Genomic DNA, 71,455 nt, shown 5'->3' with positions numbered 1-71,455 from the left:
GTTTAAAGTTCAGCGTTCTCTGTCATAATGTCATCTCTGAAAACTAGCTTTCCTTGTCCTGGGCTCTCACTTCACGAACATTCCCTGTGAGCATTTGCACTGCAGAACTGGCAGGGTAAACAGGGACAGAACCGCTGGAGTCCCTGCCCTGGAGGTACTCACAGTTCAGTTTGGAAGAAAGTAATGTGCCCAGATAATTAGAGTAGAGTGTGATGAATGTGATAATTGGGTAAGAACAAAGCTGTGCAGAAGCACAGAGCAGAAAGTTAAACTCTGCCTGCCGAACTGCCATGAACTTCAAAGAGGATTAACTTTGGTGGTGAATTTTGGTTATAAGTCAGAGTTCACTCAACATCAACCCAACACAGAGGAGGGATAGGAGAGCAGTCTAGGCAGAAAGGACAGTGTAGGCAGAGTCCCAGAGCCCCAGAAGAGATTTTTGTGGAACAATAATGAATTTCCTGGGACTGGAATCTAAGCTGCTTGAGACGGGGTGTCAGGCACTATAGCTGGAGAGGCGGCAGGTCAGACTTTGAAGGGCTTTGAACATCTTACTAAGATTATTTAACTTTATCCTGTGGGCCACGGGGAGCCCTTAGAGGGCTTTAAATACGAGGAGTGACATGATGAAATTTGTGTTTTAGAAAGATACCTTTGGCAGCAGCTTTCCATTATTAATGCAAAACTCCCCATCGTGAAAGCTTAGAAGGCAGTCATGTCTTAAACCAGCTTCCCTGCCAGCCCTACGCTTGTCCTCTCATCGTTTGATGAGGGGGAGCATCGTGTTTAAGACTGGGATTCATGTCCTGGTTCTGCCTCTGATTCCCTGAGTGGCTCTGGATAAGAATGCGGACACTGACTCTGCCAGTCTCACAGTGCCAGCAGTAGGGGCTGATGGCAAAAAGGATGCGAAGACTGTGTTCAATTGTACTGGATTTTGTAGATGTAAGGGGTTATCATTTTCATTTATAAAAATGGAGCTCCCTATCAAGGCAAAGGAAAAAGGATATTTGAGCAGGACGTCGTATTTTGGACAGAAATGAAGCTTCCAATCTTCTACTCTACCCTCCATCAACCTACACAGCAAACAACCCCCCCCCTCAAAATGCACTTCCAATCTCCTACCATCACTCAAGTCCACTGTAGTCAAGATCCGCAAATCAACGATCCACTCCCAGGGGCTCTGTCAAAGGTGTTGACCCAGGATCCTTACCCAGACCTGCCCGCCTGTGGACTGGGGGCTCTGTCCGTGGTCCTGACCTCCTTACTATGTTCTTCCCACAAATTCAAGAATTTGCTATGAGCACACATGCAGGGATACTCCGTTTCTGAGCACATTAACCAGAGGAAGTATTACAACCGTCTGTCGCTCTGAACTCACTCTTCCCCAATAGATTTACAACTCATAAACGCAGCCGTCAGAGCCAAGTGCATAAAGCCAAGAGCCCAGCACTCCAACATTAACCGTGAATGAGTAGGAGGGATTCAAGGATCTTGTATCCTAATTCCAACCCATTTATGAACTCGCCTTTCCCAGTGAATCATTTGTCGGACCCACTCCCACTCTCCTTCATCCTCTACTTCTATTGCAGCTCTCACAAAGGGAGGAAATGAACACTGTTTCAATGGCTGCAGCTGCTGCTCAGAATCTACAAGAACAGCCAGTGTACAAGGAGGAGGGGCGAGATGCCAACTTTGACTGTGGTATGGTAAGGTTTTAGATTTTCTTTGAGCAAGGACTAGATGGCCAGCATAATTCTATTCAATCACTAAGATTCTGTGATTCTGTAATCCCCACACCTTGCAGAACTGCAGCCACCCCCAAGGTGCTCCTGAATGTTGATCACAGTACGCTACATTTCTGTGATTCTGGAAACCTTCCCTGATCCATCCTTCTCTCACTAGAACTTTCCTTTCCTGTGCTCTGCATCTTGAGGACATTCCTAAGATTTCTGAGATTTTCCTCCCTTTTCCCAAGGCTTCTGTCCCCAGAGTATGCCTGGGATGTATTCCAATTTTGCAGATCAGTAGTTCTGAAACTGAGCAAGCTTTCTGTAACTCAACTTTCTCTTGGGTGAAATGAGGACATTGACATCCACCTCCTCGGGATTAAATGACATATTACGTATGAACCATAGTCTTGCATGCCTAAAGTGTAGTGAGTGCTCAAGAAATACTTCCTTTTGTCTTCCTCTTCCAAATCAATGGGTTTATGACAATCCCTGATAATGTATTAATTCAGTAGCACATATTTGCACGTTACCCTCACTTAGCCTCTTGCATTTTTCCTAAAGGAATTGATATCCTTAAAGCGAACACCAGCTCATTGGTGCCTTTTTCAAATCCCGGGAATAACACAATGTGAGGAGCTCATTGTTTTTCTTATGCACGAAATCATGTCAGGACACATGGAACCTTGAAAATAGTTCATTTTCTTCTGGCTAGGGATTTCCTCCAAGCTAAGAGAGTATTTCTTCTTACTTCTTCAACTTTGGAGAGGATGGGAGGCTAAGAAAAGCCACCTTCTTCAGCTGGAATGGAACAAAATTGACTAATTTATAAGCCTGGACTGTTGTCTGGGCTGGAGTTTCTGTCCTTTGAAGATGTCAAACAGTAATGAAATAAGGCTCCCAGAACCCAACCCACACTAATCACTCCAGTGCTGCTCAGACACAGTGAAACAGCTTGGTTCTTTGCCTGGCAGTGGGGAAATGGAAAGCTCTCCTGATTCAGGCGTCAGCTGGCAGAGACTCCTAAATGAGGTCTTTTGATAATTCTAGGTTTGACCTTGAGCAAGCCACTTCTTTTACCTGAACCATATCCTGTCTCCCCAATCACAAAGACCCCAGCAATCCCCCTTTCACACTACCAGCTTTATCCTAATCAGCTCCTGTTTATACCTGGTATCCATCTCTCCATCTGTCCTGCCAACCTTCATCTCCCAGAGCATGGTTACTGCCCAGATTTAGGCCTGGACCGTCGCTCACCTGGACTGATCAATATCTCCCTGGTGGCTTCCCTCTCCCCCAGATCCCTCACACTTCTTCCAGGCCAATAATTTATAAAATGCAAATTTGGCCTTGTCCCTCCACTGCTTCAAATCTCTCAAAGACTCCTTTATTCTGGCATTCAAGGACCTTCACAATTTGCCCCAGCTCTTCCTCTCCAGCTTATTTCCACACTATCTCTGGATTCCAAGGCCTTACTCCTCATCTTTTCTCATGCCAGCTTTCTACCCTCGTCTTCATACACTCCATTCCGTCTTCCCCCAGCATTGCTCCAAACGCATCCTCCAATACTGAATGACTGTGATGCCTTTCTGGATATTCCTAGACCAGTCTTTACACTCTTTTCAGAGAAATTTTCCCAGGAATAAATGTTCCCATGTGGTCCCCAAAAGTCTGACCAAAGAAACAAAGCCTCCAGTAAGAATAGTCAGTCAGTTGCCTGCCACACCCACAGTGAGCTGCCAGGCCCAGTACGCCTGGGTCTTCTTATGTCTGGAACTGCCCTGCCTGTGCTGACCAGGTGCAAAGCCATTTCCTGTGACTGCCAGCACTGTGAGGAGAAAGCCACTCCTTGGCACCAAGCTGCCTTCAGCATATGCTGCTCAGGATGGCCAACTACATTCTGAAGTTGGAGGATGCTGTGAACAGCTGTGACCATTGACAAGCTGCTGTGAACAAATTACCCTCTTTTTTCCTGGGGGATTACACACCCTGCTCACCTGTCTTCCTGTCTTCTGCCTGTGTACCTCTGACCCTCTGTAATGATGGGAGAATACACTTTCTAGAATCCAGATCTGACCATGCTTTGTACCCATGCCCACCACACACACACACACACACATACACACACAAACACACCCAGACACACTCACATTATGGAGTGACTAGAATTCAAGCTCTGTGGCTTGTCCTGCAAACACAGTCCTTCCTGACCTGGTTCCAACTCCTCTAGCCCCATCTTGAGTCTCTCCCCTGCCTCCCAGGAGCCACATGGTGCATTCACACCATCCCTCTGGGGAGCCGTAGCTACTAGAACCGTACTTTCACACTATCCTGACACATGCTCTTCAGAGAAAAGACCTTTCCCCACATCTTGGTTTGAGGAACTCCTCCTTATGCCTGAACCAACTGAAATTTTCCTCCATTTTTAAATGCTATTTTCCAAACCAGTATCTAGCATTCAATTTTATTCTTTTCAAAATAATATATGCATATGGTTTTATAAAACTTATAAACCACTGGCTCTAATCCTGACTGCTCTCAGCTCTTTCTAGAGGGGACAGCTGCTCACCTCTTGTCCTTTTTTTTTTTCCAGAAAATATAAGATTCTTCCCTCCCAGAAGGTGGGATGAAGCACCTTCCTGGTGGTGACACTTCCTCTCTTGGGCCAGGGGGACACAGTAACCTGGGAAGGATCCTGCTTTGTAGAGTTAAACACACCCTCTGACAGGTGGTTCCAGAGTCTAGACCAGTGGTCCAGGTGAGTGATACAGATAGTGAAAAAGAAGTGAGCAGAAGCCATGTTTCGTTTCGCATCAAATGGCCTGCTCCAATTTAACCTTTATTAGTAATAAAGGTGATTTATCCTCCATCTACTGAGGAAGAAGATACTAGTTAATTCAGTTCAGTTCAGTTCAGTCACTCAGTCGTGTCCGACTCTTTGCCACCCCATGAATTGCAGCACGCCAGGCCTCCCTGTCCATCACCAACTCCCGGAGTTTACCCAAACTCACGTCCATCGAGTCTGTGATGCCATCCAGCCATCTCATCCTCTGTCGTCCCCTTCTCCTCCTGATGCCCCCAGCATCAGGGTCTTTTCCAATGAGTTAACTCTTCGCATGAGGTGGCCAAAGTATTAGAGTTTCAGCTTCAGCATCAGTCCTTCCAATGAACACCCAAGACTGATCTCCTTTAGGATGGACTGGTTGGATCTCCTTGCAGTCCAGGGGACTCTCAAGAGTCTTCTCCAACACCACAGTTCAAAAGCATCAATTCTTCAGCACTCAGCTTTCTTCACAGTCCAACTCTCACATCCATACATGATTACTGGAAGTTAATTGGCCTCCCTCAAAATCTTCAGTTCAGTTTAGTTCAGTCACTCAGTTGTGTCCAACTCTTTGTGACCCCATCAGCTGCAGCACACCACGCTCTCCTGTTCATCACCAACTCCCAGAGCTTGCTCAAACTCATGTCTATCGAGTTGGTGAGACCATCCAATAAATTCATCCTCTGTCATTCCCTTCTCCTCCTGCCTTCAATCTTTCCCAACATCAAGGTCTTTTCCATTGAGTGAGTTCTTCACATCAGGTGGCCAAAGTATTGGAGTTTCAGCTCCAGCATCAGTCCTTCCAGTGAATATTCATGACTGATCTCCTTTAGGCTGGACTGGTTGGATCTCCTTGTCGTCCAAGGGACTCTCAAGAGCCTGCTCCAACACCACAGCTCAAAAGCATCAACTCTTCGGCCCTCAGCTTTCTTTGTCGTCCAACTCTCACACCCACACATGACTACTGGAAAAACCATAGCTTTAACTACACAGACCTTAGTCAGCAAAGTAATGCCTCTGCTTTTTAACATGCTCTTTAGGTCTCAAAATCTTAATCATTTCCATTTCCCCAAAGAAACCCATCTCCTCATTTATACCTGTTTGTTCTGTCACTTACCTCCATATTTCTAAATTACATGCTTATCCTGCTATTTCTTTATTTTTCAGGTTTATATAAAGTTTACTGACTTCCAGTCACAGGTGGCAATGGTGTATCTCTCTTAGCTCCGATACCTGCATGCCTGTAATCCCTGTTCTCTGTCCTTTCAGTGGAGTTGGTCAACATTCGAGGATTTTTGTTGTTTAGTCACTAAGTCATGTCTGACTCTTTGTGACCCTGTGGACGGCAGGACTCTAGGCTTCCCTGTCCTTCACGTTGCATTTTTAACCTGGTGCCTCAACTGTCAGGGTCTGTGGGTCTTTCCTCCTGGGCCAGTTAGTTCTCCTAGAGAAGATGCCTCTCTTCTGCTTGGGGAGCGTGAGCCTGGCTTCCAGAAGTCTTAGAGTGTGGAAGGGGAGCTGAGGTCACACTGATCAATATATGAATATAAGCCACCCCAGTAAAACATTGTCCCATATTTTTCCATGGTCTAGTCAAGAAGCCATCTCGAGCAACAGTTCCAGAAGGCGATTCCAAGTCTGCTGCTGGATACAGGTGGTGCTGCTGCCTGATGCTTAGGAGGGAGAAGGAGCGTGGATGTGTGTCTCCTTTTCACAAAGGCTTTAAAGCCAGCTTCCCTTTCCTCAACCCCACCTGCACTCTCGGCCTCCTCAGGGACACCCGAGGCTATGGTTCTGGAGGCTGTCCATCTAGGCGTCTGAGGAATGGATCACTTTCGTTACAGGCAGACTTCTGTGTTCACCTGACTCCAGTGAGCTCATTCTATCACCTCCCGTCTGTCTCTTTTTATGCCTTCGGCAACTGTGCTGACATTCTGATGTTTTGTCCCTGACATTCTCTTTGTGCTTGTGGTTTTGTGTCTATTCACTTCCTTTCCTGTTATTTTAACAGGGCTCTCTGAGCCCATGGGTTCAAACCACCACATTTAATCAAAGTCCCTGTTACAGGTTCTCTGGCCCATCCATATCTGACAGGCTGCTGCTGTTTACCAAGGAATGTCTATCCCCTGTTAAGTTCCTTGGAGGAGCTTAACATCTCTCACTTCATCTCCTTTGCAATGTGTTATTAACATGTGTTAAATTGAACTGAACTCTAATTACCCTTCACAAGCTTTCTGCATGGAGACAAATATCCTGTTCTAAGTGTATGTCGTAGCACCAAGGTCACAGCGACTATGACCTTGGGCTCTCATCCTGGCTTTTTGCAATCCCGGTGACACCAAGTCCCCGAATCTTGGTTTTCATGTCTGCAAAATGGGTATAATACCTACATTGTGAATTATTTTTATAATTAAAAAAGATAATGTATGTAAGATGGCTCAGCATTTATGGGGAACACAGTAAATGTTAGTCCTCCTCCTATTACCTTCAGTCTACGAGAGGTGAGCGCCCTAAAAGGTCAGGCATCTCGCCAGATCTGACAGTGGGGACGATGGAAGGAGGGATGCTGGGGCCTGTGTTCCCGACACTTCCTGCAGACCCTCACATGATGACAGGCTCCCAGGAGCCAGCTTGCTCTAAATAAAAGCCGAGCTGAACACTTTTCCTTCAGAGTAATTTCCTTGGAGTTATTTAATAGCTGCTGGAGAGAGGGGAAAAGTTCAATCTTGAAGACAATCCCAGTTTATAGCTTCTCGGTGCTGATGACAGCTGCCCATTCAGGACTGCCAGCTTTCCTCTCCATCTTCCCTGTTAAAGACCCATCCTCACCTGTCTCCGCACAGACGTCGCTGGGTCTCACCCCAGAAATGGCCCCGGGGCCCATTTGCAAGCTCGTAAACTTATACTTTCCTCATTAAGAGGAAGAGAGGAAGACACTGTTCAAGCCAAGCGAGCCAGAGAGAAGTGCAGAGCTGTGCTGGGGCCAGAGGAGGGAGGGCTTCCTGCAGGAAGACACCCACAGAGTCATGTCCGCAACAGCAACAATAATAACAAAGGCAGTGACCTCGAGATGTTAGAATGTCCTCCCCCGATACTCTCTTCTGTTCTCATCACATCCCATAAAGATGGCAGGAAGGGGAGCCCCTCAGATCAGAAAAGGAGAGTTGCGGGTAGGGGATGAACAGAGGGCTCGTCCATCCCCAAGTCTGGGTTTGATGGCTGCTGCACAGGAACGTGAACTTGGGTCTCAGAAAGGTGAGGCGATTTGACATAGGGCCTGCGGTGATGGACAAACAGAAGCAGGGCTGGAAGCCACCCTTCCGAAGCCCAGAGCCTCTGCCACTCCCAGTCTGCCTTGCTGGCGGCTACCTGGTGGGCAGTAAGTCTGAGGGCTGCAGATCACAAAAGCGGGCCATCTGAAAGCACACACATCATCTAATTATCTCCACTACAATCAGCCCTCACGGCCAGCCTTCCCACAGCCCGTGGGAAGCACGGAGAGTGGTTCTAACAGGGACAGGTTGTCTAGGGCTCACTATTGAAATGCTTAGGGAGACATTCACAACGGAACCACCGCAGGGGAGAGGAAGAAGGACGTGACCCAGGACCATAGATTTGCAGAGCCAGGGCCATGCAGTCTTCACCCCATTTCCTCTGCTTGAGCTGTGGGTGGACTACATTTCCCATCCTCCCTTGCAGGAGGTACAGTGCCAGGTGACGGAGGCCAGGCACAGCACAGCTATCTGTCGTGATGACTGAGCCCTCCCCGCCCCCCGTGAAGGGGAAGCCCAGAGCCCTAGTGGCAGTTAGGTGATAGAAGGAAGGTGTATTTGTTTCTGCAGCATCCTCTAGCCTTTCCTGACTAACACACGAGGGCGCAGATAAAGAAGTGAAGAAATTGCCCAGCCAGCGAGTCCCCTATAGCTGGTCTGACAAGTTCTTTTACCACCCCCTTCAGCATCTGACCTGATTTATTTTCAGGTCATCGTGTAAACGTCTGGTCCTCCGATATTTTCTCCCTGAGGCTGCCTGTCCCCGCCGTACACACAGGCACTCAGCGTCCTACGTGATGCAAGCTATTCATGTCTGTATGGTTCGCATACCTGGCTGCACGACACTAACGCAGCCACAGCAGCGTCAGAACACTGCTTATTCTGAGCCTTTACTCCTGGCGCCCAGCTCAGAGCTGGGCACTAACTGAACTTCACAACTTCCTTAGCCTAGGGGAACCAGAGCGCAGACGGAACCCACAGGGACTATTATTCGTAATAAATATTTTAAATGCACATTTGCATGCTTCTTAGGCTAATTGTTAACGAACTGCGTATATTTATTCACATTTGAGGAAGCTTCATTCCTTTTCAAAAGTCAGTTGTATTGAGGGATAGACTACACACAGCAAAACACACCCATCTTAGACATGCCTTTGGATGAATTTGGACAGATTTATACACCTGTGTGGCCACTACCGCTTAATGATAAAGAACATTTCCATCAGCCTAGAAAGTTCCCCTGTGTTCTGTTCCAGTCGGTACCCCCAGCCCCAGCCCCAGGCAACCACCACTCTGCTCTCCATCACTGTAGATTAGATTTGTTTTTCAGGGACTCACATAAATGGAATTCTAAAGTGCCCACTCTTTTGTGTCTGGATTCTTAAGCTCAGCACATTTTTGAGATTCATCCACGTATTTATATATTTCAGTCATTTATCCATTTTTATTGTTATATTTCCATAGTATGAATATACTATAATTTGCTTATCTGTTTATCTTTTTTCCATTTTAATGACAGCTTTGTTGGGATATAATTCACGTACCATAAAATTTACTCTTTTAAAATGTACAATTCAGTGGCTTCTAGTGTATTTATGGAATTGTATAGCCAGCAGCACTAATTTTAGAAAGCGTTCACCAATCCTGAAGTGATGAAAATTTGCAGTCACCCTCCCCCATTCTCCCATCCCCCCATCCCCTGAAAATCACTAATGTTCTTCCTGTTTATGGGTTGGCCTAATCTGGAGATATTAAATAAATGAAATCATACAACATGCAGCCTTCCAGTCCTGGTTTATTTCACTCAGCGTAGTGTTTTCAAGGTCCAATTGTGTTGTAACCTGTGTCATTATTTCCTTTCTCTTTATGGCCGAGTAATACTCCTTTCTATGCATAGACCACATTTGCTTATCCATCCCCCGGTTGCTGGACTTTGGGTTTTTCCATCTTTTGACTTTTATGAATAATGCTGCTATGAACATCTGTGTGTGAGTTTTTGCATGAACACATTTTTTCGGTTCTCTTGAGTGTATACCCAGAATTAGAACTGTTGAGTCAAACTGATGATAACTCTATGTTTAACTTTCTGAGGAGCTGCCAAACTGTTTTCCCAACTGACTGCATCATTTTCCATCCCTCCCAGCAACGTACGAGGTTCTAATGTCTCCACGCTCAACGTTTGTCATTGTCCATTTTGTGGATCATAACCATCCTGGTGCGTGTGGGGTGGTATTTCACCACGAGTTTAACTTGTGCTTCCCTGATGTTTAATGACATGGAGCATCTTCTCATGTGCTATTAGACACTTGTGTATCATTTTTCAGAGAAATAGCAGTTCAAATTCTTTGTCCAGTGTTTAAGTTGGGTTGTTTGTCTTTTTATTACTGAATTATAAGAGTTCTTTATATATTCTGATGCTGCTGCTAAGTCACTTCAGTCGTGTCCTACTCTGTGCGACCCCATAGACGGCCTCTTATCAGGCTCCCCCATCCCTGGGATTCTCTAGGCAAAAACACGGAGTGGGTTGCCATTTCCTTCTCCAATGCATGAAAGTGAAAGTGAAGTCGCTCAGTTGTCTCCGACTCTTAGCGACCCTATGGACTGCAGCCTACCAGGCTCCTCCGTCCATGGGATTTTCCAGGCAGGAGTACTGGAGTGGGGTGCCATTGCCTTCTCCAATTCTGATGCTAGACCCCATCTAATATATGATTTGAAAATTTTTTCTCACATTCTTTAAGTTTTTCACTTTCTTGACAGTGTCCCTTGAAGCACAGAAGTTTAAATTTTTTTAAATTTATTTTTCATTGGAGGATAATTGCTTTACCATATTGTGTTGGTCTCTGCCATACATCAACATGAATTAGCCATAGGCATACATATGTCCTCCTGCTCTTGAACCTCCCTTCCAACTCCCAGCTCCCACCCCATCCCACCTCTCTAGAACACCTGATTTGAGCTCTCTGTGTCATACAGCAAATTCCCACTGGCTGTTTATTTCACATACGGTAATGTATATGTTTCCATGCCACTCTATCAATTCTTCCCACCCTCTCCTTCCCACACTGTGTCCAGCTATAAAAAAAAAAACAAACAAAAAAACACATTTGAATGAGCCCTAATGAGGTGGATGAACATACAACCTGTTATATGGAGTGAAGTAAGTCAGGAAGAAAAGAGCAAATACCGTACATTAATGCACATATGTGGAGTCTAGAAAGATGGTACTGAGGAACCTGTTTACAGGGCAGCAGGGCAGATGCAGACATAGTGAATGTTTCAGTTTTGACGAGTCCCAGGTGACTATTAACGTCCTTGCTGTGTGCTTATCCATTCACATCTTCATGGATAATTGGGTGGTTCCAGTCTGGACTATTATGAGTAAGTGAAAGTCGCTCAGTTGTGTGTGACTCTTTGTGATCCCATGGACTGTACAGTCCATGGAATTCTCCAGACCAGAATACTGGAGTGGGTAGCCATTCCCTTCTTCAGCAGATCTCCCCAACCCAGGGATCAAACCTACATCTCCTACATTGCAGGCAGATTCTTTACCAGCTGAGCCACCAGGGAAGCCCAAAAATACTGGAGTGGGCAGCCTATCCCTTCTCCAGCAGATCTTCTCGACCCAGAAATCAAACTGGGCTCTCCTGCATTGCGGGCGGATTCTTTACCAACAGAGCCACCAGGGAAGCCCATTATGAGATTTACCCATCATGAGTAAAGCCATGAATGTGAAGATGTGAGTAGATGAAGATGATAGGTGTATTCATTTATTTTTGGTAAATATCTGAAATTTCTGGATTGTTTGATAAATGTATATTTAACTTTATTTTTGGCTGCTGGAGACAAGCATCTTTTTCAAAGATACCACCAAAATTTTGGCCAACATTTCAAAACACATTTGTAAACATAATGCTTTCCTTTTAAACTGGCAGTGCTTTGAAAAACAATATGATAAGACAACACTACTTGTATCAACATTAGTTCAAAATCCTTATATTTTTAACCATATAACATGTTCCCACATGATAAAATGAACGATAACTTAAATCAACGTCAACAGATGAACACCGTGAAACGGAAGTTTGGGCTGTTTGGTGAATCATAGTACATTGTGGTTAAATATATCTGCTCTCTCTCTTTTTAATATTCCTGGCACCCAAGATGAAAAAAAAACCTTTAAATATACATTTCATGTGGGTAAAAGCTTCAGTGTGTGTTTAACTTTTACGAAATCGCCTAACAGTTTTCCAAGTGGCTGTAGCACTGTTTCCTCCCGTCGGTGACGTGTCAGGGTCTGACTCGCTCAGCATCACACCAGCACCTCACATTGTCAGTCTCTTCAAATCTAACCATCCTGATGGCCATGGAGTCCCCACTGTGGTTCAGTATACACTTTCCTGATGTCCAGTAACACTGAGCATCTCTTCACGTGTTCATTGGCCATGTGTCTTTCTTGCCTTGCAATGTATTATCCAAATCTTTTGCCCATTTGTACTGGGTCTCTTCTTCTTAAACTAAAAAAAAGCTTTATATATCCTGATTATAAGGCCTTTGTCAGATACTGTGTACTGTGAATATTTTCTTTTATTCTCTATCTTGCTTTTTATTTTCCTAACAATGTCTTTCAAAGAGCAGAAGGTTTTAGTTTTGATGAAGTCCAATTTATCAACATTTCATAGTTTGTGCTTATCTAAAGCCTACTTAAGAAATCTTTGCTTATCCCTAGGCAGTAAATATTTTCTACCATGATTTTTGTCTGGAATCTTTGTGGCTTTAGGTTTTACATTTAGGTTTATGATCCATTTCAAGTAACTTTTTAATGGCCTGAAGCTTCATTTTTTTCCATATGTATATGTCATTGTTTCCATAATATTTGTTGAAAAGGCTAGTCTTCCCTCCATTGAATTAACTTGGCATCTTTGTAAAAAAATCAATTTTTCATAACAATCAACAGTAGTTTATTCACTACTAGTGTGTAATAGTAGTAATAGTCAAATGCAACTGACTTTTGTGTAGTGGCCTTGTATTCTGTGATTTTGCCAAAGAAACTAAGATTCTTTTAGATTTTCTCTGTTCACAGTTATGCCATTTGCAAATAAAGACGTTTTTATTTCTTCCTTCCCAGTCTGTATGCTTGTTTCTTATTTCTTGTTTTTTGCCTTCTTACACTGGCGAGGACTTTCACAGGGTGGGCATCCTTTTCCAGTTTTAGGAGATGATGTTAGCTGTAGGTTGTTCACATATTCTTCGTCAGGTTGAGGAATTTTATTTCTGTGTAGTTAGTCTATCGAGACTTTTTATCAGACATCGCTGTTAACTTTCATCAAATCCTTTGTTGTCGTCGTTCAGTCACTCAGTCATGCCCAGTTCTTTGTGACCCCATGAACTGCAGCATGCCAGACTTCCCTGTCCTGCACTATCTTCCTGAGTTTGATCAAACTCATGTCCACTGAGTTGGTGATGCCATCCAACCATCTCATCCTCTGTTGCTCCCTTTTCCTCTTGCCCGCAATCTTTCCTAGTATAAGGGTCTTTTCCAATGAGTCGACTCTTCATATCTGGAGGCCAAAGTATTGGCGCTTCAGCACCAGTCTTTCCAATGCATATTCAGGATTGATTCCTTTAGGATTGACTGGTTTGATTTCCTCGCTATCCAAGGGACTCTCAAGAGTCTTCTCAAGCACCACAATTAGAAAGCATCAGGTCTTCAGTGCTCAGCCTTCTTCACACAGCAGGTGGAATCTTAGTTCTCCCACCAGGGATCAAACCCCCGCTCGCTGAAGTGGAAATGCAGAGTCTTAATTGCTGGACCGCTAGGGAAGTCCCAGGACCTATTTCTATCCCAAGGTGCTGGATGTTATATACAAAAGCGTGTGGTTCGAGATGAATTTACTGTATCATTTGGGATCACTGGGAAATCGCCTGAGGTATAAGCAGCGGGGCACTGAGAGTGAGGCAGCTCCAGAGCATGCATGATCCAAGCAGAAGGTGCCCTCCTGCCGTCGTGCGCTCAGAGCCCCTTCCTGGTCCCCAGGACCTGTGGGCCGCGCCTCAGCACGGCACTGCAGGCGACCGCTCTTGGGCAAGTCCTCCGTCTTCTCCACCCGCTCCAGTTCGAGAGCCTCTTCTTTGAGAAAACATAGTATTTTCCTGCTTACAGAGCCTGCTCCAACCCTACTGCCCCATGAGACCTATTTCAGAAATTTCTATCAACTCCTGATCCCTTCTCTTTAGTTAAAACCATCCTATTTGAAACTTAATAGTTTCAAAAAGTGTTCAGTCTTCCCTCATTGAGACTAGATTCACAAACATTGACTAAGCGCCTACTGTGTGCACTGAAGCACGGCAGGCACACTCATGTTTGGTGGACGATTGAATTTTCACTAAGGCTCTGAAAAGTAGGTTTGACTCTAGGCATTTAGCCAATAAAGATAAAAGAGTCCAAGGCCAAGTGACTTGTATTATTTAAATAGCTTTGATACTTATCCTTTCCTCCCTGATTTATGGTTACCAGAACACAATCTATGGGGAGACGAGGCTGAGTCTGTGTGACCTTGGGAAAATTCCTTCAATTCTTTGAACGTCAGTTTCTTCTGTTACAAAGCACATATTGATGTGTCGCAGTGAGAGTGAGAAGATGTGTGTTGAGTCTGAGTGCGGGCGACCTTCCTGACGTGCAGTAGGTGCACAGGGAGCTCCAGTTCTCTTCCTTCCTGGCTCTTCCCCTTACACTCTTAGCTCTTCCATGGCACAGCTATGCTGATGCCTTGGTGATTGTTCTTGCAAACTCTGCTGCTGGCTTAAAACAGAAAGAGAGCACATAAAAACCCGGTGACATGAGCTGCCCAGATGCTTCTGTCTTAGACGATGAGGAAGCATTGGTCTGGTCACTCAGGGCCACTGCATTTCACGCTTCCTTCCTGGACCCTGGGGGTTAAGAGAGCTGCAGCTGCCCTTGAGAATGACCTTGCCTCAAGAGCTCTGTATCTTGACTTCAAGTTTCCCTGGAGGCAGCTGTGAACTACCGTCTCCGTGAGGAGGAACTTGCTTCTTGGAGCCCTGGGGACCATCTGCCCTGTGACGTGTTCACCGGAAGGGGTGCTGCAGCATGCACAGTGCTCTTCCTGTGGCCCGGCTCTCAAGGCAAGGTCATATCTCAATCCAGAGGTGGACGGAAGGTGACGTCTGTGCTCCCTGCCTTCCTAGGAAGCTCTAAGGAAGGGCCAAGTTGACATGCAAAGATGCTGGTGCTGGGGGAGCTGGGGAGACTTATTATTGGTGATACTTGAGCCTCTGTCTGTCTAAACTGTGGCCTCCTTGAAGGAAGAGGTCTTACCATCTTGGGGAAATCACTTAACCAACTGTGATAATAATTGCTAACATTTATCCAGTCCTCCTTATGTGCCAGGTACTGTATGATGTGCTTTGCATACATAATTGCATTTTAATCCTCACAACAATGACTAAGAGATTTTAATAAATTCCAGGAGACAGAACTCGCAGGGGTGTGAGCGGACCTATAAAAGAGGAGGGGCCTGGAGCCCGGATCCTGGCAGCAGACGTGACTAAGAGTCCTCCCCCGGGACAGAGGAGGGGCCTGGGGCCCAGAGGCAGCAGGTGTGGGTGGGCCGGGGTGAGGAGCCAGGCTGAAAACAGAGGTTGTGGTGAGTCATAAGTGGGGCAAGCCCACTTAGCAGACCCTTGCCCTCCCCACCCGTGGGAGCAGAAGCACAGGCAGAGGGACAAACCGATGGCTCATCACTGAGGCCATGGGGTGAGCCCCACAGGGTCAGCAAACCCCAGAATGAAAGAGGGGGTCCAGGCTTCCACACTCTACAGAGAATCTGCCAGCTGCCACAGTCCTCCCACTCCCCGCAAAGCCCAACGTCAGAGTTATTATCTGGGGGTAGGGGTGAGTAGAAAGGCAAGTCCTGTTAGCCAATAGCAGAGGGGCCCACCCAGCACCCTCACTTGCCCCTTCACCGCGTGACTAGGCAGACGGCACCGCCAGGCAGGGAGCAGAGCCAGAGAAAGACGAAGATAGACGCACGAAAAAACGAAGACCAGAGGAAACAGAGCAAATCAAGTGAAAAGTGCACTAGAAGAATTCCAATTAACATAAGCAGAAACATTTGAGCGGATACTATAACTGCAAAATAAAAAATCAGCATGCTTTGAAAGGGGAACGGTCAGAAAATCCAAACAAGCAGAGCCTAAAGTATAACTGCACCCCTAGAAAAACAACAGAGGATGAGAAAGCAGAGTAAGTAAAGAGCCAAGAAGAGAGATTGGAATTATGAGCAAATGGATAAAGGACAAAGAAGAAAGCCTCCAGGAGGCCGACAGCCGGAAAGAAAACCGGAGGAAGTGGAGGGGAGGGGAGAACAAATCAATAATGTAAGGGAATTGCTGAGCTCCAAGGAAAACAGAACCTCAGCACTCCAGGGGCCTCCCACAGCACCAAGCAGGATGAATCAAAAAAGAGCCACAGTGAGGCAGGTTACCATCAACCTGCATAACACCATTGATAGAAAAATCCCCAACATTTACAGAGAGGGAAACACGTCATCTGCAAAGAAGTGAAACAACCTGCCTGCTCTCTGATCAGCCACCCCTTTCAGAAACATAGCCAAGCCCCTAGGATTCTGATGAAGCGCTAGTCACAGCCAAACTAGTGGACGCGTGGGAAGAGACATGTTCATACATGCAAGCAAACTTTCATCTGACTCAAGAGCAGTGACTTGAGGATGTACTCCAGGTAAATGAGAAAGTAAATTACAAAAAAGAAAGAAAAAATGAGGACCTAGAATCTAACAAAGAAGGAAAAGAGCCAAGGACAAAGGCCGAAGATCTGAGGATGGCAATTTGGAAAGACAAATCTTGGGTCCTTGCTCACATGTTGGAATTGCAGAGTGAACTCTGGACAGCTCTGTCTGTTAATCAGTGAGATGAGACCCTACGTTTCAGCCTCTGTGAGAGGCCTCATCTGTACCTGTCACTGACATACCTACTCTGGAGCCATTTTTTTTTTTTATAAATGGTGCAAACTGTCTTGCCAAAATAAAATGATATGAATATGCGTTTTTAAAATAGAAAAGTTACAGGACAGAAAGTTCTGTTTAAATATCATCTAGTATATTGGTCAGGGTAGGTCAGCTGCTGTAACAAAGACACCCAGATCTCACTAAGGTCTATCTCTCCCTGATGTGAATCGCCACAGTGTCTGCTGAGTGGACCAGGTGCCACACGGTGGACCCAGGCTCCTTCCATTTCGGGGCTCCCCACTCCTCTGGGCTGCCTCGTCCATGCCATTCAACCAGAGGGCGGAGGATGCCTGGTAACAGGCAATGGGCTCCTGGGGAGGGTTTGAAGGGCTGGGTCTGCAGGAGGCACATGTCAGCCACTCATATTCCACTGGCCACGCAAGGGGGTGGTGACATGTCCTCTAGCTGTGTCCCCAGGAGGACGAGGTGGGCTCTGCCAGGGTCCGCGGCACAGACAGGCAAGTGCGCATCCACGGGAAGCTGACTTCAGTCCTTGCCTCTGGGGATCCAGGTGAGCATCTTTCTCTACTCTCTCTCTACTCTTGAGTCCTGGCAGCATTGTTTGCTTTTAATGAGTACATGTCTTAAATCAAAATGAAAATATTCTTACTTGGGAAGGACATAGCCTTTGCTGGGCTCCTCTGTGGCCCTAAACCAGTGGATTCCAGTAGCTCCCCAGTTGTCCACAGTACAGCCCCCGCCCCTGGGTCATCATCACCTCACTTTACAGACTGACACTCCAAGTGACATGCCGAATCCTGCCCTGGCTCCAAACCCACCCCTCCTCCCACTGGCTCCTGGAGTCTGGTGTAGACCAGAGAGTTGCAGTTCAGCCAATAGCTCATGGTTGGTCAAAGAAGACAAAAAATGTGTGTCTTCTCAGGTTTATAATTACATATAGTAAAAGTGTTCTCGGAAAGCTTGTAATGAACCGGAAGGATAATTCTTCTGTCTGAAAACCCCAATTGTCACATGAGGACAGGAAGCCAGGACAGCTGCGTGGATGCCCAAGAGAGACGCCCAGGAGGAAACCAGCCCTGGATCTCAGACTTCTGGCCTCCGGAACTGGTGAGGAAATGAATTTCCATTGTTTAAGCTGCCCAGTCCATAAGCCTCTGTTATAGTAAATGAATACATATATCCTGGAGAACTCACTGATCCCAGAAGTCTCCAGGATTGGCGGAACTAAAAATCCCAGGAAGCTGGAGAAAGAAGTGGGCAGGAAAGTGCATTTGAATGAATGTGTGTTCTGATTTGGATTGTATCTTGAAAATGAAATTTAAAACACGTGTAGGAGGCTTCATGAATTGGAACGCCCGCCTCTCGGCTTTTCCAAAGGGGAGGGGAAAAACAAAATCAAAGTTAGAAAGGAACATGTTTGCACAGTTTAGGAGACATTGTGAAGATACAGATGAAACAGAATTCCCAGAGGCTGGCCTGATCGTGGTAGATGTATCCCGCCTGTGGTTTCTTTGTTCAGCTGGCCTGCCTGGTTCTGGCCCATCTCTTCCTGAGCTGGGGTCTAACTGGAGCACCAGGGTGAAATTCATTAGGAGAAGCATGAAGTGTTATGTGGTCACTACTCAAACGAAAACTTCAACACGATTAATAACAAACAGCAGCAGGGGGACTATTTCACAACCCCTGTTTATTCAAAGGATGAGTGAGCTAATGACCTAAGATATTATCATAAACAAACAACAAGAAGGGCGTCAAGCAGAGACGGACAGGAATGTGAGTCAGAAGGTCACGGGTGAAGGTGTATGGATGGCCAGCAGGCAAACATAACAGGGTCTCCATCACTGAAAGCCCGCGCGTTTCCGTGGGGACACACGAAACCCTGCCCAACAGCTCGCAGACATGAAAACGCGATTCTGCTCAGTGGGAAGCGCGGGTTGGCCTGCCTGGCATGTCTGCAGGTAGTGGATACAGAAACGACGTTAGCGTTTCTGGAGGGAATCGGGATGGCCCCTGCTACGACCCCCAACAGTATGCTGACCGATTCCAGGTATTTCACTCACTCACTCATTCATTCATTCACAGATTTCGTCCTTCACTCAGAAAATGCAGAGAGTGCTCCATCAGGAGCCAAAACCTGGGGAGCCTGAGGTCAGGGGTCACCAGAGCGTCCAGGCTAGAGCACTAAGGTCAGTGGGCATGAAGGCCCTGTTGCCTCCAGGAGACTTCCGAGCTGCCCCGTGGGAGTGTGGGGGTACAGTACAGTGGGGACCAGGGGGCTGAGCGAAGGCAGTGGAGGGAGGGGGCTGGCAGGAGCCCCACAAGACAGCAAGGGTCTGTGCGGAGAGGGTGGGAGGGTAGGGGCTGCAGGGGTGGCCGGAAGCCTGGAGGGCAGGCCTGGGCTTCATGGTGGAGCAACAGGAACCGCTGGAGGGTGCTGGCCACGTCGCTCCGTCTGGGAGGAGGGCGGGCTGCAGAGGGGCCCGCAGAGGCAGGAGTGGTTCAAAGACTGCAGGCGGAGGGACGAGAGGAGAGCACAGCCTGTGGCCCGAGAGACGGAGGCCAAGGGGAACGGATGGACAGAACCGCCATGCAGCTGCCGCGGGGAGGCGGGGAGCGTCGCGGATGGAGCAGCCGTGTGTGCGTGTGAGTGTGCGCGTGTGTCTGTGTGTGAGTGTGCGCGTGTGTCTGTGTGTGAGCAGGCACACAGAAGATCCTGTTTTTGATACATGTGCGAGGAGAGGGGAGCGAGGGAGGCGGCAGAAGGAGAGAAGACGCCGTCTCCGAAGCGAGCGGTGTTTATCTCTGCGCTGTGCAATTACGGGTAATTTTTCCTTCCATTGTTTGTTTCCCAAGTGTTCTGCATTGAACAAATATTGACTTAGTCATTTTAAAAAAATGTGTTATGAAAAAGATAAAGGCAGCTTGCAAAGACTCCCAGTCCCCCACTTCACTGAGTTCAAATGCCTGCCCGGTGGGCTGTCCTCCAGGTGTGCTGACCACGGGGGTCAGGAGCCTGCTGACTGCTGTGAGCTCCCTGTGGGAGCCGGGAGGCTGAGCAAGACCCACCCAACCAGTCCGGGTGGGGCCGTGACCTGTGGGGCTCCGGGGTGGTGGGAGGGATGCACGGGGTCTGGGAGCTGTGGGCCAGACCCTAATATAAGGTGTCCTGAGGAGGTGGGGCCAGGAGGCAGTGGGAGGGGAGCCCGGGTCTCCCGGCCGGGTCGGGGGGGCTGTGCAGGGCGGGGCTGCTGGCCTGAGGAGGAGGCACGTCTGTGGCCCAGAGAGTGGGACTCGGGGCTGGGGCGGTGGATGGGGACCGGATGGCAGGGGCGCTGGCTCCTTAGCACCAGGCACTGCTGCTTTGAAGACAAGAACCCCAGCTGCGCAGGGATGGAGAGGACGTGCCCGGAATAGGGTGCTGCCTGCTTTCACCCCTGCAGCCTGCAGGCAGTACCAAGGAGACTGGCCCCATCCACGGTGCTGGCAAATGGTGCTGTCCATGGAAGCGTGAACTTCCCCGTATCTCAAGCCATTCCTGCACCCAAGCTCCCTGGACAGCCTGAGCACAGGCATAGGAGTGGCCAAGGACAGAGACGAGCGGGTACCTCCTGAGATCTCATTTCATCGACTTGGTCCTTTAGTTTTTCTGAACTGTAGACACAGAAGAGAGAACCCAAAGGAGGCCTCATCTCCACACCCCCCGAACCCAGGGCTGTGGGGTCATCATTCGAGAAAACCAAGTAGAGAAGTGGAAGCGCAGCTGGCTCTCAGCCTTATGACAGGAAACCCGCGATGTGGCTGATGTGAGGCGGGCGGGGTCAAGGCGTGGGATTTCTCCTTCCCACGCTGTGCAAGGAGCACGCGTCAGATTAGCAGTTTCCTTCCTAAGGGAAACATTAAGAGAGTTGCCAAACCACGGCTGGGACTGAGACCGGAGGCGGAGGACACGCTGACCTACTGCTACAGAGCTGTGTCCGGGGGATGGACGGGGACATCCGAGGGTGCGTGTCTATTCACCTCATATTCTCACTGGGAGGAAGGGCTATGTCAGTGGCTGTAAGTCTCAGATGGAAGTTTCCGCAATGTGGACACCATGTAGGAACTTAAAATCACCACTGTGGGCAAGAGAGAGGGGCCTGGAGGAGGGTCGGGAGGGCTCAGGGCTCCGTGGGCAGTGGCCCAGCTTGTGGGCACTCCCCCGGGACAGGTGGTGGGCTGGGAAGGGCATGGAGCAGACCGAGTGGCCGGGCCTGGTTTGGGTTCCCCAGCAGGTGCAGTGGGAGGCCAGGGAGAGGGCCAGCCGTGGCCAAGGTCAGGTTCGGCAGGTGTGTGGACACAGTCCTGGCGTGGGAGGTCCAGGAAGCAAGCCAGGGCTGGTGGATCAGAGACAGTCAAAGGGTCAAGAGCCGGGAGGTGTCGTCAGACTCCAGTTCTGGTGTGCAGGAGGGACGGGGCCCATGGGCTGGCAGCTGGGAGGCCGGGGCAGAGGTGGGATCCTGTAGCTGAGGTTTCAGAGAAGGCAACAGAGGCTGCCTGCAAGAGGAGGGGCAGAGATGACTCCAGTTAGACACTAAAGGTACACCAAATGATGGCAGGAGGCTCCATGGAGACAAACCCGGGCCCCGGGTGTTAGGACCTCCTGTCAGTGAGGTGACGGTGGCAAGTAGGAGGCGAGCAGTCGTTAGGGGAGGAGAGGACTATTCTGCTTGGGATGAACCTTGGCGGGGAAGGTGAGCAGGGCCCGTCCGAGGAGGCCTGTCACCCAAGAGGCCAAGCTCTGAAGATGCAGGTGATTTCTTTACCATGTGTGAGTTCCAGGGAGCAGAGCAGAAAACTCTGGGGGGCCGTGTCATGAGGAGGGTCCTGGGGAGGAAGGGCTGACAGTTTAAGTGGTGATCCACGGAGAGTGACGGAAGCCTGGGGTGCTGGGGCAGGGGGCTTCTGTCCGGGCCCAGCCCTGGGCCCCAGAGGCATCAAGGGCAGAGATTCTAGCAGGCAAGCTGCTGGCCTTGAGAGGATGAAGCCATGCTGATGGAAATGCTGGTGGGTCAGCTCATGGGAAAAGGGCTTGGATGCCGGGAGTGTGGCCGATGTCGTGGAGACCCTGAAGATGCTTTGTAGAGGGGAGTGCCATGAGCAGTCTGCTGTTTAAAGATGCCTGGGGTGGTGGGTGAGGAGAGTGGGATGGTGTCATGTGACTGGCCTGGGGGCTGGTGCTGCTGATGACCTAGCTCGGAGGACTCAGAGAGAAAGGTGTGCTCTAAGGCTGGGACCCTGGCTGGCCCCTCAACTGCAAACTCCGAAGGGTTCCTGCAGGCCAGAGTTCAGGAGAGGATAAATCCATGCAGGAGGTGCATTTGCTTAATGGTAGGTGCAGACAATATTTAATGGCAAACGAGACAATAAAACATGTAATTAGCAGATGTGCAGCACTGCTTGCCAGGGACTACAATGAAAGGCACGAAAGCACTACCAAGATTAGCAGGCAGCTCGTAAGGGAGCTAGTTAGAGGACTGACACGTGCTGGGGTGGGAAGTACAGACCTGGGGGAGCTCTGGATACGGGACAGAGGGGCATGAATCCTGCCCCAGCTTGTGCCCGAGGGCCGTGTGACTCCGGGTGTTCATTTTGGCATCTAGAAAATGGGGCTGTTGATAGTGAATGCACCCTAGAAGATGAGGATTGAACGAGACGGAGAACATGACACATTCAGCACTTTGCCTAGCCAAGTGCTCAGTCAACGCTGCCATTATTAAAGTCACCCTCATCCTCATCACCATCACCATGGCTACCATCACCATGGCTACCATCACCATGGCTACCATCATCCCCACCGTCAGCACCACCATCACCCCTATCTCCATCACCGCCATCACCAACCTCACCCATTGTCACCACCACCACCATCACCACCATTACTGTCACCATCATCCTAGCATCACCATCACCACCATCCTATCCTTGTTATTATTACTGTTGTTATTAAAACCGGGAATTCTATGATCCTCCCATTACTTCATAGACAGTAATCCAAGTCTATGCCCCAAGCACTAATGCCAAGGAAGCTGAAGTTGAACGGTTCTATGATGACCTACAAGATCTTCTAGAACCAACACCAAAAGAAGATGTCCTTTTCATCATAGGGGACTGGAATGCAAAAATAGGAAGTTAAGAGATACCTGGCGTAACAGGTAAGTTTGGCCTTGGAGTACAAAATGAAGCAGGGCAAAGGCTAACAGAGTTTTGCCAAGAGAACACACTGGTCATAGCAAACACCCTCTTCCAACAACACAAGAGAAGACTCTACACATGGACATCACCAGATGGTCAATACCAAAATCAGATTGATTATATTCTTTGCAGCCAAAGACGGAGAAGCTTTATACAGTCAGCAAAAACAAGACAGAGCTGACTGTGGCTCAGATCATGAACTCCTTATTGGAAAATTCAGACTTGAAGAAAGTGGGGAAAACCACTGACCATTCAGGAATGACCTAAATCAAATCCCTTACTATTATACAGTGGAATTGACAAATAGATCCAAGAGATTAGATCTGATAGACAGAGTGCCTAAAGAACTATGGGCAGATGTTCGTGACATTGTACAGGAGGCAGTGATCAACACCATTCCCAGGAAAAGGAAATGCAAAAAGGCAAAATGGTTGTCAGAGGAGGCCTTACAAATAGCTAAGAAGAGAAACTAAAGGCAAAGGAGAAAAGAAAAGATATATCCACCTGAATGCAGAGTTCCAATGAATAGCAAAGAGAGATAAGAAAGCCTTCCTCAGTGATCAATGCAAAGAAATAGAGGAAAACAATAGAATGGGAAACACTAGAGATCTCTTCAAGAAAATTAGAGATACCAAGGGGACATTTCATGGAAAGATGGGCACAATAAAGGACAGAAATGGCATGGACCTAACAGAAGTAGAAGATATTAAGAAGAGGTGGCAAGAATACACAGAAGAACTATACAAGAAAGATCTTCATGACACAGATAACCACGATGGTCTGATCACCCACCTAGAGCCAGACATCCTGGAATGTGAAGTCAAGTGGGCCTTAACCAGTGGAGGTGATGGAATTCTAGTTGAGCTATTTCAAATCCTGAAAGATGATGCTGTGAAAGTGCTGCACTCAGTGTGGAAGCAGATTTGGAAAACTCAGCAGTGGCCACAGGACTGGAAAAGGTCAGTTTTCATTCCAATCCCACAGAAAGGCAATGCCAAAGAGTGTTGAAACTATTGCACAATTGCATTCATCTCACATGCTAGCAAAGTAATGCTCAAAATCCTCCAAGCCAGGCCACAACATTATGTGAATTGAGAACTTCCAGATGTTCAAACTGGATTTAGAAAAGGCAGAGGAACCAGAGAGCAAGTTGCAAACATCCATTGGATCATAGAAATAGGAAGAGAGTTCCAGAAAAACATCTACTTCTGCTTTATTCATTATGCCAAAGCCTTTGACTGTGTGGAACACAACAAATTGTGGAAAATTCCTAAAGAGATGGGAATACCAGACCTCCTGACCTGCCTCCTGAGAAATCTGTTGTCAAGAAGCAACAGTTAGAACCGGACATGAAATGATGGACTGGTTCCAAATCGGGAAAGGAGTATGTCAAGGCTGTATATTGTTACCCTGCTTATTTAATTTATATGCAGAGTACATCATAAGAAATGCTGGGCTGGATGAAGCACAAGGTGGAATCAAGATTGCCAGGAGAAATATCAATAATAACCTCAGATACACAGATGACACCACCCTTATGGCAGAAAGTGAAGAAGAACTAAAGACCCTCTTGATGAAAGTGAAAAAGGAGAGTGAAAAAGCTGGCCTAAAAGTCAACATTCAAAAAATGAAGATCATGACATATAGTCCCATCACTCCATGGTAAATAGATGGGGAAACAATGGAAACAGTGATAGACTTTTTCTTTCTTGGGCTCCAAAATCACTGCAGATGGTGACCGTAGCCATGAAATTAAAAGACACTTGCTCTTTGGAAGAAAAGTTATGACCAACATAGACAGCGTATTAAAAAGCAGAGACATTAATTACTTTGCTGACAAAGATCTGTCTAATCAAAGCTATGGGTTTTCCAGCAGTCATGTATGGATGTGAGAGTTGGACCATAAAGAAAGCTGAATGCCGGAGAATTGATGCTTTTGAACTGTGGAGTTGGAGAAGACTCCTGAGAGTCCCTTGGACTACAAGGAGATCCAACTAGTCCATCCTAAAGGAAATCAGTCCTGAATATTCATAGGAAGGACTGATGCTGAAGCTGAAACTGCAATGCTTTGGCCACCTAATGTGAAAAACTGACTCATTGGGAAAGACCCTGATGCTGGGAAAGATTGAGGGCAGGAGGAGAAGGGGACAACAGAGGATGAGACGGTTGGATGGCATCACCGACTCGATGCACATGAGTTTGAGCAAGCTCTGGGAGTTGGTGATGGAAGGGAAGCCTCACATGCTGTAGTCCATGGGGTTGCAAAGAGTCAGACATGACTGAGCAACTGAATTGACCCTGATACGCATCTTCTGGAAACAGCTGCACAGAGACCAGTCTCTTTGAGGCCTCAGTGTCCCTCTGCTCTGTGGTGAGGTCACAGTGAGCTAGAAGAGTATGTGACTTGCTCCAGGTGATGGAACGTTAGTGTGGTATCAGCTGAAGTCAAAGGTGGCTTCCTGCCACAGCTCCTTGCCACTCCTGCATATTACGTGACCTTGGGAAGATGATTTTTCTTATTTGTGCCTCTATTTCACCTAAGCAAAACCAGGAGAGAAACAGACAAGCCCTGCAGATCTCCATGCAGTCACAGTTTAAGCATATTCACTTCACGGACTGCACCTGCCTGATTAAAGCAGTGAGGCCACGTGTCCCCCAGGAGACACTCATGCCCTGACTTCCTGCTTGGCCCAGCCCTGCTGACGTCTGCTGACTCCTCCTGGGAGAGGCTCCAGGGCTGCAGAGGGTGGGGGAGCCCCTTAGCAGAGCACTGTGCCCCCTGCCCCCTTCCCGTGCCTCAGGCCGACCCTGGACTGGCCTCCGTCTCCTACTCCATCCCCATTAATCCATGATTAGATATACATCTTTGCTTCCTATCGAGGAGCTGGTGAATTGGGCCATTAGATGGAGAAAAAAGCGTTTTGCAATGATCACCAGGGAGAGGAGATGCCGCCAGTGCCGAGTGGAGAATCAATTTGAGCCAGGAAGGCCCTGCCATCCATCTCCGTTTGCCGGGTAATTTAGGCCTCAGAGGCGCAGAGCAGATAGCGGCACTGCAGGAGCACCCCTGCCGAGGCCGGGTGGAAGGTGCAGCCTCGCACCTTGGTCCTCATCTCAGGGAGGCTGGGGGAGGGAGGAAAGAAGGAGCGGGCCTACGGGGAGGAGCAGGATTTCCACTCTGGGCGCACTTGGACAAGGTGGGGTGTATTCTCACGTGGACCCCACTCGGTCCTCGTTGTAGGGGTTGGGTTTGTGTCAGTCCCTGGGCAGCCTCCAGCCCAAACCACCCTCCCTAACTCTCTCCCTCCCCCACTGTTCTCTCTTCCAGGAGAGGGTGACTCAGGTCCCCACGTGGAACCAGCTGAACGAGAAGGGGCGGGTTGGGAGCTGGGACCACAGGAGCTCGAGCGTCTGCTGGCGCAGGCACCCGGCTGGGACACGCGGCCGTGACTTGTGCCGCAGCGCAGACTTCTGTCACATCGGAAAAGGATCTGAGGGTCAGGGGCTCAGTGACTTTCTAGGGCTGCTCAGCGCTCAGGTGGGGGCTCGGGCAACCACAGCAGGGCACGTCTGCCAGCAGAGCTCAGCCTCCTCAGTAGCCAGCTGTGCAAGGTCACCGACAGCGTCAATGGTGGCACTGCTCAGGGGCCATGCTATGAGCCCACTTTGCAGATGCGAGAACTGAGACTTGAGAGGAATGACACCATCAGCCAAGGCTGCCCAGCTCCTGGGGCGAGGCCCTGGCACTGCCAAGTCTGAACCTCAGTGTTTGGCCCCCTGCCACACTCGCAGTGTTCCTAGGCTGTGTCCCGTGGGAATGAAATCTCCCAGCCAGCACATCCACCCGACCGACAAGGCCGTGCTGTGTGAGGTCAGGAGGATTTTGGCCCAGCTGCCGCAGGCTGTCCGGCCTCTTTGGGGGACGGGTGGGGGCTTTATAAGATGACGGGACTGCCTCTCTCTGCCCCCATGTCTTGCTCCTCCCTCTCTGGTGCCGGGCAGCTCCTCTAGCCTGGCTGGCTAGGGTCCTGGTCCTGGGCCTCGTTTGCTCTTCGCACACGACCTAAAGGAGGACCCTGCCCTTCTCCTGCCTGCTCCCTGTTGGGGAAGAGGGTGGATCGCTGTGCTTGTCCAGGCACGGGCAATGGGTGAAGAGGGCCGGGGTGCTGGTCATCTTCTCAGGGGGCACCCCACAGGGCCAGAGCCCAGGCATTGCCCACCACATTGCCAAGGTTGACAAACGTTGTGAGGGGGAGGACCCCTCAGTTCTGCCCACCCTGAGCCGGAGAAGAAAAGACGCAGGAGGCCACTGCTGGCCGCTCAGCCTGAGGTGGGTGGTCCCCAGTGGAGGTATCCACACGCTTCTCTGTCAGGAAGAAGGAAGGAGCCCCCATCCCAGGCCGGTCCAGCTCTCCCCAGTCCAGGTCTTCTCCCTGCAGCTCCCTCCCTGGGGATACTCTGCCTGGCTTGGATCAAATGTCATGCCTCCTCCAGCTGTTTCCTGGGAGCTGGTCCCTCCCTTCTCTGCCTGGGGACAGGCCTGGACAAGCCTGAAAATGTGGCCGATGAGCAGGTGTCAAAATGCATCCATGGAGAGGCCCCGCCAGGGCCTGGCAGGTATTGGGCGCTAACAGCTGTGTGTAGAGCTGTGAGGAGATGGCCCCAGGCTGGAGTGAAGTGCGGTCAACAGCGTCAGATGGAGCGGGGGAGGGGACTGAGCGCCCAGTGGGGCGGGGTCTGCAGGCACAGCCAGGAGAAGGGGAGAAGGGCTCTGGATGACAGGAGGGAAAGCCAGTGGCCTTCCTGAAGGAAGAAGAAATGAGTTTCAATTCCACACACAGTGAGACCTGATAATACATACCACATATCCTCACCTAAACCCTGGGGATGGAGGGAGGGGGACGGAGGGAGGGGGACAGAGGGAAGGGGACGGAGGGAGGGGGATGGAGGGAAGGGGACAGAAGGAGACGGCGGGGGGTTGGAGGGAGGGTGATGGAGGGAGGGTGATGGAGGGGGACGGAGGGGGTTGGAGCTGCTCTCACCAGATTTCAGCAGCCGGCTTTCGATGCCCACCGCCAGCCAGGGCCTTCCAGGGCAGGGCGCCTGCTCCCTGCTAGGGAAACACCTTGTTAATTATCTCTCAGGCATTGTCCTCGCCTCAGAGCTGCAGTAATTGAAAACTCACCTTCGCAGCAGCGGCTTGGCCACTTTCAGAACTGCTGGCTGGGTGGGAAGCCCGGGGTCACTCTGGATACCCCACTGGATCCAGGAGAGGACAATAGAGAGCCAGGCCAGAAGGGCCAATGGGCAGGGCCGGCAGCCACTGACCGGGGCCAGGACTGTCCCCCGCAGGAGCAGGGCCTAAGTGCCAGCTGTTGTCTACCTGGAGCTTCTCTCAGCCCGCAGGACCCTGGCTCTAAACAGACTCAAGTTCCCATGTCATCTGTCAGCTGGCCCGTCCTTCCCTGGGGCTCAGAACCTCCCACAATTGCACTAGACGGGGTCCGAGACCCGGGCTCCAGTCAGTGTTGGCCACTGGGGGACTTTCAACCAGCCCCTCCAAGAAGACAGTCCCAACCAAGCCCCTCAGCCATGGCCAAGGTTGGGATGAATGCACAGCACTAACAGAAGATGCCAGTGGGGGCAGTGGGCGTGGGTTCACGGGAGACTCTGCAAATGATGCTCTACACATCATCTGGGCTTCCCTGGTGGCTCAGATGGTAAAGAATCTTTGTAGAGAACGCACGAGCCACACTCTGAGGCTTTATGCAGGCAGCCTCAGGGTCCAGAGGTGGGGAGAAATTTTGTCTGCGTCCTCAGCATAGTGGAGAGGCAGAGAGCTCTGGGGGTGAGTCTGGGTGCTGTTTGGGGTGCCCCCAGAACCACCCCACATGAGGTCAACCCTGGGCCTGTGCTTCCAGCCACCCCCAGCCTCATGCGCTGCCACCAGAGCCTGTGATTCATCAACAGCAGGTCCGGACGCACAGGCGCGCACACGGGGGCTCCCTGCTGACTCGTGGGCGGCCACCTGTCCTGCCCTTGCTCACACTTGCTGGTGGGGAGAGAAACGTATTTTTAACAGCCATACATATCTATTAATAAAAATATTAGCCAGTTGAAGAGTTTTTCCCAAAAGCAAAAAAAATTTCCATGGAGAAAGTTCCAGGTCTCATCAGGAACACAAATGATGGTTGCCTGGTGTTAATTAAGACTCCGGCTCACAGCCTTTCCTGAGACAGAGGAGCCCAGGGCCTCTGGACCGGGGTGTTGGGCCTAATGGCTGCGCTGGGAGCCCAAAGGACCACCTGTCTCCCCAGCCCCTGTCTGGGGCAGCGCTCGGGAGGGCTGGGTGGCCGCGGGGGTCTCCTGGATCCATCAGCAAGGCTTGCTGCCCCCTCTTCCAGTTGCGGCCCACTCTGCCTGGATGGCCTGGGGCTTAGAGAAAGAACCCAGGGAGAAGTCCTGACGCTCCGCTTGTGGCCTCCGGGGCTGCAGAGGAGGGCCCTGCAGAATGAGGTGGAACCTTCTCTTGTGAGCCCAGAGGCACCAGTGGCAAGTCCTGACACAGTCATTGCCAGCACTGGACGTGCTGGGTCCCCCCTCGCCCGCCTGCCCCGGGCGGGCCACCCAGAGAGGGCCAGCCCTGCCTCTCATGTGCCTGCTCCCAGCCACGCTCTCAGGGGCCCCCCTGCCTCTCTGGGGACCCCAGGAATGTCAGACCGAGAGTGACAGGGAACAGCGGCTGGTGCTCAGAAGAGCCTCCAGCTGTGGGCACCAACTCCTTGTCGGGCCAGGCTGCATGCTGTGGGCCTGGGGCCCCCGCGAGCTTGCACGACCACCTGAGGGCCTGCGGGGACCAGGCAAATGGGGGACTGCTCCCACAGGACCTCAGGACCTCACGAGTGCCTGGAACTTTCCCTCCCATGCCAGAGGAAGTGATACAGGCTGACTTCTTTCTTATTTTCTCAGTTCAGTAGCTCAGTCATGTCCGACTCTGCAACCCCATGGACTACAGCATGCGAGGCTTCCCTGTCCATCACCAACTCCCAGAGTTTACTCAAACTTACGTCCACTGAGTCGGTGATGCCATCCAACCATCTCATCCTCTGTCATCCCCTTCTCCTGCCTTCAATCTTGCCCAGCATCAGGGTCTTTTCCAAGGAGTTAATTCTTCGCATCAGGTGGCCAAAGTATTGGAGTTTCAGCTTCACCATCAGTCCTTCGAATGAATATTCAGGACTGATTTCCTTTAGGTTGGATCTCCTTTTAGTCCAAGGGACTCTCAAGAGTCTTCTCTACCACCACAGTTCAAAAGCATCAGTTCTTATTTTCTCATCAACTTTAAATTGCGGGCCAGTTTTAGGTTTAGAGCATCGTTGACAGAGCCTTCCTGTGAATCCTCACCCCCCTACCCGCTTTCTCATCTTCTGGTAGTGCTGTGCATTGATCCCTAGGAAGGAGCCAGTGCTGATAAGTACTGAAGTCCAGCTGTGTCTGGATGCCTGTCCCCTCGCTCCATCTTTCCCAGCTGTGTTTCTCTGCTCCAGGCTCCCACCCAGGTGCCAAGTTCCATTTAATCCCCACGTTTCCTACTAGGTGAGACGGGCAGAGCAAAATCTTCAGTGTGCTGCTCTGAGGATTTTTACATCAAGATGTACCCACAGATCAAGAGACTGTGTCCCACCCCCAGGGCTCGCCGGCCCCTCCCGGCAGTGCTCCCCGCACCGCCCCAGAGGGCACCGTGCTGCCTGTGGGCTGTGGGTTGAAGGGGCACTCACTTCACGTCCTCCGTGTCTGGTTTCCTTCGCCCCCAGTTTGCCTGTGAGCAGTGGCTCTGCCGCTGTGGACACTGCATTCTTCATGTAAGGGCACTGATCTCATTCATGAGGGCCCCACCCCCATGATCTCATGGCCCTCAAATGCTGTGCCTCCTAATTGAAGGTTGGACTCCAGTGTGTTGTTTTGGGGGGACACAGACGTTTGGTTCATGGCATGGCTCTTCCCCAAGTGTGCACCCATTCACATTCACACCACAGCTCAGGAAAGTCACCACTTCCCCACATTCTCACCAACACTTACTCCTGTGGGATGCTGTGACTCCTGCCTGGCTGTTGGGAATGGAATAGCATCTCCTTGTTGTAACTTGCATTTCTTGGGTTACTTGATGTAGTCTACTGGCCATTTGTATATCTTCTTTCCTGTGAAATCCACGCTGATTGTGTGTGTGTGTGTGTGTGTGTGTGTGTGTGTGTGTTTAGTCACTTAGTCGTGTCTGGCTTTTTGCACCCCCATGGACTGTAGCTTGCCAGACTCCTCAGCCCATGGGATTCTCCAGGAAAGAATAATGGCATGGACAGCCATTCCCTTCTCCATGGGATATTCCCAACCCAGGGATCGAACCTGGATATCCTGCATTATAGGCAGATTCTTTCTTGTCTGAGCCACCAGGGAAACTGATTTGTTTTTACTTATTTTTTGTGGGGTGGGGGGAATATTTTGCCTTTTCCTCAAAGCTACATGGGAATTCTTTGTATACTATGAGGACTAATATTTTATTGATTTTATGCATTAAAAGGGCTTCCTCCCAGAAGACGGCTTATCATTCTATGTTTGTACAGAGTTTTTCTGTTTTGTTTTTGTATGATGACTCACTTCATCTGCAAGCTTTCACATTTATTGGCATGAGATAACTCAAAGCATTTCCTCTCTTGTGTTTCTAATACATTCATTTGTATACTCTCTTTTCTTCATCCAATTTGCCAGAGATTGTTTTACCTTATTATTCTTTACAAAAGAAAAAAAAAAGCAAAGCAAAACATTGGCTATTTGATTTCTGTTTTTAAATATCCACTTTTATCTTTATTATTCTCCTTTTTCTATTTTTTGCCATTGTTCTTTTAGTTTCTTGAGCTGAAAATTTAATTCACTTTTATTATTTTCATTGTTTGCTTAAATTCATTTAAAGTTAAGGTTTACCCAGAATGATTTTTCTTACTGTTTACTTCTAGACATTTTCAAACTCTCCAATGTAAATTTTTTAAAACTCATGATATATTCATCAAATCTGGGGAATTTTCAGTCATCATTTCTCTAAGTATTAATTTCTTCCCCTTTATGTTAGACTGTTTGATATTATCCCACATATCCTTGAGGCTCTGTTCATTTTTCTTCAGTTTTCCCCTCCTTTGTTCTCTGGGTTGGATAATTTCTATTGATCTGTTCTCAAATTCACTGACTTTCCTGACATCGAAAATCTCCTTTAAAGCCCTTTCAGTTAATTTTTCACTTCAGCAATTGTAACTTTCAGCTCAAGAATTTCCCTTGGTTCTTTTTTTTTTATATAGTTTCCATTTCTCTGCTGAGATTACCTATCTGTTCACTCATAAGATTATATTTCCTTTAATTCTTTGAAGATTTCTTCCCACGTAAATTTATAATAATTGCCTTAAACCCTTTATCTGCTGCACCCAGCACCTGGACTGTCTCCAAGTTCAACTTCCACTGACGGATCCGCTTTTACTCACCAGGAATCACATTTTTCTACTCCTTTGCTTTGTCCAGTGATTCCTGATTGTATTTTAGCCACTACGGGTTCTTGGTAGCAGAGACTTTCGGTTCCATCTTCCTTCTCAGATGAGACTTGGCTCTCGCTGGGCAGGCATTCAGCTGCAGGCTGATGACCTGACCTCTGTGCAAACTTGCTTGTGTGAATCATCAGTGCAAGTCCAAGGACGCACATGGTGTCTCTCAAGCCCTTCTACCTCTGAAGGACATAACCTGTAAGCTGTAAGCCTTGCAGCTCTGTCTGCGGGCTTGTTACAGGTTGTATCCGGTGAGTCTAGAGTAAGGCTTGGTCCTTGCCCCAGAGTTGTGGCATTCCTGGGGTCCCCTCTTTACAGAGCTCCCTGGTCCACAGATTCCAGTGGCTTCAGGTGAACTCATGCCCTGCTCTGAACCAGGTCTCCAGGCTATGGTTGGAAACCATCCCTAGGCAGACTACTGGGCCTCATCTAGAAGAGTCCTGCCTCTCCCTTCCTGCAATGCTTGCTGCACTGCCCAGAAGAGCTGTTTCTTTTATCTTGACAAGTTTTATGGTTGTTGTTGGTGAGAGGGGTTACCCTGTACCACCTGCTCCATCATGGTTAAATGTGCAAGTTTCTCCAACTCATAAGCTTTTTTAGGACAGCACTGATTGGTTTTATTATCATCACTGAGGTATAAGATATATAAAATAAAATATAGAAACCTAAAGAGTCCACTTTGAGGAGATTTGACAATTGTACACAGAACTTTTCTAACGGCTCTGAGTCTGTCATATTGATTGGCATTTACTTCCCCTCCTCCCTCAGAAGCAACCACTGACATGATTTTTGCTGCCATGTACCAGTTGCAACTGTTCTGGTCTTTATGTAAATGGAATCAGTTCTCTTGTGTCTCTGACTTTTCGTTCAACAGGTTTTACGGCCCTTTATTGTTGTTGAACATATCAATAGTTTGTTTATTTTCATTGTTGAGTAGCAGCCATTGTAGACATTTCCATTGTGTGAATGGCTCACAATTTTGTTATCTATTCTTTAGTTAAGAAGCATGCAAAATAATGTTGTTGTTGTTAAGTCGCTTCAGTCGTGTCCGACTCTGTGCGACCCGAGAGACGGCAGCCCACCAGGCTCCCCCGCCCTGGGATTCTCCAGGCAAGAACACCGGAGTGGGTTGCCACTTCCTTCTCCAATGCATGAAAGTGAAAAGTGAAGTCGCTCAGTCGTGTCCGACTCCTAACGACCCCATGGACTGCAGCCTACTAGGCTCCTCCATCCATGGGATTCCCCAGGCAAGAGTACTGGAGTTGGGTGCCATCGCCTTCTCCGTTAGATCATAACAAAAGAGCAACAGACAGGGAGGGCAGGAGAGGTGAGAGCTGATCTATAGACAGTAGGGTAGAGATCACACACGTGCCATGGTAGTCGGTGCAGTGGGCAGGTGAGGGTGGGCAGGTGAGGGTGGTGGTGGTGGTCTTGCCATAGACTGAGCACAGTGCGGCAGTAGCGCCCGTTTGAGCCCAGTGCCATTAGAGGTGAACTGAGTGGTCCCTGCCATAGATGCTCTGGTCCCCTGGCCAGTGGGCAGGGCTGTCCCTGCGTAGCCAGTCCCTGGGTGACATCTGAACTGGAGCCTCTGTGAGCGAGGCAAAGAGCAGACGGGGGGAGTTGTCTGGCTCCCACTTATCCAATAAGTGCGATTCTGAGGGCATGATTCAATAAGAGTCCTGTTACTTCTGGCTTGGGGCTGTGCAGGAGCTGAAAAATTGATTGCAGGAGCAGACACCTTAGCCAGGGCAGGAGTGAAGCCTCTTCCTTGGCAGAGAGGGGCTGGGGTTTGCGTTGGATTTCACCGGAAGTTGCTGCAGAGGCCTGTCCTTGCTGATTGTCAGTGAGCCAGGGTACTGAGGCGCAGGAGACAAGAGAGGTCTCCTGGGCCAGCCCTGCTCCCCACCAACCACACGGCAACACACAACCGTGCATTTGTGCTCCAGAGTCCCATGGGGTCGGGGAGGTGCTCTCACTCTCCCTGGACAGTGGGGATACCCGGTCCTGGTCACTTGTCACACACCTGTCCACGGCCTCCCAGAGCCCGCATGGACAAGAAGTGTGCGGCCACATCCTTCAGACAGGCCAGGACCAGGCCCTCACAGTTCAAAGCCAGCGCTGCAGGCATCTGGGTCCAAGACATGCTCGATTCCATGGACAAAGGAGAGGCTCCGGGCTGGGGCCCAGACTCTCCCTCTGCAGGAGCCCCAGCAGCAGGCAGCCCTCTGGTCCTCATTTCCACCCCAGGGGGCAGCTGGGCTGGGCAACCACGAGCCCCTGAGCCTCCCTCCCATGTCTGTTTATACAGACCTGTGCTTTGCTCTGCTCACCCAACCAGGTCAGGGCCAGGAGCTGTGTGGCCTCCCCTTGGCCCTGACCTGATGCCAGAAAGTGTTGTCCAGTGGTCAAGAACCAGCCTCAAATACCTGACATTTGCAGGTTTGAATCTGAATGTACTGTTTTCTAGTTGGGACCCTTGGAAAGCCATGCACCTGCTCTGAGCCTCAATCTTCTCATCTGTAAAGTGGGGATTATCAAAGAGAACCATCTACAAAGAGCTCTGCAGGCCTGGAGTGGCTGGAGGTGTCTTGCAGGAGGGCTGTGCTGGGCTATGGAATTTGCTGATTCCCTTCTTTGGGGACATTTGGGTCCTGGCCCCAGCACCACAACGCCAGTGACGGAGGACAAGCTGTCCACGTGATCTGAGCCCTTGTTATAAAGTTGGGAGTAACATTCCACTAGAGCCGTTCTTTCCAGAATGAATTCATCCCCAGGTAGAGTACCCATCACTTATGAGTCCTTGCCCAGGTTCTTTATATGGCATCAAGGTGGGGTGAATCTCGGCCTTCCCAGGGGTCATGCAGGTGGTACTGATGGGGGGCAGAAGCTGGGAAGGGCCAGGAGACCCAAGAGGACTGGGGATGACAGGAAGAGGTGGAGGAATTTCACCACAAGAAGCTGCAGGGGTTCCAGCAGAGCAGTGATGGTGCAGAAAGGAGCAGCAGATGAAGGAGAAAAAGTCCAGAAACAGGACTTATGCACATGGGAATTCATTGTAGCAGGAAGTGCTATCTTAATTACTGAGGGCAGGAAGAGTTATTCAAGAATTTGTCTTTGGATGATTGGTAACAAAAAAAAATGTTAAGTTAAATGTATCCCATTCTGCGTTGCTGCTGTTTAGCTGCTAAATTGTGTCTGGGCTCTTTGCAACCCCATGGACTTAGCCTGCCAGGCTCCTCTGTCTGTGAGATTTCCCAGGCAAGAATACTGGGGTAGGTTGCCATTTCCTATCCAGGGGATTCCTCCCCCAGGGACTGAATCCTCCTCTCCTGCATTGGCAGGTGGAGTCTATCGGTGAGCCACCAGGGAAGCCCGTACTCCACGTTCAACTCAAAAATAAATTATAGTCAAATTTAAAAAATGAACTTATTTTTTGAGAAGAGCATAAAGACCCTAAAATATAGGACATTGACGTTTCTAAAACTTTTGAAACATATGAGAAAACCTCTAGAAAAGACCTGAGCCTCTAAGATATAAAGAAAATATTGAAATATTTGAGGCCATAAAAAAGAAAACTTTCTGTATTGGATTTTAAAAAAAAGTCACCATAAACAGGGCTAAGAAGACAGTAACAATCTGGGAAAACAAATGCTGAGTCTGAACAGAAATGATTAGTATCCATAATATATAAAGAGCACCCACATATCAGCAACAAAAGGTAAGTTACATACAGAGTGTGAGCCGCTGAGGGCAGAAGAACCCAGACTCTCAGTAGACTAGACATGCTCACCTTCACCAAGAATCGGGGAAATGAAATGGTGAGATTTACCCTTTTTTACCTGATAGTGTGGGAAACCTAAACGACTGATCGTGTTGGGTGCCAGAGACTGAGCACACGGGAGCAGCACCCTCCGACTGCCGGTGAGAACATAAATCAGCACAGCCTCTTGAAAGACAAGTGGCAAAATCTACCAAAACGGGGTTGACCAGTGACCGCACATCTAGTGACCCGTCACGAAGAAAGGCGTGTGAACGTGCACAACATACACAGGCACCGTTCTTGAGAATCAGAGACCACCCAGGTGCTCATCAGTAGGGGAGGTGACCCCACCCCGTGTCCTGGGGAAATGACCAGGATATTGAGGCAGGCAGACCGGTAACAGCTGGTACAGCAACGCATCAGAATGTTTTTACTGATTTGCAAACAATCCCCTCGCATGTGCCTGCATTTGTGAGGACCAGCCAGCTATGCTTGGGTGCTGTGGGACCGGCTCCAGCATGGAGGTGGAAGGGGTCTCTCCAAGGGGGGCAGGAGGCAGGAGGAGGGTGTGCAAGAGGAACATTTCTGCTTTGCTCTCTTTCCTCCTGTTCGGTTAAATATCTTGCTGCAAGAACATAGACATGCACCACAGAAGGGGACCACAGAAGGAGAGCAGACCTCCTTGGGAGAGCGAGGGCTGTGCACCATGTGGGCCAGGGGCTAGTCCCACCTCTCAGGCCTGGTCTCCCCAGAAGGACTGGATGCTCCTGCCCACCCCCCGCATCTGGGCCAGGACCCACCTGGGTCTGTCTCTTCGTGGGGTCCCCAGGCTGGTGCCCATAATGTGGCTGGTCTCAGAATGAGGCGGGTGCTGCACCCCAGGCCTGACAGCCCCTGTGCAGGATGTGTGTTCAGGGCAGTGGGGTTTTCCACAGACATGCAGGCATTTAGTTATTGATCTCTGATTAGTTTCCTAGGCCACCGTGATAAACTGCCACCACCTGGATGGCTTAAAAAAATCAAACAGAAATGTATTCCGTCACAGCTCAGATGTGCAAAGTAAGATGCTGCACTCCCTCTGGACAGTGGGGAGGAAGAACCTCGCTGCCTCTTCCGGCTTCAGGGGGCTCCAGGCGTGCCTTGGCTTGTGGTTGCATATTTTGGGGGCCAATTTCCCTTAGTTCCCTTTTCTCCAACCTCCCAGCTCTGACGGCTGGGAGCATGCTGCCCTAACCTTCTGCTTTCTGCTCCACCAGCACAGAGCCTAGCACAGCGGTCAGCTCACATTGACCAGGGACAAATCAGGGTCCCCGACCCCCTTCCTGAGCAGACTTGGGATTAAAATTGCAAAGTGCAAACCCCAGAGATGGGAGACTCACCCAGGAGGTGTGATGGAAGAAGAAATAGAAACACCAGGTCCAGCGGGTCCCTTCCTCACCCTAGAAGGTCCTCACTGCAGAGGACGTGCCTGCCTGACCATCAGCAGTGGGAGCCTGTGTCCCCTGTCCTCGGTGTCCCGGGGAGGTGGGAGGCACCTCCTCACCCTCCTCTCCAGGCAGGAGGTGCACCTCTTAACAAGCAGCACGGGGCTGAGCAGGAAACTCTGATCCAATGAGGCCCTGTCTTGTCCCCACTTGAGTGACAAGAGGGGTGTCATGAACAGTTCCAGGAAGAGAAACCTGGAGGCCCTGGGAGCCTGTTCCCACATCCAGGGCTCTGGCACAAGACGCACCTCACTCCAGACAGAGCCTCTGCCTTCAAGCACATCACATGAGCGCCTGAGTGCCTCGGGCACCTGCCCAGAGAAGACGCCTCGGCTTTGACTCCACGCCCCCGGAAGGAATTGCTCAAGGCTATAGTTAAGCAGGCCGTCTGAAGTCTCCTGTATGCATTCACAGTGCTCCCGCCAGTCAGGCCTGGGGTATGAGACATGTTTCAAGGCCACAGAGAGCGGGCGGCGGCTGGGTGGACAGGTCACGCTGTAACAAGGCCAGTCACCCGGGAATGGGCCGTGGCTCATGAGGCTGAGGTCGTGTAGACGGCCACGGGACCCCTTTCCAGGATGGCTGCCCTGTGCAGACACACGATGTGGCCAGGGCTCAGGCTGCTGCGGGCTGTTGCACGCCTGTTGCACATGAGCAGAGTGTCCCTGGGGAGGTTACTGACCCGCCTGCTGTCAGACGCCAGCAGGGAACGGATCAGGGATTGTAGCCCAGGCCGCTGGCAGCACCTGTTGCCCCGGTCAGACATCCATCCTGGTACCTGCAGAGCCGGAGCAGGAGCAGGAAGTGGGGATGCAGGGGAGAGCGGGGAAGGTTCGGGCAGAGGAAGCCTGCACAGAAGCAGGGATGCTGGAGGTGGATGGACGCCCAGCTCTCTCTGCTGTGTGCTCTGTGCCTTTGGCCAGGCCGGGCTGGTCAGTGTCCCTCACAAGCTCACAAGCAGAACCCATGGGCCCAGGGTGAGTGCCCGCTGCCAGAGATGCCGGCACTGCTCACCCGGTTCCTCAGCATAACTCTCTATGCCCCGCTCTGCCCTGGGGGTGCTGCCCGCCCATCCGTTCTGTAAATACACAGGACACAGGGCGGGGAGGCGGCAGGAGGTGGGAGGGGAGGGAGGAAATAGGTAGGGGGTCCCAAACGCTCCCCTCAAAGGAGACACTTCCTAGATGCCAGCCCCCTTCTCTGGGTTCCCTTGTGTCCCACCCTGTCCCACCCCCTGGATGCCCTGCGCCTGACCCGGTTCCAGAGCCTCCCAGGCCTCACGGGGAGGCTGGCGGTGAATGGGCTGTTGGGAGGAAGGGTGGCAAGAGGCGTCAGGTCCACTCTGCTCACAGTGCCCAGGCTGGTGCCAGGCCCCAGCGGACAGAACCCACGCTGGGCCAGGAGGGAGGCTCGTGGTCACTGTCGCTACATGGGGACGGGGAGAAGGAGGGAAGGACCCGGACGGGACCACAAGAACCGTGTTTGGCAGGACGCCTGCCCGCTCCAGGCCGGGCGCCCGGGGCTGCTCTGCTCTGCCGCAGTTGTTTTCTCTTGTGCTTCATGTTTTCACCAACCAGAGACATGCTGATTGGCCAGAAGTGAAGATAGGAAAAAAAACACCCCAAAAGCCTCAATGCTGCAGAGGAAGCAATACCTGCACGGCCCCTCCAAGCCACCCCCCACAGGAAGAAGAGCTGTGAGCTCTGTCCCCAACAAAGTTGCCCACCCTGGGGCCAGAGCCTTGGCCTTGTGCCCAGAGGCAGCTTCAGACCAGGAAGCCTGGTTTCTCCCACTGCTGTCCATTTCTGGTTGCCTAGCCCCTGCTGCCCTTCCCACTGAGTGTCCATGATGTTTCCCAGTATCCCCCTGGGACAGCTGTTCCTTCCTTCCTGGTTTGGTGCCATGGAGAGGATACACCCTAGACTGCAATCCCCCCCACTCCCACCCCAATGATCACTTCCACTGGCTCCGTTTCAAAACTGAGGACCCCTGGCTCAGTCCAGTAATGGTCACGGCCAGGGCCACACCATCAGGAGGTGGCATAGCTGGCACTCAGCCCTGCCCCCGTGATGTTGGCCACTGGGCAGCTCTGCCCTCTGAGATGTCACATGTCCCTTTCATCAGGTGGCAGAGTGGCTGCTCTGTTGAGCCCCAGGGGTCAGTCGGCAGAATGGTGGCAGTAGCATGGGGGTGGGGCTGAGTGGGTCCAGCTCGGTCACAGCTAGGGAGCCTGCTTCTGCAACAGATGGGGCGTGGTGGGGGAGAGTGACGCCTTCAAACCAGCTTAAAGGAAGGAAAGATGGTATGTGTGTGTGTGATTCTATGACCAAGCAACAGGAAGCCCTGCGGTGGTCCAGTTACTGAAGGATTCTAGGCTCCAGTGAGGCAGGAAGACTCAGTTTCCCCTCATCGCTCAGCTTTGCCACCAGCCACAATGGCTTCAGCCTCTAGCTTCCTGAGATAACTCAGCACCTCCAGGGACCCATGGAAGTACCTCCAGATTCCTCATGGTCACAAAATGGCTGCAGACTCACACCCATTAGGGAAGAGTACAATCTTCTCCAAGGGCCAAATACAGTGCTGCTTGTCACCCACACTGTGAGACAAACTGGAGTCACGTGCTCACTCTAAACCAGTCATGTGACCGGGAGGGGCAGACCTGTGATTGCCAAGGCCTGAGTCACATGTCCTCCCTGGCATCATCCACAGATCACCTGGGCAGAGAGGGCCGGGAGTTGCAGGAGGAAGGGGACAGCCAGCCCAGAGTGGCGTCCGCAGAGGCTGCAGGGAGTCCGTCCTCTGAGCTGCCCAGAGCCCTTTGCGGCAGTTCAGCCTTGGGCCTGCAGTGGTCTGTCCAGGGTCTAACGTTTCTGCTACAAACCTTTCCAGGAAATTCAAGTGGGGCCAACAGAGAAGCCCTTTAAGAAACGGGCTCAGCTGCCTGTAGGAGTCAGGAAGTGGGAAGGAGAGGACCTGGCTGTCAGGGTGAGGGCGTGTGGGCACAGAGGAGGTGCCTGAGGACAGAGGAGGAGGCAAACTGCCTGGCAGCCTGGGGCTGCTCCCGATGGCAGCACGCACCTGGAAGTGATGGATGGCTCCCTGGGAAGCTGGGGAACATGGGGGTGGAGGAAGCAGTGGGCACATCGGCACCTCCTCTGAGAGGTCAGCCTCAACCCTAGGTCCTTCTGTGGTTCAGAGCCCTGGGGCCAGCAGCCCAGAGCCGCGCTCCCCAAGCCGAGCGTAATGCGTGCGGCTTGGCTGTCAAGCTGACATCCTCCATTAATGCTGCAATGCATTTTTAATACATTCCATTTTTCTTTAATTTCAGATTATATTGGGTCTGGTAGACTCTCTTCATTACTGAGTTGTGCATCGTTAAGCAGTGAGAATGGCTCCGTGGAGCGAGGCGGCTTCCCTCCCTTTCAGGGACCCCTCCCCAGGAACCCAGTCTTTGTGGTTTGGTTTGAAGGACAGAGATGTGAAGTTGCTCCTCCAGAGCCCACAGCAGCTGCTGCCGCTGCCCGCAGTCTCTTCTCTCCCAGGCTGCCCCCACCCCTCCCTACTCTGTAGCCAACCCCTCTCTTGGGGAACTGGGCTGGGGGACCTGGGCAAGCCCTCATCTTCTGGCTGCTCCCCTGTGGTGGCCCAGGCTCATCAGAAGGGACCTCATCAGAAGGGATCCTCACTCATCAGAAGGGACCCATGTCTGGCGCAGGTCTGACCACTTCCTCTGACCTGCCTCCCAAATCGGAAGGTCATGATGGAGTTTCCACTGAGGCCCAGCGCTGAGTTACCTCCCTGTGGGAGAAGCAAAGGGAGAAAATGGTTGCCGTTGACAGAGACCTTAGGACTTAGTGGGAAACGTGCGCCGCCTGCACATGAAACATAGTCACAGCTGAGAGGAGGGTGTGCCGGTGGGGCTGAGCAGTCAGGGTAGGCTTCCTGGAGGAGGAGGAGCTGCGGGCCTTGCTCCGCTCTGCCAGCCAGATGTTCACCCACACTGGGCCTGGAGCGCCCCAACAGTCTGCTGCTTCCTTCCTCGTGTTTCCTTTAAATGAAGGAATGAACTATCAAGGGACAAACCCAAGGAAGCAGCGGAAGGTGGGGTGGGAGTGGGGGGAGGGGGGAAATGGAGCACCCAGCTCCCTGCTCTGGAGGCTCCAGGGATGAAGAGAAGGAGGGGCACTGACCTCCATCCCAACAGGGCCTGCGGTCAGCTCCTTGCCAGCCTTGCTGCCCCCAGGCCATCCTCGCCCTCCAGAGTGGCTGCGTCCTCACCAGCACACACAGAACGCTCCGTCAGCGTCACCTTGGTAGGGACCTGGGTAGAAATGCAGACTCAGCCCCACCCACACCCGCGGACAAGTCTGTAGGTTATATCTGGGGGAGTTCTCTTTTCAAAAGCCAACATCTGCCTGCTTGTTGATGGCTCAGTTCTCCCTGTTTCCTCATGAATGAAGGTGCAGGCCCCTTTGCCCAGGATAACTGTCCAGCCAGCCCCTCGCCATCACCTTTTGACTAGTCAGCCCATGCTGTGGAGTAAGCCACTCAGTGCCTTCCTCCCTGAGTCACTGCCTCTGCCCAGAGCCCTCCCCAGAGTCCCTGCCTTACCAGCCCTCCAGATCCTCCCCAAGCCTCCCACCAAGCCCATCACTCTCTGTCCACTGCTGTCTGGGCCCAGGACCAATCACAGCCCCTGTTCACAAAGGCGGGGCCAAGTCAGCATCAGTTTGGAATCTGCAGCCCTGTCTGTACCCGGCGCAGAGCAGGCATCCATGAAGAGCTGCCAAATGCGTGGGTGGGTGTTCTCTGTCCCAAGCAGCTCTTAATCTGACGATGAGCTGCAGCCCCACTCTGGAGACCGCCGTCCTGAGGAGACGGCAGAGCCCAGCCTCCTGCAGCCTTAATCTAGTCAGGGGTAAACAGCTTCGCACACAAAAGTGACTTGAGAACAGGGACCGAGAGCCGTGCAGCCAGTGCCAATGAATGCAGTGCACCCAAGGCTGAAATTAGGGGGAAAATGCATTAACCTGATGGTTTAAATTAAATCACAGCCACATCTCTTTTCAAATTAAATCCCTTGTTCATATTGTTCCTCATCACATGGGAGGAGCTGCCGCTACCGGCGGTCCATTTTCCCTCTCCGTGAATTGGGACATGGCTGAAAAATGAAAGGGGCCCCCTGAGTCCCCAGGAGACTCTGCAGACAGTGAAGGGCTTGCGCCTCAGAATTGGTGCATTTTCCTACAGTTCAGGGGTTTCCATGCACCAGTTACTGAAATGAGAAAGTTGAAATATGCAGAATGTTCACATGGAATATTAACGGTCCTTTCTCACCTGGAATCCTTGCTTACAGGACATTTAATGATCTAGACCTCTGTTAAAATGACTCTCCTGGTTGTTAGCTTGGTCTGAGGGTCTCTCTGCACACCTGACAACCTCCTTTGTCTCCCACCCCCACCTTTCCTGCAGATCCAAGTGTTCTTGACGTGGCAAGAAGAGGCCGTTCCTGCCCACATGCCCGGCTTTGTCTGCAGCCGCGGCCCCTCACTCTGTCCTCCCATGGCACTGGAGCTTTTTGCAGTGACTCATACCCAGTAGACGCTACTTCCTGTTCATCCTCCGCAGTGCTGAGCCTTCTGCCTGGAACCCACACCTTGCTCCCTTTGCCTGGGTAATTCCCCTCATCCCTGTGACTCAGCTCAAGGACCCTGGGCTTTGGCAAGCTCTCAGTGCTCTCACATCAGTTTCCTCTTAGAATGAGAATCTCTCAAGGGCAGGTTCCTGACCATGACCAGCACCAGGCCATGACCATTACCAGAAAAAGAGATATTCAGTTAATACATTCAGAGTCTAGGTGCCTGGTTTTCTTGCTTTCTGGTTCTTTCTGGGGATGCTTGTGAGCCATTATTGTCAAATACTTCAGTTCTGGAGTCTGAGGTTGTGACTTCAAATTCCCACTCGGTCACTTGCTGTCCATGTGGCCTTGGCTGCTCTCCTAGCTGCTCTGTGTTAAGTTTATCATTCTTAGAGGATGAATAGCCTGCCGTCCCATAGGCCACTGAGAGAATGAAATGAGACCCTGCATAGGAAGCATTCTGGCCAGTGATGGACAGGAGCCCATTTATGGACTCAATGTGATTGAGGACCTACGGTATCCTAGGGCTGGTCACCCAGCAGGGAAGCACTGCAGTCACTACTGCCTCAGCCACTCTGGTTGCTGTTACTACCACTGCTAATATTAGTAACACCAGTACTCCTAGAACCTGGGGTAGAGGTTCCACCTCTACCAGTGGCTGGAACAACCATGTGCTATCCTGAGTTTAGTCACTCAATCACGTCCAAGTCTTTGCAACCCCATGGACTGCAGCCCACCAGGCTCCTCTGTCCCTGGGGATTCTCCAGGCAAGCATACTGCAGTGGGTTGTCATGCCTTCCTCCAGGGTAATCTTCCCAACTCAGGGGTTAAACCCAGGTCTCCCTCATTGCAGACAGGTTCTTTACCATCTGGGTCACCAGAGAAGCCCAAGGATATTGGAGTGCGTAGCCTATGCCTTCTCCAGAGGAACTTCTGGACCCAGGAACTGAGCCAGGGGAATGACCACATCAGTGACTAAAAATGCTGGAGAAAAACTTTCAGGTGAGAAAGGACTGTTTCTATTCCATGCAAACATTTTGAATATTTGGGTTTTCTCATTTCAGTAACTTGTACATGGAAATCCCTGAACTGAAGGAAAAGGTACCATTTCTGAGGCATGACAGAAGAATCAAGATTCAATATGTTAGTCAGAATTGAAGTAGGAACGTCTCCCTTCCCATTTCAAACATGTTAAATATTGATTAAAATGGAAGCCCTCCCCCAGTTATAAATACATTTCAAAGCTTAAAAGAGATCATTTTATATAAGAAAGAGATGGAGTCTTAAAAGATGGAGCAAGAAAATCAAACATGGTCTCATATGAGTTTCAGAAGGAGACAGAGTGAATTGGAGAGGAAATGTTGGTGGATATTATGACTATAAATATTCTAGAAGCAGAGAAAGATACATCTTCAGATAAGAGAAGCACAATTTATGCCAAGAAGGGTGAAAACAAACAAATGCACAAGACATATTTTAACGAAATGGCAAAATGTCAAAGAAAAATATCTTAAAAGCTACAAGAGAGAAGAGATAAAGGCAAACTTATTATCAGTCACAAGGGGTTCCTGGAAGAATATAATAACTCATTCAAATTGCTGAGGAAAATTAATGTTCAACCATGAATTCTATACCCAGCCAGACTACCATCCAACTACCATCCAAGGACGACAAAAGTCAAGACTGTTCAGATGTCCAAGGATTATTGATCTCAAACCTCACTGAAAGAACTGACACTGCGAAAAGGTACCCAGAGGAAAAGAGCTAAAATTCAAGGAACAGAAAGGGTGCATTGACTGATAAAATATCTTTGTAAATATCATTGAAGTACTAACCATATTTAATAATCCGATTAAATTTTTATGCTTATACAAAGGAGCAAAAAAAAAAAAAAATCCTACAGAATAAAGAGAAAATGAACTCAGTGCTTAAAGTATGGGAAGACCTTGGTCATTCACAGAAAGAAGATGGAGATTCTGAAGTTCTCTATAATTTCTAGAATTTTAAAATTTAATTCTGTGTTTATAATTTCAAGTAATCACTAAAATATTTGAAATGTAACTAATCATTGCCAAGCCTGCTGAGATACAAAAGAGAAAGCTGTCAATCCAACAGACAGCAAAAAAGGATGAAAAAAAAGCAAAGGATAGTAAAATCAAAAAAAAAGGATAGAAATAAGTACAATATTATAATAATCAATTGCAATAAATGCAAATGTATTCAAAAGAGATTATAAGGTTAGAACATAAATGGAATTTATATGAATGTATATATATAGGAAAGTTAAAGCAAAAGCATACAATACTAATTATAACAAAATCATTCTGGCAACATTAATATCATGTGAAATTAAATTTAAGATGGCTGAACTGGAGAATCAAGAGTCATTTCTGTTTAAGTCAAGGCATGGTTGATGGCAATCAGTGCTGCTATTCAGCATTTCCCTGGATGCTATAATCTGTGTTACAAAAGGAAAAAGATAGACAATGGAAGGAGCTAAAATTGTGGTTATTTACAAATTATGCAATTGTCCAGGAATCTGGACAATTGATGAAAGCTCAGAAGAGACATCATCAGAGTTCCCAGATACAGTAATCAACATATATTAAAAAAAAAGAGTACTTGAATATAGAACTAGCATTTAAAGAATCCATAATATTCTCACATGCAATAAGCTAGCAAAGAAATGTGACAGAGAGAAAAGTCCCATTCACAATAATGATAAAAACTATGTTACCTAGGAATAAATGTAATAAAAGATACATAAGAGTTTTTATGAAGAAATTACAAAATTTATTGAAGAATGTAATAGAATAATAGATTTTCATGGATGGGTAGACTTACTATTGTAAAAATTATAATTCTTTCCAAATTAATTAATACATTCAGTGGTATCTCAATCAAAATTCCAATTGTACTATTAGTGAAAATTGACAAGCCAATTCCAAAATTCATTTGGAGTAAAAGTCCAAGAATAATCTTTAAGAAAATAAGTTTACAGAGGGAGGACTTGAATACCAGGTGTTCAAAAGTATTATGAAAACATAGAAAATAAAACTGGACTATACTGCTACAGCAAATTACAAATATCACAAATGGATCAGTGGAACAACAATGAAAAAGCCCTGCAGAACAGCTTTGAAACAAGATGATGTACATTTGGGAATTTAATGAATTATAGAGGCAGTGTTACAAACCAGTGAAGAATGGATGGATGGCTTAATATGGGAACTTTTCATCAGAAAAGAAAATAATTAGGTTCCCTCCCTTACTCTACTCAATATAATGAATTCCACATGATTAAAGACAGAAATGAGAATTTTTTAAAAGTCTTTAAAACTCCTTAAAAGAATTATATAATATTTTTATTACAACCCAAGAATAAGAAATAACTTCTTAGACAAAACCCAAAGAAAGCAATATCCAAAGCAAAGATTAATGAAAGTAACTACAACAAATGAAAAACTTTGCTACCCAATAAACCAACAAACATAATAAGTGCAGCAGCAGGCAGGGAACAATTTGCAGCACACGGGAAAAACACTAGTGTCCAGATTGGTAAATAACCTGTAGCAGTCAATTAAGAATAAAGTAATACTTTAACCAGTTGATGTGAAGACTTGAGTCATTGGAAAAGATGCTGATGCTGGGAAAGATTGAAGGCAAAAGAAGGGAGTGGCAGAGAATGAGAGGGTTAGATAGCATCTTTGACTCAACGGACATGAATTTGAGCACACTCTGGCAGATAGTGAAGAACAGAGAAGCCTGGCCTGCTGCAGCCCCTGTTGTCACAAAGAGTTGAACATGACTTAACTACTGAGCAACAGCAAAATGATACAGTAGAAAAATGTGCAGAGGATGTGAACTTCAAGTCACCAAGGAGGATTCCCAGGTGGTTAACAGAGGGGAATGATGTATAAACTCAGCAGCACTAGGGACGTGCAAATTAAACAATAGATACCATGCATAAGCATTACCAAAACAAGACAGCGGTGTGAGGGCTAATGAGGATGTGGACTCTGGGAAGGAGGCGGCTTGCTGTGCAGCAGGAAGCATCATTGTTTCAGCACCGTGGACAGCAGCCCGGCGAGCCCAGTGAGGGTGAAAACGTGGGCGTCCCTTTTGCCTGAAATTCTGCCTCTGTTCCTCCAGACCCAGCAAGCCCTTCTCATTATAAATACTGTGTAACACCCTGCTACTCTCTTGACATGAAAATCATAGGCATTATAACCTAAGCATCACATATTATTTTTTTTAAAAATCAATATAATGCCCTACCTATAATGTGAAATAGAAATAAAAGGAGAGGAATTTACAATAGAATGGTATGTAATTCCATATATTCATGCTCAGGCACAGTGAAGGGAGAGACTCAATGAAGGTGTCAAATGCTTTTATTTTCTTAGAATGAGTAAGTTTGTATTTGAAATATTTAGCTGAATAACGTCTACACTTGCCTATGCATACAGCATTCTGAAATAAGACTAAGTAAAAACTCTGGCATGAATGTGTGTGTATAATCACTGTCAGTAATGATGTAAGCATGGACTAATACTGGTGCACTGTGTGGGTGCCTAGGAGAAGGACTGTGGGCTGCACAGCCCACAGGTCTGACATTCCAGAGAGCCTCCAATATGGTGGCACTGCTCAAACACCTTTGGTGATATGACTGGCTGAAACGATGAAGGACTCTGGTAAAGTTCTGAATAAAATGCCCTCTGATCCAAGCTGTATTTACAGGGTAGTTGCATTACTGGCAAGCTCCACATTAAGTGTTCGGTTTATATCCACTCTTTCTACCAAAAACATTTTTATTTAGGTAATAAATTGTGTAAACAGATTCCCCAGCGTGAATGCTCAGATGGCACGTCTGAAAGCTGTGTGCGCTGCAGAGCAACCCTTCCTTTGCGTGCTAACCCCAGATGGCAGTGTCACTCCCTACAACTAGCACTCCTGGCCCCTGCCCCTCAATGCCTGTACCGTGATTCCAAGCATGCGAAAGCCCCCCGTGGGTGATAACAGGGGTGGCAATGCCCCACCGGGCACCAGAGCCCAAGACCCCCATCAGGTGGATGCACAGGGGGCCAGGCGCTGGGCTGCTTGGTGTCTGTGCCAGTGAACACCTAGAAAACGAGCACATGGGATGGACCATTACAGGGAAAAAGGTAAACTCAGGGGACCTTTGCTTCCAGTAACAATGGGCTCAGCAATTATTTCTAACCTTTCTGCTAAAACTGGATAACTTACTGAAAACAACATCTTAAAGCATTGAACAATGACGCAGAGCGAAGAGCCCAGAAACTGACCAATACAAATATAGTCTAGTGAGTTTTAGAAAGTGCAAAAGCATTGGCCTTGGCAGTGGAGAATTTCTACAAATGGTGGTGAAACAATGGCCATGCAAAAATTGAATCTTGACCCTTAACTCACATGTGACCCCCAAATTAACTCAACATGGACTACAGACATAAAAGTGAATGTAAAGTTTAAAACTTCTACAAGGAAACGTAAGAGAAAAATCTTTGTGACCTTGGGTTAGGCTAGGAGTCAACCACGGTCCATACAAAGCACTGTCATAATTTAATAAGAAGAAAACTAATAAACCAATAAAAATGGGCCAGAGATATGAACATTTTACCTAAGGAAATACACTGGACACAAATAAACAGAAGAAAATACACTCAACATTAGTCACGAGTAGAGACATACAAATTAAGATTACTATAAGTAAACAATACACATCTATTAAAGTGTGAGTGTATACAGGGCCTCCCTGGTGGCTCAGTGATAAAGAACCCGCCTGCCCATGCAGGAGACATAAGAGACATGAGTTCGATCCCTGAGTCGGGAAGATCCCCTGGAGGAGGGCATGGCAACCCATTCCAGTATTCTTGCCTGGAGAATCCCATCGACAGAGGAGCCTGGCGTGCTACAGTCCATAGGGTTGCTAAGAGTTGGACTTGACTGAAGTGACTTAGTATGCGTGTGTATATATGCTATACTTACCCAGCAACATCAAGTTCTCGAAAGGAGGCAGAGCACCTGGCATCCTGAATTCATCGCTGGTGGGGGTGTGAGTGGTGCAGCAGCATCTCAACTTTGGAAACACAGTTTGGTATTTCCCTAAGTAGTCAAGGGTGCCCTTGTAGTATGACCCAGCGATCCCACGCTTAGGCCTTTTCCTAAGAGAAATGAAAGCCGATATTTTCACTAGACCTATGTGTGAATGTTTGCCATCACCAAAAATCCCCAAACAGCCTCTCTCGGGTGGAGGAATGAACACAGTGGGTCCCTCTGCACTGCAGGGTCCTCTTCAGGACCAAGCAGGAATGAGCTGGATGCTCTTGAGCACTGGGGTGAGTTCCAGAGGCAGGATGCCAGTGAAGGAAGCCAAACCCCAAATGCCACACACTCTGCTATTCCATTTACACGCCATTCGAGAAGAAGCAAATGGATGAAGAGACTGGTGGCTGCCTGGGGTAGAGATGTGGCGAGCGGTGGACCACAGAGAAGCGGGAGCAGGAATTTGGGGTTGATAAGGCTCCTAAATGTGATGAGGATTTGTCAAAATCTTTTAAACTGGACACAAAGAGTGAATGTTACTGTATGCAAATTAAACATAAACTTAAGCAAATAAAAATGTAGCTGTTCAAACATCTGACTCATCAAATCTACCTAGACGAATATAGAATCTTATGAAAATCTGAAAGAGTGCTGAGATAAACGCATGGAATTTTCACTGTGGCGTTGTTTCTAACAGGGGAAGTCAAGCATAAATCCGGACATCAGGGGTTCCATTTGAATACATTCTGATACAGCTACAAGATCTTAGTAGACTACAGACATAATGAATGACGTGGCTAGATTTCAAAGGCACATTTTGAATGAAAAAAAATGTTTCGGAATACGTACAGCAGGGGAGAATGTTAATTACCATGACTTCATAGTAAGTCTTGATTTATAATTCACTCTTATATGATTTTTTAAAAACCCCATGGCAATAACATGCGTTTTTCACTGACACATACGTCACAGCATTAATATAAAGAAAAGTGCCGGCAGTTTATCCTCACGGCTGAGAGATGAATTCTCTGAGCTTGAGGACAGTGAAGAAGACTTCAGCCTGATCGGAATTGTTCATTTCCTTTATATTTTAAATATCTGGAGCAAAATGAGGAAAAATTAATTTGGGTGGGTAGATGTGGGTGTTTGTTTTTAATTCACTGCAAAAAGAAAAAAAAAATGAGCTATCAACTAGCCCCAGTTCCCTTCTTGTCAATGCAGAGCTGGTTTCCCTGTCTCTTGGCTCCAAGTCCAAACTCCCGTGCTTTGCTCTGTGGCCCTGGGACTGGGATTGGCAAGCACCAGCCCCAGGCCATGGGCGTCTGACTGCTCTTTGCTGCTGCCAGTGGGGGACTGGGAGGCACAGTGGGGACAAGGGACTGCAGAGCTCTTTGACGGCCTTGGCGCATTACCCCAGCACAGTCACCCCCCACAGGGGCACCCACAGGGCCAGGGGCTGAGCCCGGCTGCTGGGAGTCGCTGTTCCAGCTCTGCAGAGCAAGATTCAGCACCAGCCCACAGGCACTCCTCTGAGCTCTTCTGAGCTCCAGCAGCCTAGGGAACACACTGCCTCGGCAGCTACAGCGTCTGAGTCACCTCACCTCCCTCCGTCTGCCGCCTCAACCTCCAACACCAGGTAAGCACCCCCACGCCAGCCTCCCTCTGATTACCGCACCTGGATCCCGCTGATGTGCAGCCGCCACCATATTCGGCAGGTTCTGATTTTGTCGGTTCCCACGCTTCCCTTCATCTGCGCCCCCCCCCCACCGCCCCCGCCCCGGGCTTCAGGGAGCCCACCCACCTTCTCCACCAACCCGGGTTCAGCTAGCCGTCTTTCTTCTGCCTCTCTGGGCCTGACGCTCTACAGAACCACACACTTCAATTCCAGAAGATCCAGTTTAGCAAAAACTCACTTGCCAGGCGTGGCAGCTTAGTGGCGTCCGTGGGGGGCTGAGAAAAGAACGTGACGGTGCTTACCTCCTGGGGACGTCAGACTCACTGCAGACAGGCATCAAAACAGCAGGACCCAGGAGTCTATACCGCACGTCAAACGACGGTGCCTGAAGACTTCTGCTTCTCCGGTGGCAAGACCCAGGTAATCCAAGAGGACGGGCATCCGAGGCCCGGCTCCACAGCTGGACACCAGGAGACCTGAGGGAGGCCAGGCCAGGCGTGGGATGGTGCCGGGAGAGGCGCTGCAGCCTGCCCCAGTGGAACTGGTTCAGGGAACCCTGAGAGGACAACCACTCCCTGAAAGGTCAGGGGCTGGGGCCGGCGGTCGGGGGAGGGAGGCTGGCTGTGGGGGCCCCTGAGGAGTGTGAGCAGGATGGCCAGGGGTGATGGCCATCCAGAACCCTCCACGCTGCAGAGTGCTGTGCCATTCAGGGCTTGGCATGTGGGTGTTGTGAATGAGGAGGGTGCTGGGTCCAGAAGCTCCTCGCCACAGTTAACATGTCGCCTTCCCGGGAAACAGGGTGCTGATCAAAGGAGCAGGCTCACAGCACCTCCCTAGCTGTCACCCCAACTTCTGATCCATCGCAGCTTGTGGACTTTACCCTCTAAATGGTTTTATACCCAGGCTTCTTCCCACTGCTCATTTCCACATCCTGAGCCACCTTTGTCTTTGACCTTGGAAATGGCAGTGACCTGTGAGCTGATCTCACCGCTGCTGCTCTGTGCCCCGTCCCACTCGCTGTCCCTGGGATAAAGCTGTACCTTTACTGTGGTCTCCGATGGAGGCAGAGTCTGGCCTCACCTGCCTGTCAAGCTCCCCTTCTTCCACACCCTCCCTTGCTAGCCGCCCTCCATTTCCCCGCATGCCCTGCACTCTCTCACCCCAGGGCCCTTCAAAGACTCTGAGGACCCTCACCAATGCCCTGTCTCACTTGATCCCTTCTGGCTGGGTCCTCCTTCTCCCTCAGATCCAAGCCCGGGTGTCTTTCAGGCCTCCTTACCTGACCCTAAGGCAGGCCCTTCATTTGCTTTCCCAGCAGATGCTGTGCCTTCCCTGGAAGGAACCTGAGGTTTTCATCTAACATCTACATCAGTTAGCATCATAATTAGTGGTGGAAGAATGAGTACTCCTTCCCTGATAGCTGAGAATGAGGTGAGGGTGACTCTCACCACTGCTGGTCAACACGGCGCTAAAGGTCTAGGCAGAGAGAGAAGGCAAGTGAAAGTAACAGAAAGCTGTGTGCATTGGGAAGGAAGAAACAAAACTGGACCTAGATATAGATAACATGAAAGTGTCAATGTAGAATCCCAAGGAATAGACTAATTTAAAAGGGAAAAAAGAAGATCATGAAGAAGGAAAAAACCTCCTAGAATTAGCAAGTGTGTTTAGCCAGATCATAGGCTACAAGATCAACATACAAAAATAAATGTATTTTAAATACTAGCAGTGAATATGTGGAAAGTGAGATTAAAAATACAAAGCCATTTATAATTACTCAAAAAATGAAGTAGTTGTAAATCTAATACAACATGTTCAAAAACTGTATGCTGAAAGCCACACAAATGCTGATGAAGGAAATTTAAAAGATCTGAGTAAATGGAGACAAATACCATGTTCATGGATTGGAATAGTCAACAGACTAAAGGCATTCATTTTCCCCAAACTGATATGCAGGTTTAGCACAATTCCTATCAAAATCCCAGGAAGTATTTTCTATAGATGTAAATAAGATCATTCTCAAATTTGTATGGAAAGTCTGATAAACTAGAATAACTAAAACAATTTTGAAAGAGAAGAATGAACCAGAGGGATCAGCCTATCTGATTTCAAGACTTATTGTGTTTTAATCAAGACTGTGTGGTATTGGCAGAGGAAGGGGACACGGAGATTAGTGGAACAGAACAGGAAACCCAGAAATATACTCTCTCAAATTACTCAACTGATTTTTGACAAAAAAGCAAAAGCAATTCCACGGGGAAGGACAGTTTCTTAAACAATGGTCCTAGAGCACTTGGATATCCACAGATAAAAAGCAAAGAGCCCTCAACCGACACCTAACACCTTATGTAAAATCAAATCCAAATGATCATAGATTTAAATGAAAAAGGGTAAAACTGTGAGACTTTTTGAAGAGCATATAGGAGAAAATTTTCCAGACTTGGTGAAGAGTTCTTAGACATGACACAGAAAGTATGAGCCATAAAAAAAAAAAAAAATTAATAAAGCTGGATCTCATCAAAACTAAAAACTTGTGCTCTGCAAATGGCATAGTCAAGGGAATGAAAAGATAAGCTATGGATGGAGGCAAAAACTCATATCTAACACTATACACATTTCTAAAATATACAAAAAACTCTCAAAATTTAACAGCAAGAAAACCAACACGTCAAATTAAAAAATGGCAAAGGAAGTGAAGAAATCGTTCCCTAAAGAGTGTGTACTGGCTTCCCTGGTGACGTTAGTGGTAAAGAACTTTCCTGCCAATGCAGGAGATATAAGAGATGTGGGTTCGATCCCTGGGTCAGGAAGGTCCCTGAGAGGGGGTATGGCAATCCACTCCAATATTCTTGCCTAGAGAATGCCATGGACAGAGGAGAGTGGTGGGCTATAGTCCATAGGGTCACAAGAGTTGGACACAGCTGAAGAGACTTAGCAGCAGCAGCAGCAGTATCAAGAGGGTACACAGATGGAAGGAAAGCGCATGAGATGTTCAACTGGCCATTGGGGAAATGCAGATTAAGGCCACAGTGAGAACCCCCATACACCTATTAGGGCAGCGACACTCCAAACACGATGTACGCCCACACAGTACCAGACGCGGGTGAGGACACGAAGAAAGTGCCGGCGAGGCCATCTGAGTCTCAGACCCTCTGGTGGGAATGTAAAACGGTACAGACACCCTGGAGGATTGTTCCTAAAAATCTAATCAAACACAGACCATACAACCCAGCAACTGCACTCGGACATTTATCCCAGAGACTGAGGATTTGGGTCCCTATAGATACCTGTATACAATTGTTTACAGCAGCTTTGTTCGTAAGTGCCCCAAACTGGAAACAACCCAAATGACCCTCTGTAAGAGAAAGTTTAGAACAAGTTCTGGCCTGGCCGGTCCACTCCGCGAATCGCTACTCGGGTAAAAAGACGCGCACTGCTGAGGCCCACCGCAGTCTGGCTGGATCCCAGTGACATTACGCTGAGTAAAAATAAACCGACCTCTAAAGGTTACATACTGCATGAAGAACACAACATTCTTGAAAATCATAGAGCTGGAGAAACAGATTAGTGGTTGCCAAGGGTCAGCGTGGTGGCGGGGAGCCATCCTGTATCCTGACCCCGCTGGGGGTCGCACGGGGGGACACGAGTGATTAGGTGTTGAAAAGCTCCATGCACGCCACTCCAGGGCCAGGCTCCTGGCTTCGGTGGAGTGCTCCACGTCTTCATCATCCTGCCTGTGTCGAGGAAACTGAAGAAAGGGCCCGTGGGACTTCTCTGTACTCTTTGCAACTTTCTATGAATCCATAATGATTTCAAAATTAAAAAAAAGATTTTTAATGTTAATTGTAGAAAAATACAGAAACACCTTGTTTGGGCAGCCTTCATTCCTCCTCCTGACATGCCGATCCCTTTTCCCTTGCACCCCAGCAAAGGAGGTCTGGAGCCTGAACTTGAGGGGTGGGCTCGTGGGTGTGAGTTTCGGCAGTGGGGCAGGAGGCAGGGAAGCGTCCTGAGTCTGGACCCCAAATAGCTCAGGTTTGCTCATTATTTGGCAGCTTCTGGACTGGGTGCCCCGTGTCCTGTCTGCGCGGTGCGGGTGGAGATGCTGCGAGGGTGAAGTGGAATCATGGCTGGTACACATTCTGCAAACTGTAAGCTCCTGAATCAGGACAGGAGGGATGCATGCCAGGCATTTCCAGCGCTCTCAGGAGCTCCCCGGAGCTGGGCTGTTGTGTCCTGCTGTGATCTTCAGTGAGACTAGAGGATGTGCCTGGGATGTAGGACAGAGCTGGGCTCAGAGAGGAGGGGTGTCACTGTGCTCCCCTCAGCGGGAGGGCTCCCTGTGGCAGGTCCCTCCTGCTCTGTTCCCTGGGCCCTGGAGTGGCAGGCATGGGTGGGGACGTGTGACAGCCACAGCCTTTCAGAGCTGGGAAGGGCGAGCAGGACAGCTGGAGGCCTCCCGCTGAGCGGCTTCATAATTAGAAGCAAAATCAAAGAAAACTGCTGCAGCGATGGCTTCAAACAGGGCAGGTTTTAAATCAGCCCACGTCAGGGCTTGTCAGCTGGGATGCTGATTAGAAAGAAAGGTGAGTGTGCGAGTGTGTGTGTGTGTGTGTGCACGTGTGCACACGTGGCTTTGAATTTTCTCCAGAATTGCTGGTGTTGTCCCAGAGCCGAGTGTCTCCCAGGAAACCTGCTGAGTGTCATTGACTTGCAGCTTGAGACACATTTGGCTCTTCGCCGCCTGCCCAGAGCCTGGATCTCAGTGGACGCTCCTGTTACCTTGCAGGACAGCAGGAGCAGCTGGCGAAGGAGGGACAGGGCTGGCACCTGGGAGACAGAGGGATCCCTCCACCCACCTCCATCCCAGCACGCGGTGGGTGGGTGCAGAGTGGCTGTTCACTCCATCCAGCAGAGGCTGCAGAGCCGGTCAGGGCAGAGGGCACGTCCAGAGAAGTCCAAGTCTCAGGGCCACTCTGGAGAACAAGGGGAGTCTTCAGGAAGAAGTGGGTGGCAGGAAGTCTCTTTCCCAGGAGCCTGGCTTTGAGCCTTGCTGTCAGGGAGTGAGGACAAGCCCCCCCACCAGCCCCAGGGCAGAGTGGAGCAGGAAGACCCTCACTCCCTCTGTGATGGGAACAAAGCAGGAGACAAAGTAAGCTCTGCAGAGCCCCAGGTGCAATTCAAAGCCGACAGTCCACCTGCTCTCTCTCTCCTTCCAGCGGCTCTCCCCTCTCCATCCTTACCTTCCCCCCTCACCTCCAGGCACCGGACAGCTCAGATGCAGCCCAGCCTCCGGGCAGGTGGGCAGGCGTTCCTGGGCAGGTCTGGGTGGTGCCCTACCCGGAGCCGTGCTCTCTGGCCCCCGTGAGCAGGCTCAAGGGCAGGTCCAGGAAATAGCCTTGATTCACTGCCAGAGCCCCTGACAGCAGCCTTTACCCAGCAGAGCCGGAGATAGCCTTGTGGGCAGGGCTGGTGGGGAGTGGCAGGGGTCACCCTCCCAGGAAGCAGCCGAGGGGTAGCAAGGTGCCGGAGCCCTCTCGCAGCCCTGGAACTTGCTGGGAACAGGATAAGCAGAGGTGGTCCTGCAGGGATGGGAGGTAGCCTTGACCTCTGCAGGCCTTTGATGCCCCATGGCTGAGCCCAGAGCCCCAGCCTGCCGTCTGCCAGCCATGTCACTGCCACCCTTCAGGAATGAGACTGCCAGCCAGCAAGGAGCTCCTGGGATGGGAGGCCTGGGAGACGTCTGATGGGCTCCCTGCCGAGACCCATCAATTGTCCCAGTATGATTTCTTAATCATTTTGCAAGTAATTAACTGGTGCTCTCATTAGCACGCAGGCGCTCTGTAAAAGTTTCAGGGGGCAGGCAGCTGTATTGGGTGAAACTCAAACTGGGTGATTTTTAATTACAGACAAACCCGCCGGGGACAGATGCCTTGTCAGTTTTGCCACCTATTTATTCATTTTTCACCTCTTCTTGGAAATGGAGAGCAAAATGCTTGTCACTTACCTTTGAACGCATCCCAAGTGACATAAAAGCACAGAGGGAATGGGGGTCATGGGTGGGACTCACTGGATGAGCCTCAGCACAGCTCGGCCGGCAGTGGACCCCGAGGGAAGCAGGTGTGTACCACGGGAGAGGGGTTCCCTGGAGGACTGTCAGCAGAGCCCCAGAGGAGTGGACTGTGGGTGTGCATGTGTGTGCATGTGTGTGCATGTGTGTGCGTGTGCATCTATGCTGACACTAGGCCCCTGGTAACAAGTGTGGTTAGGAAACAGCACAGGAAGATAGAGGGCTGCATCCTTTCATAATCAGGGAAGCTGGAAAGACACATCTCTTTAACTGAATACTGACCACCACGCACTTACACATCAAATATTCTCAGGAATCCATTGAGTCCCACCTCACAAACTGTTTCTCCAGCATCATTATTAAACTTGAGTTTTACAGCAACATAAACAGACCTCACACCAGGCAGGACTTCTGGGAAATGCAGCCCAGGAACTCCTGGTCTACTGTAAACTTATTAAGTGCCGGCACTGTAGGTCCAGCAGTTTACCTGGCCTTCCCTGGAACCCCGAGGGAGCCCACTCTATCTGGTGAGATGGACACTGGAGGTCAGAGAAGTGGCCTTCAAAGGTCACTGTGCTAACAGGTGGTGGACAGGAAGTGGTCTGCACAGGTCACTGTGCTAACAGGCGGTGGACAAGGAAGTGGTCTGCACAGGTCACTGTGCTAACAGGCGGTGGACAAGGAAGTGGTCTGCACAGGTCACTGTGCTAACAGGCGGTGGACAGGAAGTGGTCTGCACAGGTCACTGTGCTAACAGGCGGTGGACAGGAAGTGGTCTGCACAGGTCACTGTGCTAACAGGCGGTGGACAGGAAGTGGTCTGCACAGGTCACTGTGCTAACAGGCGGTGGACAGGAAGTGGTCTGCACAGGTCACTGTGCTAACAGGCAGTGGACAGGAAGTGGCCTGTGTAGGTCACTGTGCTAACAGGCGGTGGACAGGAAGTGGTCTGCACAGGTCACTGTGCTAACAGGCGGTGGACAGGAAGTGGTCTGCACAGGTCACTGTGCTAACAGGCGGTGGACAGGAAGTGGTCTGCACAGGTCAATGTGCTACAGGCAGTGGACAGGAAGTGACCTGCACAGGTCACTGTGCTAACAAGTGGTAGACAGAACTTCTTCCCAGAACTTTGGACTGATAGCACTGCACCCCACCCTCAACCCTAAAGCAGCAGTGATGGGAAGAGGAACATCCCGGGTTTCCTGCTGTTTGTCTCCACTCAGTGTGAGAGGAGGACAGAGCTGTCTGTCCCCTGGTTGGGCAGGAGAAGGATCTCCAGGGTGGTGACAGGGGTCCACACCTGTCTTTGAGGGCTCCCGCATCCTAGTGAAGCTGCCTCAGAGCCTGTATCCATGCAGACCACACCATGGCCCTGTTCCCGAAGGCCTGACTCCAGCCTCAGCCAGCCAAAGAGCTGTCCAGTGTGGAAGCCACCAGCCAGACATGGGGCTTAAAGTAAAGTTAATTGTTTCCAGGGGTTCAGACAGTAAAGAATCCACCTGCAATGCAGGAAACCTGGGTTCGATCCTTGGGTTGGGAAGATCCCCTGGAGGTGGGCAGGGCAACCCACTGCAGTATTCTTGCCTGGAGAATCCCATGGATAGAGGAGCCTGGAGGCCTACAGTCCACGGGGTTGCAAAGAGTCAGGCACAGCTAAGTGAGTAACACTAACACTAGGGTTACCTACAGTCAAGATCTGCTTCTTCGGTGGCACTGGGCACATCACAAGTCCTCGTAGCTTCATACTGCCCAGTACAGAGAACACGCCCTTCATCCAGGCAGCTCTCTGCCTGGTGCTGCTCAGTGGCAGGGCCCAAACGGTCAATATTTAGGCATTGCAGATCATGCAGACAGTCACAACTCCTGTGCCACGGGGGCGGAGAAAAGCCAGCCTACCCAGGACCCCACACGTGGGTGTGGGTGAGTGCCAGTGAAGCCTGACTCACAAGACAGGTGGCACGCCAGGCTTGGCCTTGGCTGTCGGCCAGTCCACGCTCCCAGCTGTGGTCATTCACAATATCAGAAAGTGGAAAAGAGAAATTGTTGAAACACGCAGATTTTCAATCAACTCTCACTTCCTAGAATATTCAAGTATTAACACCTCTAGAAACTTGTCTGTACACTCTTTCCTGTACTTTTGAGGAAGTTCTCCAGCAAAACAAAGGAATCAAGCGGGACTGAAGGATCACAGGCACACTGGGGGAGGTCACGTCAGACGACAGGTCCCAGGATGCCGAGCCCCCGTGGGCATCCAGGGCCACTGTTTGGATGCAGTGGGAGGTGGGAAGCCCTGGAGGCAGGACTCCAGGGAAAAAGAAGGGGACAGGGACTCAACAGAATCCCTTCATGGATGAAGATTTTGAAAACATAATATGATGAACATGTGTAAACAGTAACAGAAGAAAAGGCAAATGGAAATTCTAGAGGAAAAAAAAAATTCTCTCTGTGAACATGCCACGTGCATTTTCTCAAATTTTCAGATTTGAGAAGCAGCCTGGAGGCAAAGTGCAGGGGCTTAACTGCAGCCACGTGTGAACTGTGCCACCTCTAACCCCAAGGATGCCAGTGGTAGAAAGGGCAGGTGCTTGGAAGGGGGCAGGGTCATCATTTTCTGGTGAGGGAGTCAGTGCAGGTCTTTTGTATTTGGTGGGAAAGACACACAGCATCAGTGCATGACGTGAGTCACAGAAATTAAATGCTGGTGCCTTGACTGGCGAGGGAGGCGGGTGATGAGCCAAATCCTCACCTACTGTTGTCAGAGGTCAACTGATAATGCGTAAAACTGAAAACAAAGTTTATAAAGCGAGAGAGAAGAATTGTATTTGAAATATGAATGCAGTTATTGGGAGATTCAGCTAAAAGGATTCCAAGAGGTCATCTCAAGGTGGGGAGGGGGAGCAAAGAGGGATGGTCAAGGGCGGCTATTTTTATTAGAAACTCATCTCTTTCTTTCTTATCTATTTTACAAATGAAGGTATTGTGTTGATTAAGTTCTAACTACTTAATGAGATGAAATGAGATTTCTCTAGCTTGCAGGAGGTGGTGGCAAGACAGAGGCGGGTCCATGCCGAGCGCTGGCGGCTGGCGTGGGAGGGGGACGGCGGGGTGATGGCGGTACCTCGTCTGTCGAGGTGTCTCCGCTCAAAAGTGTTTTCACGACATCCTTGTCAGTTGTCCCTGTTTCCTCTCAGAAATGCTTCGGTTTGGACAGTGAAATAGACAGCCGTTCAGTCAAATATATGGCGGTATGAATGGGTGGGTGGCAGACATTGAGCAGCCAGGGACTGCTGAAACCCCAGCAGGGTTGGGACCGGCTGCCTTTGAGAGGCCGAAGCTTTGACAAGGGGAGAAATCAACTCATTACAACTAAAATGTAGCACATGCTCTGTGTGCTGGGTCCTTTTCTGACTGATCCACATGTGGTAGATCATCTCAGCCTCACGGTCACCGTCCTAATTTACAGATGAGTAAAGAAGGAAAGTTATGACCAACCTAGATAGCATATTCAAAAGCAGAGACATTACTTTGCCAACAAAGGTTCGTCTAGTCAAGGCTATGGTTTTTCCTGTGGTCATGTATGGATGTGAGAGTTGGACTGTGAAGAAGGCTGAGCACCGAAGAACTGATGCTTTTGAAGTGTGGTGTTGGAGAAGACTCTTGAGAGTCCCTTGGACTGCAAGGAGATCCAACCAGTCCATTCTGGAGGAGATCAGCCGTGGGTGTTTTTTGGAAGGAATGATGCTAAAGCTGAAACTCCAGTACTTTGGCCACCTCATGCAAAGAGTTGATTCACTGGAAAAGACTCTGATGCTGGGAGGGATTGGGGGCAGGAGGAGAAGGGGACGACAGAGGATGAGATGGCTGGATGGCATCACTGACTCGATGGACATGAGTCTGAGTGAACTCCGGGAGTTGGTGATGGACAGGGAGGCCTGGTGTGCTGCGATTCATGGGGTCGCAAAGAGTCGGATACGACTGAGCGACTGATCTGATCTGATCTGAAACTGAGGCACAAAGAAGTTAAGGGACCTAACCAACGTCACACAGCTAACGAGAGGTAAAATTCCAAGTCTAGTCAGGCAAGGGAGGTCCAGAGTCCACCCTGGGCGGCTCCTCTGTGCTGTGTCCTCTGTTCCACCCCCAACTGCCCCCAGACCTATCTTTGCCCCTCTCCACCCTCTGTGCCCTGGGCAGCCAGACACGTCGTCCCCTCCAGCTCTGGGGTGTGCTTGATGGGTGGGGTGCTGAGGAGTGCAGAGGATGGGGCTGGGGCCTTGGTTCCTCTCCTGCCCTGCGTGCCATGGTGGGGTGGGGGTCACACACTCCTCCCAAAAGACTGGTTTCCTCTTGCTGGTCCTGGTCACTCTTCCCTTGCTGGCGCCTCCGGGCAGATGGCAGAAATGGCTCTCTTGGGCACTAATTCTCTCACTTTCCTGCAGCCAGTGGCCAGCTGTCTGCCTCGCTGGGGGGACCTGGTCTGCGGCTGACCCCAGGGGAGAGGTGTTTGAGGTCGTCAGAACAGATGCAACCATAAAGCCAGAGGTCCGGGGATTTCCAGAGGAGAGATTGTGGAGAAGGGTCGGGAAGGCCCCACCATGTGCTCCTGAACAGGCAGACCATGGAGCAGACCCGGCCCAGAAGGCAGAGAAGATTCTGGAAAGGATGCACGGAGACCTGAGAGCGGGAGTGTCCCAGGGAGCGAGGGAGTGGCCTGGAGCACCCTGAGCCAGCCGCCAGGGAAGGGCTGAGACTCGTCATAAATCCAGAACCAGGGAAGCTGAAACCAGGTCAGTTAGTCTTTAGGAAGAGTTTACACAGAACCCTTGCACAGGGGAGCCTCCACGTCTAGAGCTGAGCGGAGCCCGAGGCGGAGGTTACAGCGTGACCTCTGGAATGAAAAGGAGGTGACTATTTATCCAAGGTGGGTTTTCACAATGGGGCTTCCAGGCGGCAGGGGGCTGGTTGAAAGCGACCATCTTCTACCATTTTAGGAAGAAGACTTCCGTTTTCCTTGGATCATTACCAGAGGCATTTACAACAAATAACCTACATTTTGCTTATGTTCCAGAAATACGCTCAATTCAGTTTTGCTCACGCAGCTTAAATGGTTTTGTCTGTTTGGGAGATTGTCCAGCCTGGTCTTTATTCTATTTGATTTTAACAGCCTCCAGGGAAGTCATCCACTTCCAGACCCAGGCGAGTCAGCCTGAGCCATGTGTCTCAAAGGGCAGGTGGGGTAGAGGCTGCCTGGACCAGGGATGGAGGGAGTGGAGGAAATGGAGGCCCAGAGCAGGCTGTCTCCTGAGCACAAGGTGGTGAGCTCACAGGAACCGGGGCTGCTCTCTTTACCCCCAGGACCCCCTCCGCCCTCTTCCCACCACGCTGTGCCCTCACTGTGGACACTGTGTGGACTGCATCCAAGGACGCCCTGCCTGCAGCTCCTGGCTGGATGTGATCAGAGAGGCGGCAGCGGGAGGCTGGCTGGTGCTCCCTCAGCTCGTCCCTGCCTGGTGGTGCTGGTGGACTTCCTCCCGGACCCAGGGCCCTTCTGCACCCAGCTCCTCCTGGGGATCAGCCCAGAAGGGCGTGGGGCAGCTCAGGGGAGCCTGGGGACAGAGCGAAGCAGAGGGGTCAGGAGGACAGGAGTCCTTCCAGGATGAAGAAGACCTGGGGGAACAGAGCAGACGGGAAGCACTGGCCAGAGTGGGGGACTCAGAGCCTGGGGTTCCGGAATTAGGGATCTGGGGGTGGAACAGTTCTGAAGGACGGTGGGGTCCAGGTGGGAGATGGGATGGCCACCTAGGAGAGAGGAAAAGTGGAAACACTCTCGCTGCGCTCTGATCAGAGTGAGCGGTGCTCCACGGCCCTGCAGCTAGAGGCTGACGGGCCTGCAGCAAACACAGCCGGTGTGCAAATCCACGCATGCATTCATGCCGGGTCACTTCAGTCATGTCTGAGTCTTTGCAAACCTATAGGCTGTACCCCACCAGGCTCCTCTGTCCATGGGATTCTCCAGGTGAGAATACTGGAGTGGGTTGCTGTGCCCTCCTCCAGGGGATCCTCCCAATGCAGGGATCTTAAGTCTCCTGCACTGGCAGGCGGGTTCTTTACAACTAGTACCACCTGGGAAACCTATAATGTAAAGTGGAAAATATTTATTTATTTAGGTCGCACCACACGGCTTTTAGGATTTTAGTTTCATGACCAGGCATGGAACTCCAGCCCCCTGAGTCCCAACCACTGGACCACCAGGGAATTCCCATGCAACTTGGAAAATGTTTAGAACTTGATGAAAATAAAAATATTCTGAGGGAAAACCTGTGGGATGCAACTAAAGCAATCCTCAGGAGGATAAAAGAAACGCTGAAGATGAATGACTTGAGCATCCATTTTTAGAAGTTCGGGGGAAAATAACAAAATAAACCCAGTATAGAACAATAGGATGAAAAAAATCAATAGTAGAGATAACAAGATAAATTGATGAACTGGGAAAGAAACAAGAGAGGGTCAGGAAAGTCAGAAGCTGGTCCTTTGCAAACTACTAATGAAAAAACTACTCTTTGGTGAGACTGGTAGTAAGAAGCACTGACAGCATGTGGGGTGGAGCCACAGACGGCGCTGCAGGGAGGAGTGGTGAGCGGCTTGCTCTCCCCCTGCACGGGGTCCCAGGAAGGCTCTCGTCCGAAGAGCGACGTGAAAGAGCGCTACACGCAGGGAGTGATGGCTTCCAAGTGGCTGCACAGCAGATGGGGGCAGGAACGGCTGAGACGGAGGGACAAGACCAAGTGGCTGCACAGCACACGGGGATAGGGACGGCTGAGACGGAGAAACAAGACGGTAAAAGATGCACAGGACCTTGTGGGTACAATCTGGAGAACTGTCTACATTTGGGGGGTAATTAGACCATTTTATCGTCAGCTGTTAATGAAAACCTAAATAAATAACATTGCATTTTCATGGATTGGAAGATTGAGTACAGAAAAATGTCAACTATCCAAAACCGGTTTACTGATCCAATGCAATAATACGAATCCTTTTAAATTTTTGGTGTGACATATGATAAACTACTTCAGAAATACATATGGAAATGCAAAGGGCCAGAGATCACTGAGTTCCTGGAAGCCAATGCCATAGGCAAACTTGTTCTCTCAGTTGACTAGACTTCTGTACACTTAATTAGGGCGAGTGATCATTGTTCAGGAGCAAAAAAATTACACCAGGAAAACAGAGCACATCCCAGGAACAGACCCACAGTTTATAGAAATGTCTGAATATTGAAGATTGTTGAAGATTAGAGGGGAAAAATTGAGCTTTTCAAGAAACCAAGCTGGGAAAATTGGGTGTCCGGGCAGAAAAGAAATGAAATTGAATCCCTATCTTATACTACATGCAAAAAATAATTTCACATGGATTTAAGACTTAGGGAATGCAAAACTATAATGCTATTGGAAAACATTAAGATTTTAAAAATAAGACACAAAAAAGTTCAAACCCAAAGGAAAAGATTTATTAATTTGTATAAAATCGAAGAACTCTGATTTATTGAATCAAATTGAATTCAAATTGAATTTTAAATAAAAGAATAAACCACAAACTAAGACAAGAGATTTTCGTTGTATTTAACCAAACAATTAGTGATTTCTAACACAAAGAGCTCCTCTCAAATAGAAAGACTGAGCAAAGACTTTGAGACATCTCACCAAAAAAATCCCCAAATCTTATAAATATGAAAATGTGCTGAATTTGATTAGAAATCAGGAAAAAGGCAAATCGAAATCTCAGTGAGATGCCACTGCACATCCAGTAGATTGGCAAAAATCAAAAGTCAAACAGCATCAGATGATGGTAGGAATGAGGAGGCACCAAAATTTCCCACTGTTTTAAAAAGCAATCAGTTTACAAAACAGTGAAAAAGTTGGCTTAAAACTCAACATTCAAAAAACTAAGATCATGGCATCTGGTCTCATCACTTCATGGCAAATAGAGAAACAATGGAAACAGTGAGAGACTTTATTTTGGGGGGCTACAAAATCACTGCAGATGGTGACTGCAGTCATGAAATTAAATTGAATATGATCAATTTAGACAGTATATTAAAAAGCAGAGACATTACTTTGCTGACAAAAGTCCATCTAGTCAAGACTATGGTTTTTCCAGTAGTCATGCATGGATGTGAGAGTTGGACCATAAAGAAAGCAGAACGCTGAAGAATTAATGCTTTTGAACTGTGGTGTTGGAGAAGACTCTTGAGAATCCCTTGGACTGCAAGGAGATCAAACCAGTAAATCCCAAAGGAAATCAGTCCTGAATTTTCACTGGAAGGAATTATGCTGAAGTTGAAACTGCAATTCTTTGGCCACCTGATGAGAACTGACTCATTGGAAAAGGCTCTGATGTTGGGAAAGATTGAAGGCAGTTTGAGAAGGGGACGATAGAGGATGAAATGGTTGGATGGCCTCACCAACTTGATGCACATGAGTTTGAGCAAGCTCTGGGAGCTGGTGATGGACAGAGAAGCCTGGGGTTGCAGAGAGTCAGACACTACTGAGAGACTGAACTGAACTTACAAAGCAGCCTGGATAAATCTGAACATGGCCCTACCTTATGGTTTGCCAATTCCATGTCCGAGTCTCTAAGCTTAGAACACAGGACAGGTGAACCAGACCCACATCTGACTACCCGGTTATCCATCCAAATAAATAGAATATGCACAATGTGGCAAATTCATGCGAAGGATCCTCTAAGAGCTCAGGCTGCAGCTGTAAATATCCCGAAAGTTAATCTCACAACATAGCGTTGATGAAAAAAGCAAGTCCAAAAGGAGTACATGTTCTGTGAAAAGTGAAAGCCGTTCAGTCATGTCTGACTCTTTGCGACCCCATGGACTGTAGTCCATAGAATTTCTCCAGGCCAGAATACTTCAGTGGGTAGCCTTTTTCTTCTCCAGGGGATCTTCCCAATCCAGGGATAGAACCCAGGTCTCCCACATTGCAGGCGGGTTCTTTACCAGCTGAGCCACAAGGGAAGTCTCATAATACTGGAATAGGCAGCCTATCACTTCTCCGGGGGATCTTCCTGACCCAGGAATCAAACCAGGGTCTCCTGCATTGCAGGTGGATTCTTTTATCAACTGAGCTACCAGGGAGGCATTACATGTTGTGTGTTTCCCTTTATATAAACTTCAAAGCTGGTGACATTAAGCTGTGTGTTGTTTAGGACATACGCATAGATGATCAAACTAAAGGAAGATGCTCACAAAACTAGGGCAGTAGTGACCTCTGGGTCAAGGGGAGATGGAGTGGCAAGAGGCCAGTGATGCTCTATCTCCTAAACTCCATGGTGGTTCTGTGCATGCTTCGTCGTGGCTGTTTAAGCGTGTGTGTGTTTCATGCATGTTCTGTGCATACATGTTGTGATTGTTCTTTTAATTAATAAAGGGCATCCTCTTCAAAGTTCTAGGAGAGAAGACTTTGGGGAAAGGGTTACCGATTAAACATCCTAGAAAACTGACAACCTCAGCCAGATGCCAAATGCCATGGCTCTCTCAAAATCGAGAGACAGCCAGCCACGGGGAGAGAATGAGCTGAGATGAAAGAGCAGGGGAGACAACTCAGGCTGCAGGGAAGCCCGAAGCGCAGTGTTAAGGACTGTGTGGGGACAGGAAGGAAAAGATATGAGATGGAGGAGAATTAGATCAGGGCCACCTTGAGAGGCTTCCTTGCAATTTACAACAACAAAAAAAAATTATAAATACCTGAATCTTACATAAAAAGCGATTTGCTAGGGAGGACAGAGAATAGAAACCCAAGCTTTCGAAACATAGAAATGTTTCTAAGGAAGAACTCTGATAACTTGGATCATGAGCAATTATCAAATATGCAATTGAAGAAAGCTTTCCTAGAGAGAAAGAAAACAGAGAAGAAAGGTCACAAGGGCTCAGCGTTCCCCAAACAGAATCAGAGAAAGTGTCCCAGGCCCGGTGGTTAGGTTTCTCTTTATTTCAAGAATGAATACATCATCTTTCAGCATTCTGTCAGAAAAAAATTACACTGCGAAGGGACAAAGGTAAGGCTGGGCTTGCAGCCACGAAGGCGGGTGGGCAGGGGAGCACACCGCAGATGTCTGAAGCGAATGTGTTCTACGGTTCAAGGAAGGTTTCCAAGGGAGACGAATGAAGGATGAGGACCCCAGATGGGTCAGAGGAGGCGCTCTGGGCAGGACACGCTGGGAATCTGCCTGGAGATGGTGAGTGGGGTGGACGCTGGGGCTGTCAGCGTGTCCCCGAGCTCCTGGACAGAGGAGAGCCGGGGTCAGTGCCCAGGAGGGCAGCGGTGTTTCAGGGAACAGGATGAGAGCCAGCCTGCGCTGGGACCCAAGGGGCGGTCAGGGAGGAGGGCGGGGGTGGACCCGAGAAGTCAGGCTGGCACTTAGGACAAATGCCATCAGCTCCACCCCGACGGTCTCGGTGGTGGGGGAGGGCAGGAGCTGGTGTGCTGGCCTGAGCTCCCAGACGGGCTGGGCATCCTCACCAGGGGCGGGGACGCGGGGCCAGCCCACGCGGGTGGGATGGGGGCCTTGACCTCGGTCCTGGGCTTGAGTTAAGGGCACCCTGCATGTCCGGGTGGAGGTTTTGAGTAGGCAGTTGGGTATAGGAGTGGGCACCAGCAGGGCTCCTGACTTCGATACTGAGAGGAGGCCCAAGCGGTCACTCCACAGCCAGGATGAGACCACCTGTGTGTGCAGGACAGGCAAGTAGGCCTTCTGTCCTTGACCCCAGGCCAGAGGAGGCCCCCGACCCCAAACTCCCAGAGCAGGAGGAAGTGCTCATCCCACCTGCCCCCAAACCAAGTGCCACCTGAGAGCTGTCTCAGTCATCACACTGGCACGCGTGTCACTGGAAAGTGTCACACGGCCGCTGTGGCTGGTGTGAGAGGCCACCGGGTGAATGGCCGTGCCAATCAGGTGCACCAGGCGCAGCCTGTACCCCACTGGGGGCACGGCTCCCCAGCCCCCGGTGGTGCCCCCTCCCCTGCGGCTCCCCAGCCCCCCGTGGCCCCCCTTCCCCTGTGGCTCCCCAGCCCCCTGTGGCCCCCCCTTCCCTGTGGCTCCCCATCCCCCCGTGGCCCCCCTTTCCCCTGCGGCTCCCCAGCCCCCCGTGGCCCCCCTTCCCCTGTGGCTCCCCAGCCCCCTGTGGCCCCCCCTTCCCTGTGGCTCCCCATCCCCCCGTGGCCCCCCTTTCCCCTGCGGCTCCCCAGCCCCCCGTGGCCCCCCTTCCCCTGCGGCTCCCCAGCACCCCCCCTGTGGCCCCCCCTTCCCTGTGGCTCCCCAGCCCCCCATGGCTCCCCTTCCCCTGTGGCTCCCCAGCCCCCCATGGCCCCCCCTTCCCTGTGGCTCCCCAGCACCCCATGGCCCCCCCTTCCCTGTGGCTCCCCAGCCCCCCTGTGGCCCCCCTTCCCTGTGGCTCCCCAGCCCCCCGTGGCTCCCCTTCCCCTGTGGCTCCCCAGCCCCCTGTGGCCCCCCGCCCCCCCGTGGCCCCCCTTCCCCTGTGGCTCCCTGGCCCCCCATGGCCCCCCTTCCCTGTGGCTCCCCAGCCCCCCATGGTGGTCCCCTTCCCCTGTGTCTCCCCAGCCCCCCATGTCTCCCCCGTCCCAAATGTCTCCCCAGACCCCCATGGTGGTCCCCTTCCCCTGTGTCTCCCCAGCCCCCCATGTCTCCCCCGTCCCAAATGTCTCCCCATCCCCCCGTGGCCCCCCTTTCCCCTGCGGCTCCCCAGCCCCCCGTGGCCCCCCTTCCCCTGTGGCTCCCCAGCCCCCTGTGGCCCCCCCTTCCCTGTGGCTCCCCATCCCCCCGTGGCCCCCTTTCCCCTGCGGCTCCCCAGCCCCCCGTGGCCCCCCTTCCCCTGCGGCTCCCCAGCACCCCCCCTGTGGCCCCCCCTTCCCTGTGGCTCCCCAGCCCCCCATGGCTCCCCTTCCCCTGTGGCTCCCCAGCCCCCCATGGCCCCCCCTTCCCTGTGGCTCCCCAGCACCCCATGGCCCCCCCTTCCCTGTGGCTCCCCAGCCCCCCATGGTGGTCCCCTTCCCCTGTGTCTCCCCAGCCCCCCATGTCTCCCCCGTCCCAAAGGTCTCCCCAGCCCCCCATGGCTCCCCTTCCCCTGTGGCTCCCCAGCCCCCCATGGTTCCCCTTCCCCTGTGGCTCCCCAGCCCCCTGTAGCCCCCCCTTCCCCTGTGGCTCCCCTGCCCCCCGTGGCCCCCCTTCACTGTAGCTCCCCACCCCCCCATATTTCCCCTGTCCCCCGTGTCTCCCCAGCCCCCTGTGGCCCCCCTTCCCCTGCGTCTCCTCAGCCCCCCATCGTTCATGCCCCTGAGTCTGTTCTCCCAGGTCCCCCTTCAGCAGACAGACATCACAGGAGGCTCTGCTCACAGACCACCCAGGTGGCGCTGAGTTCACCACCAATTACTGTGTGAACTTGGCTGGGTTTTTCCGCTCTGTGTAGTCAACACTCCCAACCTTTCGCAGGGCCCAGAGGTCACAGCTGAAGCAATTAATTTGAGCCAGTCTGTTCCACACTCAGTGCCTCCTCGCACCGGGCTCCCCTTGGTGTCAGCAGTCTGTCTTCATTGGGAGCCTGACGGACTGGCAGTGTTTCATTTTATTTTCTTTTTTGCCTGTCCTCTGCAGGGCCTGTGGTGGGGAGGGGAGTGCCAGTTTCCCCTGGGAGAATAATTAAAGCGCCTTGGTTCTGAGCCAGGTTTAATGAAGCTAATGGTCCGAGTGGCTAAGTCTACCAGTAGGACCAGCGGAGGGTGGCAGAGCCCCAACCAGGCCCACCCCAGAGGGCTCCAGGCCCAACGCCACTCATGGGCACTCACGGCCACTGTGAAAACTGCAGACGCACAAAGTCCCTTCCCTCGGAGGCCCTGGTCTGCATGTGCGGCCAGGGACAACGATGGACACTCACTGCGTCTGGGGTGGAGGGTGAGCCTGGACATCAACCCCGCTTCTTGAGCCTTGTGGCTCAGGGGATGGGCAGAGGGGATCCTTGGCCACTCAGAAAGTTCAGCTGAGCATTAGTTTTAAGAATTATTTTAAAGTTTTAACACTAAATAATATTAATTGACATATTTCTCTGTTTTTAGGAATTATTATGCATTAACTGAGGACCAACCCCATGACAGCTTGCCCTCTTCTGCCCGTGGAAAGATGTCAGGACTCACACAGGGACACGTCCTGTCTTGCGTCTGCCACTGCTCCCTGGGTCACCCGGGTCCTCTGATAAGGTGACCATCTAAGATGCTCCCACAGCAGAGCAAGTCAAGGGTGCTTCAGAAAACCGGAAGTCCAGAGGTGTTAAACGTTACTCTTGATGTAATGTACGCAATAAAATAAAACGACGCACAAAAGACTGTAACATCCTACTACATAAAAACTGCCATATTACTCTCAGATTTTTAAACTAGACCGAGGGCCATTTGGTACAGAGAGAAATCATTGTTAGAGATAAAACTTTATATATATTTTCTGCTTATTTCAGCAAACAGACCCTAAGCTCAGGATTTGCCCTAATTTCTCAAACAACATCATAAAACCTTTAAGATGATGAATTAATTTATTTAAAACCTTTAATTTCTTTATACCAATACACACCTCTGCATATTTTTGCATAATTGCAAGCACTTGCATTCTTTGGCAGACATTTCTTTTCTTGTGCCCCCAGACCCTGCCACTCCCCCCAGCCACACTGCTGGGTTTTCACTGCAGTATATCCACCAGCCTTCAGGGGCACCCAGAGATGGGGTACTTCCCCAGAACACTGGGCGCCACTCTCCAAATTCACCAGATGTGGATGGTTGACTGCTGGGGGACATAGTAGTCCTGGCCCACAGTCCTTGGAAGGGGAGGGCCTGAGTGCCTAGCAAGTCCTGGAAGCCTGAGGCTCTGTCTAGCCACCGTCTGAAACAGAAGCATACGTGAGGATGGCACCCACCTAGTGGCCGCCCTTGGGTGAAGAATTTCCTCTCCTTTCCCAGGCCCCTGTGTGTGACTGGACCAGAACCACGTCCGGAACCATGTCCGCCAGCTCCCCTGCTGTGTGTCTCGGTGGGGAGAGTAGCATGTGCGGCCCG

General features: G+C 50.1%; 2 long non-coding RNA genes across 2 annotated transcripts; one reads left to right on the top strand and one right to left on the bottom strand.

Annotated features, from left to right (window-relative positions):
• Nucleotides 1-40,985: 40,985 nt before the first annotated feature.
• LOC101901918 (uncharacterized) lies at nucleotides 40,986-49,868 on the bottom strand. Its single transcript, XR_003038182.2, has 3 exons — nucleotides 49,535-49,868; nucleotides 42,081-42,211; nucleotides 40,986-41,938 (listed from the first exon to the last, which is right to left on the bottom strand). It is a non-coding gene; the product is annotated as an uncharacterized lncRNA (long non-coding RNA).
• Nucleotides 49,869-50,655: 787 nt separating this feature from the next.
• Nucleotides 50,656-70,900, top strand: LOC101905853 (uncharacterized). The gene is made up of 3 exons (XR_001501794.3): nucleotides 50,656-51,848; nucleotides 67,483-67,577; nucleotides 70,469-70,900. It is a non-coding gene; the product is annotated as an uncharacterized lncRNA (long non-coding RNA).
• Nucleotides 70,901-71,455: the final 555 nt, after the last annotated feature.

Source organism: Bos taurus, chromosome 14, assembly GCF_002263795.3.
Source record: "Bos taurus isolate L1 Dominette 01449 registration number 42190680 breed Hereford chromosome 14, ARS-UCD2.0, whole genome shotgun sequence".
Taxonomy (NCBI): domain Eukaryota; kingdom Metazoa; phylum Chordata; class Mammalia; order Artiodactyla; family Bovidae; genus Bos; species Bos taurus.
The sequence above is the reverse complement of the archived record's forward strand: the minus strand, read 5'-3'. Positions and strand labels throughout refer to the sequence as shown.